This window comes from Choloepus didactylus, chromosome 17 (assembly GCF_015220235.1).
Source record: "Choloepus didactylus isolate mChoDid1 chromosome 17, mChoDid1.pri, whole genome shotgun sequence".
NCBI classification, from domain to species: domain Eukaryota; kingdom Metazoa; phylum Chordata; class Mammalia; order Pilosa; family Megalonychidae; genus Choloepus; species Choloepus didactylus.
The window spans coordinates 46,900,909-46,970,771 of NC_051323.1; the positions used below are offsets into that span (position 1 = coordinate 46,900,909).

Genomic DNA, 69,863 nt, shown 5'->3' on the forward strand with positions numbered 1-69,863 from the left:
CAGAACTATTTTTATCTGATTTCTATAAGTGATCTAGATCTCTAGATGTGCAAATAACACCATTCTCTTCTAGGGAGTCAAGGATCAAGAGAACAAGAGCAAAGCTAAGATCTCATAAAGCCATTCAAATAGGCAGGCAAGGGACATGGAAACCAAAGTCAAGTGAACAACAGACTAGGGCTGGGAAGCTACAGGTGAAGGCACAGGAGTCATAACCATTTTCCAAAGACTAATGAACTGGTGCATCAAGAAGGTCATTGTGATTCAGTCGCACAACATTAATCAAGAGCCTGGGGGAGCCAGGCATAGTACTTGGTGCCAGTTTGCAAACATGCCTGAGATATGGGCCCTGCCCTCGTGGGGTGCATGGTCTAGTTCCAGGGGTCACCAGAAGGGGGTTGGAAATATTCTCCTTCCCTGTTCTCTGGGACACTGTGAGTTATCAATCACTGTGCTCAGAGGAAGCCACGGCAGAACTGGAGAATGTCCAGGGGAGAGGGAAGCAAGAGGGCAGGTGTCTGCCACCTGTGGGCTGGTTGGAGAGGCCACAGATCACAGGTCGCCTCCTCTGTGAAGACTCGCCTGATGGTCTCCCCCAGGTAGAACTGACCCCCTCTTACTTGAGTGTCCCATGGAACTTTGTAAACAATTCTGTCACGACACTTTATTCAACTACTTTTTAACATATTTTATCTTCTTTTCAGAGTAAATGAAGGCAAAGAGCTTACTTGTTTTTGCATCTTTAGTACTTAGTATAGAACTTGCACATAGTACATGCTCAATAAATGTCTGCTAAATTAATGAAAAGATGGATTGACGCTTGTGATATATACTCCATTGGTCTCCAAACATTTTTGTTCATAATCCGCATCAGAAAAATATTTGAGCATGACCCATATGTGTATCTAAAATATATTGTATATTATATTATGTACTTTATAAAACATACAAAAATAAAATTTTAAAGTGGGTGAGGAAAAAAATCAGGTATAGCAGTTTGTATTATCTTATTTTTTAACAGCACATCCATAACAATAGGTGCAAATTAATATTTCAAATAGTCTTGATGATTTTGATTTTGCGTGGGTCCTGACCTTGTCTGATCTGATTAGGATATCATTATTTTTACTCATAATAGGGCAGATGAAGTGTCCAAACCAGGAGCTGAAGAAGTGCCAGCTCTGCCATTTTAACTTTTAAAATAAACTAAAATTAAATTTATTAATAAATATACATATTAATTAGAAATTTGTAAATTAAATCAAAATACGAATAAAAGTTCTGTGTTTTGTTGTGTTGTTTTTTTTTTTTTTTGTCTCACTCTGAAGGATAATTTTGTGGATTGGGTATAGTTCTGAGGTATTCAGGGAGGCTTTCTCGAAACTTGAGAGAAAGAGGAGTTTTGAATAGAGAAGAGGCATTCGATTTAATAAGTGTAGAGCTAGAGGCAGACCCAGAAAGGCTAGAAAATAAAGTGTGGCAGTTTCAAAACATGGCAGCAAGTTTGTTGGCCTTTCTTCCATCAGGAGATAGGATTTATGTCTCTTCTCCTCGAACCTGGGCAGGCTTCTGACTGCTTCAACAAATAGGGTATGCTAGAAGGGACCCTATGTGGTTTCTAAGGCTAGGTCGTAAAAGACCATGAAGCTTTTGCTTTGCTCATGGAACACTTACCCTGGAGCTCTGAGCCGCCATGTAAGCAGCTCACCTGCCCTGAGGCGTCCATTGCTAGAGAGGCCACATGGAGGTGCTCTGGCTGACAGTCCCAGCCCAGCCTTCCACCCCTGCCAAGGCACCAGGCATGCAAGAGAAGCTGTCCTGGGCCCTCTAGACCAACTCATCTGCCAACTAAATGTCACCGGATGACCTTTGTCCATGTCACATGGAATAGAAGAGTCAGCCAGCCACAGCGTCCCTGAATTCCTAAGCCACAAAATCGTGAGATACGGTAACATGGTTACTGTTTTAAATCAGTAAATTTTGGGGTAGTTTGTTCTGCAGCAAAGGAAATCCAGAACAATATGAAAAGTGTGACTTAAAATCAGAGTTCTTGAACAGTGTAACCTCCTTGGGAGGGAATGACTGTGGCACCGCGGGCAGTATTCAATACGCAGCCATCGAAGGTGACTGGGCCACAGCTGTGTTGATGGGAAAGAGAGCTGAGCTTGAAGCCAGACGACATGAGTAGATCCTGCGCTTAGCAGCTGTGACTCCTTGGGAGAGTCACTTCACCCACATGTCTCACAGGGTTGTAGTGAGCTTAAAGGAGATGTGAACACAATCTCTAAACTCCAAGGGGCTCCCTTGCCTTCAGGTTGTCATAGTGCAAGAGGATGAATTAGGTGGTGTCTAAGCTTCTTTTAACTCGGAGATTCTATGGAAAGAGAGGCAGTCCTACCTCATGTCGTAAGGCATAAACCTGTGCAAAAATATGCTCCCAAACTTATCGGTCAGGGTTTCATCTTGCCAAAGTCTGCTCAGAATTCACTCCAGACTAGAGTTCTCCTTATTGATAAGCATGTGAGGCAGGCAAGCAATGTCATTATTAGGTTAGAAATAAAGGTAGAGTTTAGCAGTCCTGGATCTGGATGACAGATCTCTATGAAGAGCCTGAGGGTGTTTGGGCGGCAGATTCTGAATTTCTGATAGCATAATTATGACCTGCCCAAATTCTTCCTAGGCATTCCAAGTATGGAAAGACAATCAAGTAAGTATTTCTGACAATCTGTAAGGGATGGTTTATGTTGCTCGGATAAAGGTACAGACAAATTGAGGATATTAGGAGAAGAGTTGGAGGGAGAAAAGATGTGAGTCCCCAGGGGATATCAAAGCCCTAATTACTGAGGAGGGAAATCCAGCTTTCACAGGAAACACTCATCCTTAGTTTGCTAACTCTCAGAGCTGCCAACAGTGGCGATGGGGGCGCGGAAGGTAAAGTTATGGTGCCACCTGCTGGAGAAACGTAGGCTCAGCTTTTCTTCAATTGCAGGTTCAACTCCTTCCTGGAATTCAGACGTAAAATTCAACCTCCAGAGACCCAAGACCGAAAAGTGAGCCACTTGCCAGCCTGGAGAGAAACCACTGCCCTGCTTATCAATATGCCTTCAGCTTTTCCAAGTCTGTGCTTTGGAGTCTGAAAATTGGACTGTTATAAATTCTAGCAATCTTTCCCAAAGAAGACTGGGATGAGATGACCATGTTTTAGGTCCCTTAAAAAGGTAGGGCCAGAGGAGAGTTGGGGTCCTCTAGGGCCCCCCTGTTCACAGAGGCAGTTCTCTCTGCCAGCCTGCCCTTTTGGGGGAGCACTTCAGGCGCTCTCAGGGAAGAGGCACGGATCATGAGCAACGGAGCAGCTTTACTGGAGCACAAGCAGACCGAGACCCCAAATCCTCACCCACCCTGGGGAATTTGCAAGTACCCCACTCTGTGGAGAGGTTCAAAAGGCTCCGCAGTGACCCAATAACAGTAGGCAAATGGTTCCCTCCTCCAGGGATCATTAGAAAGCTATTAAGGGTGTCTAATTATTTCCCAGTGCTAATAAAAGGGCTAATAAACCCAGAAAGTTTTCTCACTTTTATGGAGATAATTAGAAGGCCAATTATTTTTTATGTACATAAAGGAATGAAACCTTAACCACTGTCCCTGCAGCTGCATTTTATTCTGCACTTGCGATAGAAGTTGCTTTGTAGCACTTCGCTAGGCATTAACAAGGATCTTGGGGTTTTAAATCCCGCTCCACCGTTCCACTCGGGGTCAGCCTGAAGAGAGAGAAAGAAGGCCCTAGATCATTCTCTGGGACTTTTGGGATATGGGGTCATCTTGGCTGTGCATTCCACTTCAGAAATTCTGTCCTGCCCACCTCCAAGTCAGTGGTTCTCAAACTTGAGCCACACATGAGAACCACCTGGGGACTTATTAAAATGCAGATTGCTGTGCCTCTTCCCAGGGTTTCTGATTCAGTAAGTCTGGGTTGAAGAGGCTGAGAATTTACATTTCCATCAGGCTCCCAGGAGATGCCACTGCTGCTGGTCTGGGGGCTGTGCGTTAAGACCCTCCTCTAAAACAAGGGTTTTTACTTGGAGTCCGTAGACAGTCCCTCCAATGGAGATTAATGGGTAGAAATCAAATGGATCTGTGGATTCGGATGAGGAAAAAAATTTATCCTTCTCTTCACTAACCACTAACTAAATTTTAGCTTTTTCTTTAATTATGAATGTAGGCAACAGACAGCTGTAACATTAGCAGTTATAATAGGTGTTTTTGAATCCCATTAGAGATGTAACAGGTATCTTGAGATTTCATCTACACTCATCGCTGCGTCAAAATCCCAGTGGTTATTAATCCTGCCAGTAGAACTTATTACTTAATCCATGAATGAAGAAGCACATGCTTTAAAAATATGTATTTTTGATAACTGTATTTCAAAAGAGTTGCTTTTCTTTGAGGTCTAAGTGTTCTATGCACTGATAAACATTATTCAGGCTGACCTGGGTGGGCAGAAGAGGGGAGGAGTAGTGGCACACAGAGTCAGAACACTGCTCCAAGCAGGGAGGGTAATCCTCAGGAAGAATTCAGAGCTACCTTCAAGGGGAAGTTGGAGAGACAGGATATTGGTGCTTGGGTGGGCAGGGAGGGGCCTGAGGCATGATGGTGGCTGGTGCCAAGGGGGGAGCTGGAATAGTCAACTGTGTCTTCCTGGGCTGTTGACATTGAAGTTAGCTCAGGCCTCGTAAAATGCCACCAGCGCAGTTGGGAATGAGCAGTGGCCATAGCACTGACAATACTAATATCTAAAATATTGGTAACCTCTCTAAGGAACCATAAGGTTTATTAAGGACTAAAGTGTGTGATACAGCTTTGTTTGGGAGATGTGCTGGTGGTCATAATTTTACAAAGCACAGAGATGGGGAGGCCATCCACTCAGTCACTGGGGAAGATGAGTCCAAATCCTGCCCTTCCCAGTAAGTTGAAGCAGTGGGCCTGTGTGAGTGTTTATGGAGCTAGGACTCGGGAGATATGGCCCCTCTCCAGAAGTCCTTCTTTTTCCCTTCTCTGGGAAACAGATACTTTCGCCAAAACCCAAAACCCAAGGATCTTTATGTGGCATAGAGGAAAGACCCTGGGGTCTGAAACCAGATAGATTCGAATTCCAATCCTGATTCTGCCCCTGTGTGTTTGGGCAATTTATTCAACCTGCCTAAACCTCAGGCTCTACATCTGTCAAGTGGGCATGTCATTGGTTGGCAAACACTAGGTGCTCAGTACATGCTTGCCGTCAACACTATGACTCTTAATGCTTGCTCCAATGGCCCCACACCAGCACCCACCTTCTGCTCCCCATCGAGTCTGTCATTCCTGCCTGGCCAGACTTCTCCTCCCTCCTCTTCCGTCTTACCCCAACCTGGCTCACTCCTCCTAGCTCTGCCTGTCCACAGATGCCCAGTTCTGTGCAGCAGTGAAGAGCTCACCCGCGTCTCCAGCTCTGCAGCAGGACTGACTGCATCTCCTTGAAGGTCATGAGGGGCTGGGTTTGCTGCTCACAGCTGCCTGAATGGAGGGGTCGGTGCCTGGCCAGAGGAGAGAGCTGATTTCAAATAGCAAGGCTTCCCTGGAATAGTTCAAATCTTTCTGGCATATTTCTGAGCCAGAAATTGGCTGACACTTGCTTTGATTTTTGATTCCCCGCTCTTGTGTGTGTTGAGACAAGTCTTCCAGACCTGTGGCTGTGAATGCAGCCCCCATACCACTGCATCACCCCCCTTCTCAATCCTTCCACCTTTTTGGATAGTGCCAGAGAAACACACTGCAGCTTTGTTTAAGAACTGGGAGGAACTAGCAGTGTCAACACCTAAATGTCCTGCATTAAGACATGTTAATCCTTTTATTTGCTCTGGGTTATTAGGCAAGTGGCCCAATGTTTCTGGACCTAGAAGCAACATATCCTGGTAGAGGAAAGAGATGCCAGCTCCATTTTTCTGAGTGGTCTAGAAGGGGCAGTGGAGGAGTCATTTTAATCACCCCCAGAAGGGGTCATTAAAGTTCAGAGACAATGATGGCTGTGTCACTAGACCCAAGATTCACAGTCCTTTTCCAAGTCCTGTTTCCCATCCATCCATCCTCAATCCTCACCTTGTACAGAAACCAAAGACATGACCTCAAGGCCTTAAGGAATGGGAGAGACAGACTTGTCAACAAAAGTTACAGCATCCTGTGATGAGTGCTGTCTGGACTTATGTGAAGACACCACAGATGCGGGTGAGCGAGAAACTGATTCCTCCTGGAGTGGGGCGGGCTGGGCTCAGACGTGGACGCACAGGGCTGCCCGCGGCGGCCGAGGGAGGGTGACCCTACATATCGCATGATGACGCTGCCAGCAAACAAACGGGGCTGCAGGAGGAGAAGCAGGTATGCCACAAAGGGTGAGGAAAACATAATCAATGTGATGTAGACACGTCAGGTATTGGAAATAGGAAGTTAGAGCCAGCAAGCTGCAACACGAGGGCATCTGAATCCCAGACATAGGATGGATATATGTGCACAGAGGACCAGGCCAGACAGTAACTATAATGACTATCATAATACTACAGTCACTACACACTGGCCTGTTTTTATTATGCACCTACTAAATGCCAGGAGCTTGCTAAGTTTTTTGCTTTTTAATTTAATCTTCATAACAAACTCACAAGATAGGTGAGATTGCCCTCGTGTCACAGACAGGAGAACTGAAGTTCCAAAAGGGTGAGTAGAAAGCCCATAATCACACACCACTAGTTGCCCAAACTCCACTGCAGGGCCCTGGGGAGCTGGCCCAGACCCCGCAGAAGACTCCTTTGACACCAGCTAATGGCCACGGGGCTGAGGACCAGCGTGGGCTCAGCGGCCCCTTTGCTTCTCCCCTCCCAGTTGGCTCCAAGCTTCAGTGGCTCCGATGGTGAGAAACAGCCCATCTCGTAAGAATGGATCAAGAGCAACAGTGAAAAGTCTGAACCTGAGAAGCAAGGTCCACAGCCGAGCAGGCCTGGGCTACTGGCTGAGGGCAGGGGAGCCGCCAGCAGGTGGGGAGGGCAAGAAAGCGGTGGGAGAGAGCAGGAGGGGTCCGGACACGGTCTGGCTCCTCGGAAACACTCTCATTACTTGACTTGTCCTTGCCCAGGACCCTGCCCCATTCCTAAGGGAAGATGGGGAGGAGCTGGAGGAATGGGGAACAGAGAGGAGCCTCAGCAGCCCCCCACATTTTGCTCTTTGGATACTGACATCCCTTCTAGGGACACCTGCAGTGGGAGTAGGGAGGGGTCTTAGGGAGGGGTCCCACCGTAACTTACCTCTGACTTTCCCTGCACTTCCCTGACCCCAGACCAGGTTGTAGGGCAAGTGCCGGACAAACTAGAAGCAGAACTGAGGGGCAGGCAGCAGCCTGGCCAGCTGGTGCCAGAATCCCTGAGACCAGGCAGAGGAGCTGCCTGCGCCTGGGGCTTGGGGAAGGGGCTGGGCCAGGACCGCGGCTGCTTGGACCCACACTGCCAAGGTCCCGTCCCAGCCCGGCAGCTCCCCCAAAGCCCTGGGATTCTCGCTTGTCCCCTCCACACAATCTCAGAAAGCCCCTTAGCAGCTCTGAGAACCTAAAGCCCATCTTCTCCTTCTCCCTCCACTTCTTCCTTTTTTGGGGGACAGGGGAGCTGCTGCTGCTGCTGTTGGGCTAGTGAGCTGGCAGCGACTCTTGCTAATCCAAAATTTTTGTCGGGAGTCCTAGAACCAGTCACTCTTGGCCTGGTTTCCTCGTTTGTAAAGTGAGACTAGTAGGTTAAACGATGAGGACACCTTGGGGGAAGAGAACAAAAGGAACCCTCCTTGCCTGTTCTCGGGGCGGGAGGCCCAGTTCCTAGCCTTAGGACTTGGGTCCCAGGGTGGCACCTGAGACCTGAGAAAGTGGACTTAGGCCTTGGCACAGGAGGCCCGCAGCCTCAAGCACACTTCTCGGGGACCTGGGAGGATCTGAGCTGCAGCGGGCCACTTCCCGGTGGGACACAGCTGTATTCTGGCAGACCGAATCTACAAGTCTGGGATACTGGTCCCTGAGAGGCTGGGTTTAAACATGTAAGCCTCCATTCCATCTACTGAAACTGATACCTTCACCATAATAACTCACGCTTATGTTGGATCAATAGCATAAAAAAAAGAGAAATGACAATAACAGGAAAATTTACCCCAATTTATTGACCCCCAGCATTAGCTCCAAGAATCATAACCATTTTGTAAAGCAGGTATTGGCCTCTTTTACAAACAGCAGAGCCTGGATTTGAACCCAGATGACCCAGTGTGCAAAGCCCATGTAATGAACCGTCATAGCCTCCCTGAGGAGCAGTCACCGGTGGCACCAGCTCCCACAGCGCCCAGCACAGGGCTCCCAGGGACCTGGAAGTGGAAGGCAGCAGCCCACATGCTGCATCTATTGTCCAAGTATTAAATGGGTGCCCACCAAATGCCCATCACTGTGCCAGGCTGTGCTCAATCTGGGAGCAGATACAAAGAGGACTAAGATCTGGGTTCCCGGCCTGTCTGTTTGATAGGAGCGACAAATAAGGACAAGCATGTGTTATGGGGGAAGAGGGAGGAGCTCTTTGGGCAATACGTAAAATACATGGTCTAGGGTTCAGAGGGGCTCAGTGAAGAAGGCAGTGGGTTCTATTTCCAAAGACACAGTCTGCTAGCCCTTTGCCATGGACACCTGTCCACAGTCCTCCAGGGACTGGGGTGGAGGCTGGGACCAGGCCTTACGTTGATGGGGGAAAAGGGATAGTAGGGCTTAGGGGAAGAGGTTCCAGGTCAAGCACTTGCTGGGGAACATTAACAGAAATGTGAGAGGATCCAGAGTTTCAGGGTCTGCAAGGAAGCACCCAGCATCCCCTCTCAGGGCTGGCATGCGGCGCAGTGAAGGGGAGGAGGGTAAATAAACCTGGCTGGAGTGATGGCGGAAAGGAGCATGGAGTTGGCAACTACCTGGAGAGGCAGTGAGGGGTCCAAAGGTTTTCCACTTCGGGGCAGCCTGAGTGGGCAGCAGGAGGGGCAGTGGGAAGCTTGCTGGGGACAGCAATCCTGAAATTATCCTGCCATTAAGGAGGGGTCTTCAGTGTCTGAAGGCGAGTCGCACAGACAGTGGCAACTCTAGAATTTTATAGAGAAGCAGACTAGTGCGCTCTTTTGGTACTTAGATAGTAGGTTTATTTGGAGCCACCACTAGTACCCTTGGAAGGAGGAGCAGGCTTGGGTGGCCCCAAAAGGGTGTGCCATGACCCCAGGAGAAAAAGCAGAGAGGGTGCTTCTGAGTCAGTACAAGGAAGGCCTTTCTAGCACAACCAGCAATGGATTGGGTTGCTTTGGGAGGTGGTGAGTTCCCCATCACCTGAGGTGTTCAAAGATAAACTTTCCTTTGCGGATTTGGAGTTCCCTGTATGCTGGGCTGCTTGCTTAGGAGAGTGGGCAGGAGTTCCCCAAAGAGGAGGTACTGCCTGTACGGGTGGCTGCGGCTTTTTCAGAGGAAGTCACTAATCCTCCCAGGGAGCCTGTCTGGCCCAGAGCACTAGATAATCCCAAACTGCCATTCTGGGTTTTCCTTTCATTCTGATGCCTGGCGCAGGAGGCTGGGCAGCTGAGCCTCTCCCTGGCAACAGTGCCGGGCGGGGGCAGACATTCTGGCTCCTTGCACTTTGGCCCTAAATGCTGGGCTGGGTAGGAGACCGGCAGGAGGATGGGCTCAGAGAGGGAAGGTATGCACCCTCGCCTTCTCTAAGGACTGCTTCAGAATCTAAGAGCTGCTGGCCCTGGGCAGGGCCGTGGGTAGAGGGGGAGGACCCTGGAGCTCTCAGGAAGTGGCAGGTCCAGGGGTGCAGCCCATGACACAAGCAGGACGGATCCTGAGCCAAACGAGATGAGCAGGGTTTGCCCTCAGCAGCTTCCAGGCTTAGAGGGAAAGCATGGACTCTCCAGTGGGAACTGCTTTTTAAAGAGGTTCTGGTGAGGACACCACATGGCCCACAAAAGCTTGAAGATATTCCTTGGTGGATTTCAGGTGGTATTGGTAGGTTACATGAGGAAGTTTTGGAGGTGGAGGGGACTTTCTGGTACTTTTTTTATCCCACCCTCTGCCTGTCCAACCTGGGCACCCACTGGCTTTCAGAACAATTCAGCAATTCTGTGGGCAGGAAGGGTTATGTAAATACTTGAGGGTCCCAAATCTAGCTGCACGTCAGAGTCCCTGCCAAGGCTTGTTAAAAATATGGATTCTTACCTGTCCCAATCCCTTGACTCTTGGAGTAATGAAAATGTTCAAAGATTGATTGTGGTGATGAATGCACAACTATTGACGATACTGTGAACAGCTGATTGTACACTTTGAAGGATTGTATGTTACGTGAATATATCTCAATAAAATTGCGTTCAAAAAAGATCCCTTGACTCTGAGATCATCTGTAGTAAAAATTGATTCTATAGCAAATGAACAATAGCTGGAAAGAAAAATCACTGTCCCTGCTGGATTTTTTTTTTTTTTTTTTTTTTTTTGCATGGCAGGATTAAGGCTCAGGTGGCAGTGCCAGGCTCTGTTCATTACTGGGTTCATGAGCATCCCATGCAGAACATTTATTGAGCACTGTGCTAGCTACCGAGGACATGTGGATGGAAGAGAGATAGCCACTGTCCCCAAGGAGCACCTCCTCATGGGACGAATAAACTGATAATTTCTCCACTTGTCTGTGTCCCAAAAAGGGCCCCACTGAGCCACCACTCCTGAGCTCAGCTTATAAACACCCCACAGCCAAGCTGCAGAGACAGCCCCAGTGGAGAATAACTGATTCTCCAGGATCTGTTCCCCATCCATCACTAGAACCTTCAGCTGGCCTTGTTTCACCTGCTCCTCAATGTCTGCACCAGTCTGGGCTTCTGTGGCTGGATCATCATCCAAGCTGATGAGTGTTTAGAGAACCCAGCAGGAGGTATTTTCTCCTTGGTGACAAGCAGAGACAAATAAGAGTTCACATAAGCTGTCACATCAGAGGATGTGCAGATCTGTTTCCATACCCACCTCTGAGCAGATTTGCCAGAGGGCCAGATCCCCAGGTCAGAGGGGAAGGTCAAAGGTGGTCCACAGAGTTGTTTTGAGAGCCCAAGCTGGGGCATCAACCCAAGCACAAGCAGGATTGGGTCCTGGCTGCAGGTTACCTAGCAGTAGGGAATGGCTGGAGGACTGGAGAGAAATAGAAGGCCCCTGGCCCCTGAACTGGGTACCCTCTCCTCACCAGGCTTGAGGGCTGACTAGAGGGACAGAATTGTTTTAATCTGGTGGTTGCTAAGCAAGGTTCCCCTTCCATTAAATCATGATTGCTGGCTGATCCTTATTTAAGATGATCTGATTAGCAAAGAGCTCCTTTCTCATTTCTCTACCTGGCTTTCCACCTTCCTTCTCCCCGCCCAGTGCTCACATAATGCTACCCACACAAGAATTCAAGTATTTATCATTGGCTGAGTTCTTAACACATGCCAAGCTCTGTTAAATTCTGCATATGCGTTACTTTATGTTCATCATAGTAGCCTCTTCCTTGATGCGCTTTTTGACTTCCGGGCAACCCTCTCTTGGTTTTCCTCCTGTCCCCCCGTCACTCCTTCTCAGCCTCTTTTTGTGGGTCCTCCTCTTCTTCCGAACCCATAGAAATGGGAGTGCCCAGGCTCCAGGCTTCCTGACTCTCCCCTATCTGCACACTCCCTCAGTGAGGACATCCTGCCCCGTGGCGTGTAATACCAGCACCCCCACTCTTTGTCTCCAGCCCAGACCTCTCTCACCAACTCAGCAGGCCCAAATTGAACCCCTTAATTCCCCCCATTCCCCTCCACCCTCAGTGTCCCTCATCTTCGTGAATGGCAGCTCCAACCTTTCAGTTTCAAGCACAGAACAGTTCTTCACAATGGCCTGTATGGCCCTGCTGGACCCGTACACTCCTCCAGCATCTTCTCTGTGGCCTCCTCTCCAAATGTTCTCCCTCACATATCCCTCCTTGCTGTCCCTCAGCACCAGGCATGCTTTCAGGCCTCAGGTCCATCTATTTTCTCTTCTTGAAACACTTTTCTTCCAGATATTTACTTGGCTCACCTCCTTCAGTTCTGCTCAGGTCTCACCTTCTCACTGAGGCCTATGCTGACAACCCTATCCTTGCCATAACTTGCCCCCACGCTAACCCTCTGGGTCCCCTTACCTGCTCTACTTTTAATTTTTTCTATAGCCCTTATTACCTTCTAATGAACTGTATGTTTTGCTTATTTATTATGTTTCTTTTGTATTGTCCTTCTCCCCTGACACAAGGACACAGATCTTTGACTGGTCTTGTCCACCAGTGTAGCCCAAGTTCCTAGAACAGGGCCGGCTACACAGGGGTTGCTCCATAAGTACTGATGAATTGGCTGACATAAACTGAGTCTCCCTCAGACAAGTTTGAAGAGCTTCATTGGCTGCAGATCAAACATACTAAAATGCTCCCACATCCACATTAAATATCCTCTTTCTACATTCTTTGCACATATAATTTGTGGCTGACTTTGATGTCGCAACCATTGGGGATATTTGGAAGTCTTGGGAAGTGTGGGACTCTAGCTTACAACTTAATTTCAAATCTTCTATGAATATTAAATTAATGGACTTTTAATAATATATGTATTACTTGTGACCTTTGCAGTTTTCTTTTCCTATTTTGGAGCCCAGAGTTTATTTTCAAGATCGGAAACACTGTCACAGGTCCTGGGCTGGTGACTCGAGTGCCTACAGAAGAAAGGGTCTCGTGATGTTAGTGGTGGAGCTGAAGTGTGGACACAAATCAACCCCACCTGGTAAGAGAGCAGCCACATAATTGTGATTTTAGAGATGACTTCTATCCAGAACTAGTTTCTGGTTTCTGAACAAAATTCTGGTTCCTGAACAATTTTCTCTCCAGTCTCTATGAAGCTTGGTTAGGAAGCTTTCCTTTGGTTCCCAGGGGATCAAGACTCTTGTGTTCATTTCCACATGCCTCTCCACTGTGAACCCCAGTTTCCAAAGTACTACGTGACTCTATTCTGAGAAGACAAAAGAGCCTCAACAACCCTCTCTCCAAAACTCCAGTTTCTATTTCCTCTGTCATTTCCACAGACAGTGTTGCTGGCTGGACCCTGGCCTCCCTCATTGCTTTCTCTGCTGGGATCCCTTTAGTCATGGGATATACACATGGCAGTCAGGGCATGCAAACAGGGGTTCTGCCATAGCTGTGTGAGTTCCTGGAGGGGGTCACAGTTTTAAAAATCTTTGCATTTGTTCAGTCTCATGCACTGTAAATGGTTTTCCATCCTAACAGCATTAGCTTGTCTCATAAAATAAATAATTGACTTACCCACCTCATCACTTTTTCTCATCCTCTACAGTGCTGCCTGCACTCTCACTGAGCCGGAGGAATGCTGGTGGCCCACCAGTCCCGCATCTGGGCTCCACATGATGGTCTGCTTGGGTTTGGGCTCTGAGCTCGCACCTCTAGTTTCAGGACAGTCTGCCCTCATTCTGCAGTTGTTTTCGCCCTTCTGGGGATCCCCCCGGTGAAGGCTGTTTCTTCTGCACTCCCAGATTCACCAGGCTGTGGACCAGCTGCGTCTCAGTAACCTTGCAGGCGCAGTTTTCCTGCACCATGATGTCTCCCTCCCTCTGGCCTCCAGGAAGTCATATCCTGTCCTCTGTCTTCTCATCTCGAGCCCCTGCCCTTGACATTGGAGCTGTGTGCAGCCTGTGATGTAAAAGGAGCATGAGGTTCGGAGGTATGCAAATTTAAGTGCCAACTCTGGATGTGCCACTTACTATCTCAGTGACCTTGAGCATGTCCTTTGGCATGTCACTTAACTCTCTGACCCTCATTAGTCAAATCGGATTAATAATATTTGTATCTTGGACCCCCTAAGAAAATAATTCATGCAAAGCACCTTGGACAGCGCCCAGTGCAGCCTAAGCGGTCACTAAATGGTAGCCTTTCCCTGGCCTTGCCTTTCTGCCCTCTGTTTAATAGCTGCATGGGTTGTTTTTGAGGGACGAGGTCTTTGATTTCATCTTCATTCGTGCTGTCTTCCAACTCCAGCTCACATATGTCGACCACAGCCAACTCTCTGCTTCCCTGTGCCTTCTATCTTTTGACAGCCCTTCTTTGAGTTTTGCCTATTTCCTTAGTGTGACAATGTGCAGAGGGATGCCAGAGCCTTCCTATACCAGGGCTTCCTATGTCCCTGTCTGGATTTGCTTCATAAATCTTCCAAAGGCTCTCCCCTGCTTACCTAACCCTGCTTTCTATGGTCAAGGAAGGAGGAGAGAGAGGCTGAGTCTTTTCATATATTTTGACATTAATCCAAAGTCTTACACAGACAGTGGGTGTACAAGGGGCTTCTCCTTGATAGAAGTAAACACATTACATTTTCTGTTTACATAATAGTTGAGCATTTTTACATCACTTAGACAGCACCACAGATCCCTACAGGGCCAGGCACTTGGCTGCCTCCCCACTGGCCTTGTCCAGGCACAAATGTCTGCAAAGAGCTTTCTTCTCCAGGTATGGCAGCCAATGGCCTTGACCTCTGACTCATCAGGATGTTCAATTTACTTTCATACATGACTATTTGGGATGCCATTTGGCACTGGTGCGTTTGGTTTCAAATCTTATGATATATTTTTCCCTCCTCTGTCCCCTGCCCTGACTGCAAATGCTGAACAAGGGAGGGGACCCCATCTCTAAAGACTTGAAACCTGGTTTCCCCTCCAGTTGCGTTGGGGTGTGGGTGGCCTTATCTGCAAGCAGAGGGAAGGATGAAATCAGTGAATTCTCGGGCTTTTTCAGCCCATAATCTCCTGTCACAGTCACAGGTCCTTACTCTCGGCTGCTCTTGCCACTGTGGAAATCTCTTTCCCAGAATGCAAGTTCCAGCAGCCAGGGTGCTGGGCTAGGGGCCAGGGCAAAGGATGTCTCAGGTTACTCCTCAGTTGGTGTCATAAATGAAAGGACATGCACCAGACCCCAAAGTTGGGGACCAGCCCACCTTGCCTTCCCTATCAGGGCAATTCCTGGGGGCTGATGTCTCTGGACCTTCACCACATGCCCTTCCCTCTTCCATCTCCATTTTTCCATGGATGAATCAAATTAAACTAAACATCACAGGCCACCTCAAGGGGAAAACAAATTGCAAGAAGAGAGTGTCTTAGTTTTGCCTGAACTACTATGGAAAATACCAGACAATGGGTGGGTTAAACAATGGGACTTTATTGTCTCATGGTTTCAGAGGCTTGGAAGGCTTGCTTCCTTCTGGGTCGGTCACTTTCTGGCTGGTCAGCAATTAGATCAGCTCCTCCCCATGGCTTTTTGTGTGTGTTTCCAATGTCCTTTGCTTATAAGGGCTTTGGTTGTATTGGATTAAGGCCCACCCTCATTCAGTTTGTGCATACCCTAACTAATAACATCTTCAAAGGTCCTGTTCACAAATAGGCTCACATCCAGGGGTTAGGACCTGAACATGGCTTTTGGAGGGGGCGTAATTCAATCTCCAACATATAGTTAGAAGAAAAATGGGAAGAAACTGTTCTCTGTTTTGTTTTGGGACTGATGACAAAGGGGTGAGGGTTCTCCATTGCTTGGATCCTGTGAACCTCTGGCATTTTGGGGACCCAGCTGGTAGAGATGCCACATGGGCTCTCTCTCCAGCCCCTACATCATCTGAGATGACTGGGCTCAGAGCCTGTCACAGCCACTTCTGCTTTCCATGCCCCCAAAACTTCTCAGATCCTTTGAGACAATTGAGTACCAGTATTCCTCAAGGTTCCTTCCTGCCAATAAATTCTGTTTTATTCCAGGGAAAATGGAAGTGTAACAAAAATGCTTTATTTGTTCACAGTATTTTCACGTTTGTACAGCTGCTTAAGGACCGTGCATTCCTTTTCATGTCTAACCATCCATCTTTGGGTCTCTGTGTGACTGCCAGCCCCTTGCAGGTAGAGCTATCTGCAGACTCTGAGCCAAGCCAGTGTCTGGGATGGGAATGGTGTCCCCTGAGACAAGAAAGGACATCACATTTGGCCCCACTTTTCTCTGCCAGTCAATGGGCAAGTCACATTTAACAAGAGGGTATCATTCCAAAATCCTTTGTGGTGACACCACCCCTGCCTTACTAACAAACACAACACCTAGTTAGTGTCCAACTCCTTAGATTTTTCCAACAAGGTGTGAACACTGGGGACCAAGTGAGAAGAGAGGTGAAGGAGAAACTGAGTCGGGGCAGAGGGCAGACCAGTGGGTATCGCTGCTTCCAAGGCAGCCGGGGAGGAAGTATTCCATTTCCTGAGCTGTGCATGCACATTTCAGTGTGAACAGAGGGAAATATAGTTCAATGTTTCAACATCATTTGCCTTTCTCGTGCTAAAATATTGATAAGTGCTGCCCAGGCTGATGCCCCTGCGGTTCTGAGCAGTAACTGGAGCATGGTGTGTACTGAAGTGAGACATGGCAAAGCCTTTAACGAGTATTTAAAATTCCTGGAATAATGCTCAGCACTGGCCTAGCTCAAGCAGCTCCTGAAAACCTCCCCCCACCCCCAGCCCCCCGCCGCCTCCTAATCGGCAGGAGCCCGGCCCCCGACCCCCCACTGGTGGCAATTAGTGAGGCAGCTGCTCATCTTAAGGACTGGAAACAATGCAGGAGGTGCTTGCATCTGCCCGGGGGCAGCGGGCAAGAGCCCCACCGAGCCAGGCCGGGAGGCACACACGTAGGGGGAGGCAGGGGGACGTGAGGTGCTGCCTCTTCCACACTGAGGCCCCAGAAAGAGGGAGCGTGGGGCAGGACTCCCAGGAAAGGCAGGATGGGGGAGGGCAAGAAAAGGTTAAAGAGGACGATACAGAGGGTGGAGACTTGGGAAAAGAAAGAAGAGGAAGGGGATGGAAGAGAGGAGAAAGCCAGGAGAAGTAAATCCCCTGGGAAGAGCCTGCCAGCCTTGGAAAGGATAATTCCATCTGGGCCTCTAAAAAAGGGAAATGGACCCTCCTGAGAAAGTCAAAGCCCCGGGCCTCAACCAATCCCAGTCTTCAGACACCTTCTGCAAATCCCAGCCACAACAAAGACCCCCAGACCTGGGGCTAAAGGGCATCTGCTATGTGGTCTGGGACGTCACCACCAAGGGTTGGAATGATACAGATTGACTAGGTAAGGATCGCCCAGATTTCAATAGCCCCAGGTGGTCTAATTGTGGGGGTCCCGGCCACATTAAATGCACCATACACTTTAAGCTAATAGGTTTTAAATGCATGCATTTTGAAAACTCTATAGATCTTGGTGGGATTGTTCAGAAGAATGTCTTTCCAAGAGGTCCCACTCAAATCAGATCACAAGGAGAGGATATCTGCCTTTTCCAGGAGTGATCCCATTAAAGTACCCATGTGGGAGAAAGCAGGGGTGTGTCCCAGATAGCCATGGGGTACTCCCCCTGGAAGGCATTCTGATTGGTGGTTGTGTGGGAATTAGTGTAACTCAGAGTCACTGACCAAAATTGTAAATTGAATAATATCTGTACTTGGGGAGACAGAGTAGGAAATTTACAATGAGTTGGGAAGCAGGATCTGACAAACTCTCATTAATTATGCTTTACCTCTGCCTTCCAGAAAATAAAACTCAGTGAAGTGATGCAAAAATAATGATCCTACTTTCTGAGATGAAAAAAAAAAAAAAAAATAATGGGACATGTGATCTGAAACACAGACATTTATGGGAACAAACAGAATGAAGTATAAATTTGAAGGGGACAGGCAGGGACATCCAGGACATACAGCATTCATGAACAGAGGGGCAGAGCAAGGGGCTCTGAGACCAGCCAGGGCAGCTCTGTTGGACATATAGGGGAGGAATTCTCTGGAGCCAGGAAACGCTGTCAGCTCTGGGGAGGTTGCCAGCAGCCTCATCTTATTCTCCATCCATAAGTCTATCCAGCTAATTAGGGAAAATCTTGCCTGATGCTCTAACAGCACTTTCAGTCGCCTACATCTTCTGCTCCAGGACCATTTCCTCACCCCTGTGGTGCTGTAGCTGCTGGCCCCAGTCCAGCCACACTCCAGCCCCAAGGACCCTCAAAAGGCCATCCCATCACCCAAACCAATTTCCACGTGAGCTGTTCCTGGGACCAGCACAGTTGCTCTGGGCTGAGGCCCTGGCAGTGGATCTGTCCCTCTGGCAATGGGACTCTGTGTTTGTTCTCCCAGTTCTTCTGCAGCGTCTTTCCAATGAGTGATCGGGCATCTGCTCTCCACGGCCAAAGGGGCGGGTGGGAGGGAGAAGCCGTGGGCATGGCCAAGCTGATGGCCCACCTGAAGTTGACCATCTCCTCCTGGAGTTTATCTGCAGGAGCCGAGGAGCCCCACCTTCGGACCGTCAGCCTGGACACTGTGGCCGGGTGGCAAGGCCAGCACCTGTGAGAAGACAGACAGGATGGGGAGTCCTGGGCACAACAGCCAAGGGTAAAGGCCTGACAAAAGAAGAGTCATGGTTTCTCAACTTAGTGAACTGTTTTCAACTGAGCATCCAATGTGATCATCACAAGTGTCAGATATTATTACCACCAATTCACAGAGAAGAAAAAGTGAGAATGCAGGTTGTTGGAATGACATGACCAAGGTTACAAGGCCTGATTCTCCCCCATACCATGTCACCTTGAGGAATTAGTGATGCCTTTGTGCAGACAAACCACCTTGGAGCTTCTTAAAATTACAGGTGCCACTTGAGACTGCACATCTTACAAGTCCCCAGGTGATGCCAATGCTGCTGGAATGCACCTCCTCTCCACTCTGAGTAGTAAGGTCCTAGAGAGGCTTTCCAATCTTACTATTCGGAGGAATCACGTAGAGCACCTGATTCCTCTTCTTCAATTGTGACTGACAAGAGCCTCAGGTGGCCCAAGTGGTCAGGTAAGTTTGGAAAATGCTGCTCTAGAAGTATAGGAGAGACAATGGCCATGGCTGAGACAGATTTTGCAGGGTACCAGGACTAGGTCTTTTCCATTGTTTTCCTAGGTTTCCCGGGTGTCCTTTCCTCCAACAGGAGACTGCCGGCCTTGACCCTGACCTTACTTTGGCATTCACTCTCTGGCTCCACTTTCTCATCTCTGGAATGGGAACTGATAGCTGAATCCCAGGGCCAGCAGCAGACATGATGGAAGGAGACCTTAGAGAAGGAGATGCTGGAGGAGCCAGTGACAAGTTAATGTCCATCCTGCAAGCAGCAGAGAGATGGGTAAAAAGGAAAAGCAGCAGGAGTGGGGGGAAGGAGAGAAAGCCAGGGCTATGCTGGGGTACCTTGGCCTCACTCCTTGACATTAGAAAAAAATGGAACTAAAGAACCAAGGAAGAGATGAAATGCAACCGGGATGAGGAGAGCTTCTGAAATGGAAACCCAGACTGTGTCTGCTACAAATCTGCAAAGCCCTTCACTTTGGCCGTATCAAGGGAAGTGGAGATTCAGCACTTGGGGCTCAGGGTAGTGCTGGCATCCCAAGGGGGCAGCTGGGAGCCTCAGGCCCTGAAACGGAATGGAGGAGCCCAGAATCAGGGGCTCAGCTGGGCCCAGCATCTACCACGTGGCCCAACAGGGGGAGCCCATGGGCCGGAGACAGACCCTCCCAGCCTTACTCTCTTCCAGCCCCAACCACCACTGCCTCATTTCAGAGCTGCCACCACCACACCTGTGTCTTCTCTATAGGCAGCTACTGAGCACCCACTCTGTACCGGGTGCTGCACGTGAACATTAGCTCATTAATCTGACATCAGCCCTCGCAGGATATGTGCTAGTGTACCCATTTACAGGAAATCAGACTTAGGAAGCTCAGGACTGCAGAGCTATTACATGGAAGAAGTGGGATTCAAACCCAGGTCCCCTCTCTAACATCTCTTTGACCTCCTTGTGTCAGCACCTCTCGGAAGAGTGCTCACACATGTGTGCCACCAACACAAACCAGCCAGGAATATATCACCCTTTTCCTAAAATCAAATCACATGTATATCAGGGTGGTGATTTGGGCTTATGGCACATGTGGGGGGTCCTTTCTTCAGAGAGATGTTGACGTACAAAACTCTAGGTTCAGTCAACAGGAACAGGTGTACCTGCCGTTGGAGTGCATGGATGCGTGGCAGTTTTGAACTAAATGTGCAGGGAGGCATGGTGAGGTCTTTTTCTTGTCGTTCCTTGTGAAATCCATTGCCTCCCCTGGTATTCTGAGGCACACCCATTACTGGAACTTGCCATACAAAGCCAGCTCAGCCTACACATTTACGTAAAGAAAATGGGAATGTTGATTTAGGCACGTTTTCCTAATTTTACAATAAGATAATTGGATGTGAAGGCTTGTGTTCAAATGGATGGCTTTTAAATTCATTAAGAAGCAGGGAGAGATAATAGGGCTATTCTAAAGTTTGTCAAAACATGATGGGTGGTGAAAGAACTAGGGGGAGAGCTTTAAGTACTACTGTCCAAATGGATCTCAGCAAGGACGTTCTAGGTCTCAGCTCCAGGTACTTCAGCATCGCCCCACACGGCCTTCTTTTCGGCTCTTCCAAATGTGCCCCACTCCCTTCCTTCTTGACCTCGCTGGCCAGCTGGTGGTTTACCTCCTCCTTGCAGGCCTTCTGGTTGCTTCCTTTTCATCTGACCTCAGAGATGCCTCTTGGCAGCTCCAGGCTGCCCTGCCCTGCCCAGGCAGCCCTAACCAAGGCTCCAGGTCCAGTGTGTCCTTCATGGGGCACCTGATGGTTTCTCCAAGCATATTTCCTGACGGGCGGGCTCTGATCTGATGCTTAGTCAGTCCCTCACTCACTCATCAATGCAACAAATCCTTGCCAGGCTTTGTGTTGGGTGCTGTGGGCAATGAAAGATGCATTCACTACAGCCCGGAACCTATCCAGTTGGGAACTCAAGGTGGGTGCCCAAAGCACTGTAAGGCCAGGTAGGACGTCATCTTGGGCTCTCTGAGAGCCAGGGCATCTTGAGGAGGGCACTGTGTTGGCCTGATGCTTTCCACACTGCACTGCAACTTGCCCCCACAGCCCGAGCTCGTCCTCTGTTCGGCTGCCCTAACACCACCTTCCCCTTTGGCCCACCTGCAGACTTCCTGTTTCCTGTCAGAGGCTCCACTTCTGTACAGGCCAGCAATGAGCAACAACTCAGGTATCCCAAGTCCCTCTTCCAGCTCAGGTTAGCAGCCCCACCCTGCCTCTAAGCTGTTCTCCAGTGACCCGGGAGCCCAGATATTCCACGGGAGTGCAGTTCCAGTCTCCTATCACTACAAGTGTTTGATGTTATAACACTTTAAACAAACACTGAGAACAACACAGCCAAAGTTCTCACAGAGGGTCGGAAGGTTGAGGGGGGAGTTCTGCCACAGAAGGAAGAACTGAGCCCCGATGGGGAGGGAGCAGCCTCATCTGGAGAGGTAAGGGGATGTGTCATCCTGACTATTTGCTCTGACGGTGCCTGAGGGAAAGGAGCTCCCCAGGGTTGGCCTCAAGCCAGGCCTTCTGGAAGCATGGCCTCAAGCCAGGCCTTCTGGAAGCATCCCCCAGAGCTCAGGGCCCCCGGCCACTCCCCTACAGGGGACCCCTACACTCTACCATCAGGCCCATAGTCTCACGGCCTTCCTGGGAGAAGGAAGAGAGGAAAGCTTGGGGTGGAACCCCTTACCCTATTACAAGGAGACTTTGGGGTGAGGGCTAGGAGCAACAATCACCCGAAAATCCCCTCAGCCTCTCAACAGCCTCAACTGTAAAATGGGGATAAAAATATTGATCCCAAAATGCTGGGAGGACTAAAAGAAATAAGATGGGTGAAAGAACCTAGGACATTACCTAACACGCAGGAAGCATTCAATAAATGCTCGTCTTCTCCTCCGTCAGCCTCGAGGGGTGAGTCCCCCGGTCTGGAGAAAGGGTGTTAAGTGAATGTTGGCACCAAGGGGAGAGCCCAGCTTTGGGAAGGAGGCGTCATTAAAAGTGAGAGCTGGTCCCAGCCAAGAAGGCGGTTTAGTCAGAGAGTTCATCTCTGCTGAATTACAGTTTCTTGAAAGGGACCTTTGTTATTTCTTCAATTTTGAAACTTCTTGAACTAAGCCACCTCTTATCACTGAAGGTGAAGGTCATATCTTTCCCTTGACTCAGCAGCAAAATGGAAGACGCTAGAAGCAGGAATAGAGGGCGGGAGTGGGAAACCCATGCAGAAGGAGAGAACGCTCAGCTCCTCCCAGCCGTCTATGTGCTGAAGTTCTCGCCCCGGGCTGCCCCAGGAGCCATCCCTGATCTCCAGCTGGGACTTCGCCATCACACATCACCCCTGGCTTCCAATGGCCCCAGATTCCCTCCTGTCTCCTGTCCTAGGGGACTGCAAGCTCCCTTTCTCCTTCTTCATCCAGGAGCAGGTTAGAATTGTTCTAAATGAAGGAGGCACCTGAAAACCACAACAGCCATGTACAGCCAGCCCAGACGACTTTCCTTCTACAGCTAAAAACAGTAACCAGGAGGCCGGGGTGGCCCAGTGCATGGAGTCCGGCAGGTCCTCCCCTCAGCCTCAGCCCTCGCTGGGAGTCCTCTAAAACCCTTCTTCTGTCAAGCGATGAATGGGTACATAAAATGTGGTCGATCCATACAATGTACTATTACTCAGCCATAAAAAGGAATGAAGTACTGATGCATGTTATAAATGGATGAACCTTGAAAACACTATGAAGCAAACGAAGGCACACACAAAAGGCCACGCATTGTATGATTCTATTTATATGAAATGTCCGGAATAGGCAAATGCGTAGAGACAGAAAGGAGATCAGTGGTTGCCAGGGGCTGAGAGGAGGTGGGCGGGGGGAGTGACTGTTAATGTTTCCGGGGTCTCCTTTTGGGGTGATGAAATGTCCTGGACCTAGACAGTGTTGATGGTTGCACTACATTGTGAATTACTGCATGTCACTGAATTATATACTTTAACATGGTTAAAATGGTGACTTTCCTTTTAAGTGTATTTTACTACAATTTTTTCGAAACCCTTTTCAGGCCTTAAGTATTCCCTTCTCTACCTCTGTCCTTTCTAGCCCCTCCCCCACTCAGGGGAAAGAGTTCTAGAACTCACTTGGGTGAAAAGGAAAATTTATATTTCTGCTGTTGTTGAGGGATGTCCATCGACCAAAGCTCACTAAATGTGGACCCCAAAGGCCTTGACGGAGGCAAGGTCACCCTCAGTTCTAAAGCCTCTGGACTAAGAATGAGAAGAAGAAAGATCCAGACTCATGTCCGTTCCAGACCCTCATCCCAACACTGATCCCCCTGCCCCAGCCCATTCTCTGTGCTCTCTGCTTTCACCAGCACTGAGGTTCCCAGATGGTTCCCCAGCCAGGGAGCAGAGGAGGCTTGTCCTCCATGTCCGAAGCCGTTTTTCCTCCAGATACTCTGGCTCCCGATTGCAGAAGAGCAGGCAGGATACAGCCCATGCTCATGTGGGCCGAGGACTGGTTGGAGGCTCACCTACGAGATCACCCCCAGAGGGCCCCGTGGCTAATTAGGTCGGAACATAGCCCAGCCCAGGCCAGCTCCTCCATGCTGGCCAGGGGAGCAGTCGTGCTACTGGAGATAGGCACAAATGACCACAGGAAGCCTGGGCAACTTCCCATGGAACCCCTCCCTCCTTACAGGTAAGCCTGGAACTGCAAGAGATCCCTCAGTTTGCTGTGGACTAGACTTGGCCTGGGAGCCAGCCGGCCCAACTCACCAGGGAAGGTCCTATGTAAGGCTACACTGGGCTTCGATGTGAGGGAGGAGGTTTGGAGACAGGGGTCTGGGTGTGGGCAAGATCTAACAGATGGGATGCCAGGAAGATGATCAGAATGCTAAAAATTCCCCTCTCTCCCCCCTAATGTCAGGAGCCAGGATTTATCTACCTTCTCCTGTTTGTGTAAAAATCAAGACCCTTCCCCCTGGGGCCCTGCAGGATGCCACCATGATTGCTGGGCTGGCTCCGTGACCCTGTCCCTTAGCCAACGTGACCTGTCCTTCCTGTGAACTTTACCCTTCATGGTTTACCCACTTACATTAAATTCTTACTCTACCCAACCTCCTCTCCCACCATGAGCCTCTTTATCCTCAGACAATACAGCCTCAATCCCTTTCCCAAAACCTTTGGAGTAAGATGCATTGAGAATTCAGAATCTTGGCGATTTCAAAAAGCTAAATATAATGGCGCATATATGCCATATGTTATATAACCTCCTTAGTCAGCATCGGGCAGTACCTGTAATCAAATGCATTAATATTTCTGCCACAAAACACCTGATACCCATGCCCATGGGATAAATAAAGGCTATAAATAGCTTCACATCACTTAAGGTCAGATTTTGATGCAAAATAGTTTTGGCAGAAAACTCACTGAACAAAACAAAACAAAACCCTTTTGGTTTTCAGTTTTTTGAAATTTGGATTTGTAGGCAAGAGACTGGGGATCACTATTTACACTGCATAAGAGAGAACCGGGCAGGGAAACCTGTGACTGAGAAAAGGGCAAGGGCCCTTATGACTCCCCGTGCTCCTCTCTGCCACCAAGAGCACCGGCCATTGGGGCCCAGACTGCCTCAGGCGCCATTTTGGATTCTATAGAGTTAGCGGGCCTCCTAACCAGCTGTGTACTTAAGGCCAGAGACATAGCCATCCTGTCTCAGTTTCCCTATCTATTTAAGTGGGGAAAGCAGTGATTTCAAAGGTTCCCTTTACCGCTGACATTTTGTGATCCTACTAAATACACTAGCCAAAACTGGCTATCCTGTTAAGAGTGAGGCAATGCCTTCACTGTGAGCCCTAAGAGCACCCCACCCCCCCAAATCAGCTGTCCCTCTCAGCACCCAAGTCCTTTTGCATATCAGTGCCTTTGGGCATGCTCTTCCCAGCCTCTGGATTCCCTTCCCTCCATGCCTGCAAAAAGTCGTACTTATCCATCAAGTTCTGCCCCAAATGTCTTTTTCTGGACTCCCACTGATTTGTGTTTTAACACACCCACGGCCATTTAAATTATAATTTATATGTTTGCATTTCTCTGCTTCCACCAAACTGTGGTCGCAGATGCAGGGTCTATGTTAGCCGTTTGGCTGGCCCCGACAGTGCCTTGCACATGACAGGTCTCAGCAAGTGCTGTGGAGGAGATGGATGGGTGCTGAGTTGGGCAGGCATTCCCTCCAGACACAGTCATGTGGAAGCACAGATCCACACTCCATCAGTAGGAGACCCCAAGGCATCTGCAGGAGAGGAAGTTCATGGTACAGGAAAAAGGAAGCCTTAGCTTGAGTCACTTATTGCACCTATTGCCCACCTATTGTGGACAGCTACAGGGTAAAATCCTAAAGCAAGAGGAAGGTGCTAGAAAGGGGAAGCCAGACCCCACAAGCCAAGGTGGAAGGTCCTACAAGAGCAGAACTGTAGACTTTGGTATAAGACAGCGTTTGGTCCCTTTGAGAGAAGGAGGCTGTCTGGGCGAAGGAGCATCTGGGAACGACCAAGAGGTAAAGGATAGGATGGCATGGCTGCTCCCAGAGCCGGCGGGCAGAGGACTGGGGCGCTGCGCGCCGCCGCCGCCGCCGCGAGGTGGCAGCAAAAACTCGCCAATGGCCCCAGACCGCGCGCTGCCTCCCGCCAGAGTTTTTTCTTTCTGCCTAGGTGAGCACGGCGAAAGCAGAGGTGCATCCCACCACCCTGCAGTGGAGTGGAGGGCTGAGCCCCCGGCCAGGATCTTGGGGTCCCCCGAGGCGGCAGAGAAGTCTTCGAAGTCTCTAGCACCTAAAACTGGAAACTTCTCTAGGGACTCCTGAAATCTAAATTCCCTGACCCGCACCCGTCTTCTGCCCAATCCCCTATTCTCCCATCTCCGAGGACACGGATCCAATTCCCCTGCCTCTCCAACCGCTCGGCATCCGGGGTCACACTCCTAGAAGAGGCTTCCTGTCCTGCCCCCCGATATCTATCACACACACCCACACACACGCAGCAGACACGAGCGAGCGCGGAATCGTCCAAAGGCCATGCACGCAGACACCCACGCGCACAGACGCGCTCTGCTCACATGCGCTCTCTATGCTCGCAAGAAACAGGTGTGAGAGGCCGCGAGGGGCAATGGAAGGAAACCAGGAAGGGGGCGGGGCGGAGGGGGGCAAGAAACCCGAGTTCGACTTCAACTCACTCTGTTTCACCGGGTCTCTGAACCCTTATTTGTCCAATAACGATATCGCCAAAGCTGCGCGGCTCTGAAACCGACGCCTTCTCCGCGTGGAAGAAGGTTGCCGCAGCTGCGAAAGCCTTCCTAAATGTCCTAGTGGCTTAAACGGAAGATTCCCGCACTGGACTATCTTGACAACTGGAGCCCGCTGGGAGGAGCACGCGCGAAACGGTTTGCAGGTGACTTCACGCACGGAAGTTGCGCAGTCTGCGGGGCTCGGACACACACTCTCCAGCCCCGTGGAGAGGCGCGCTCGGCGGCGCACGCGTCCTGGGTCCCCTGCGCCACCTCTGACTCTCGAAGACCCTTCTCGCGGGCCCCAGTTTCCAGTGGGCTGGTCTTCTCGGGTCACTCCAGCTACTCTTGGGAGACCCGCCAAGCCTCGGGGTCTGGGGCTCAAGCTTTCGCGGTTCTGCCCCACCCCAGCGCGAAGAGGGTATTTCTGCCCCAGTGGAACTAAAGCAGAAGGGGGGGGTGGGGCATGGGAGCAGACCCGGCCGCACCGGACTCCCAGCTTGAGTGTGGACATCCACGGTTTCAAGACAGGGTGCACCAGTCTGATTGGCTCGCGGAGTCCCCTAGACAGTGTCTAGGGGGTGCAGGTGAGCTTTAGGAGAGGCCGGGGTCACAGGGGGCGATCTGGAGCCAAGTCCAAGCCATGATAGGGGGACAAACACTGGAATCACATCACCAGACCGCCGGTAGGTTTCCAAAGGGTCATCGATGCCTGGCTATTCCTCTTTGGAAATATCTTTAACCTGTTCTGCCTCCTCTCAGGCCCTCCTCACTTTTCACCTGCCCTTTGGCATAAATAACTCCCTAACGGGCCTTCCTGTCTACAGCTTCACTGTCCCCCACCCCCCACCCCACCCCGAAGGCCTTAAGCCTAGATCTGGATATGTCCACTTAAGCTCTTCCGGAAGCCTAGTTTGGCTCCGCATGGCCCACAGGATCAATGCCACACAACTTGCCTGACCCTGTGGCCGATCCCCACTCCTCCTTTTCTCAGACTCAATAACCAGCTTCCTCTCAACACCAGTCCCTAAGGATCCGTGGCACCCGAGGCACAAGCCACCACTGCTCTGCACTGGAACAGCACACCTTCCCCAGGCCTTTGTCCCTGCTGGTCCTGCCTAGACTCTCGTCCCCTCAATCCAATTCATCTGTCTCAGTCAAGAGCTCTCTCTTCAGAGAAGCCGTTCCTGTCCCCAGCCCCAAAATTGTGATTAATGGTGAAGTTACCACTCGCGGCAATATCCTGTGCAGCTCCGCCAGTGGTTTGTGACACACCGCCTGTCCCTCCTGCAGGACTGTGAGCAGCCTGAGGGCGGGGGCCAGAGCTTCACTGCGTCACTCCCTCCTCAGTTCTTAGGGAGCTTCATTAATATTTTTGGACCAAGTTGGATGCCTGTACCCTCAAGCACGCATCGGTCTGGGCAGACCCCCTCCCCCCATCTACAGGTAGACGTGATATGGGCACAATATAAATGTCTCTCCTGCATCTCAGTGGAATGTGCACAATAGCCTCTCTACACACTCAACAGAGGTCATATATATACACACACTTCACATTCAAATACACACCGCCAAGTTCCATCCCACCGGGAAGCGCTGGTGGTTCAATCACGTCCACTCAGCCAGGGGAATCCGCTGCTAACCCTCTGGGCCCTTGTGGGGTGCGTCTGTCGGTTTGGGTCCCAGTAAACGGTGCGTAGGAGGCGCGTTCCCGGCAGGACTACATCCCTGCAAGGCTGGCTGCTCCCCGACCTACCCACTCCTTTCTCTTGCATTTGCCTCATCTCGCGTGCTCAGTGAAGGGTCTCAGGAAAGTATCTTCCTGGACGCCATAAGCCCACCGGAAAGGAAGATTGGAGTGGGGGCACCAAATGCTCATGTGTGGCAGGGTGAAGACAGAAGGTGGCTTTGTGACAGTGGTCAAGTCATGTCCCTCTCTGAGCTTCAGTTTCCCCTTCTTGTATAATTGAGACCATATCCAACTCAGAGACGACCAGAGGATGCAGTGGTGACGTGGCGGGGCCTAGACTCCGCAGGCCTGCATGTGTACTTATGTCTGTCTGTCCGTCCGTCCCACCCGTCTCCTAGTCCCGCCTGGCCTGGCCACGCCAGTGCGTCCGGGGCAGGGCAGGGGCGGGCAGGGGGGGCGCAGAGCCCTTCCGAATGCTGCAGTCAGGGCCGCGCGTTTACTCATTAAGGGGCCCTGCTAAGAATTTCTGTTTAATAATGTTCCTGAATTCGTTATGACAGTAAATACTCATCTCCAAATCCAACGAGCTTTAGCCATGGCCAGCCTGGAAGGACTCCAGGTTGCCCCCAGCCGCAGGCTCGCGGATCGCCTAGGGCAACCCAGCACTGCGGGGACCCGACGCGGGCTGACCAGAACGTCAGGCCGGTATTGCCCCGGGCTTCGGCCACAGCGCCTCCCAGCGGCCGGAAAGAAGAAAGAGTCTGAGCCGGAGAAGGAGGGGACCAAGGTACCTCGAAAGAGCGCGCTGCGGAGGCCCAGTGGTAACGCAGGGACCAAAGGCAGCGCACACCCCCAGAGCCGAGTCCGAGTCTTCCAGGAACCGGCCCCAGGATCCCGGCACTGATCCCCAGAGGACTGCCTCCCTCACGCAGGGCCGGGCTCTGTCACCTGCGGGCCCCGATCCTCCAGTCAGATCTTCCTTTCAGGTTCCTGAGAAGACCCCAAGGAACTTGCCCAAGTCCCATGCCTCCCCTTTTCTAAGGGGAAGAGAACAGCCTACGATTGCCTGGTCTGCAGCCCCTCCAGGGCCCCACAGTCTTTTCCACCCACCCCCAGAGAAGGCCTCCTCCCTGAGCCCCCCCTGCAGTCAGTACTCCCATGGTGCTGGGGTGTAGGAAAAACCTCAGGAGATGTACACATGTGTATATGGCTTTCCCTGTGCTTTGCTTTCTTGCCAGCACATTCTATAAAGCCCTCAGCATCTGAAGTGTTAGACTCCTGAAGGCTAAGGCCCTTTCCTTTTATTAAAAAAAAAAAGAAAAAAAGAAAAGAAAGCCCAGTGAAGTGATGGCCTTACTTGTGAAAAGTGGGAGATACTGCTACAAGAGGTGCTTCTGTTCCTGTGCTATGGGGGGAGAGGGGAGGAGCTCGTCCCTGTGCAGAGGGCTAAGTGTATGCTTGCGTTTAGTGGGTGGCAGTGTGTGTCATAGGAATGGAGTCATGGGAAGCATCTCTGAGAATGTGCAGTGTGAGGGGAGAGACTGCTGCCCAGTGCAAGGAGGGGTTGCATGTGCAGGTGGGTGCTTTCTTGGCTGGGCCTCCTCTGGGCAGGGGAAGCTGCCTGGACAGCCCGGCCCACAGGGAGAATGGGCACTTCTGGGCCACAGGCTGCCATGCACAATTTCAGTACTTGGTCTTCTTCCCAGGTGCAGCCAGCCACAAGTCAGAATGCTCCCCTAGGCACTTTCTCAGAGACTGACTTGTTCCCGTGCTTGCAGTGGCACCCCTCTCCCTGCCCAGGTCTGATCTTCACCCTGCCTGAGCCTGGGAAGCAGCTGCTCCCCATTTTTTCTCTAATCTCTCCTGCTCCTTCCCTCTTCTCTGTTTTGTCTCTCTCCATTTTTTTTTCTGTTTCAACTCCCCTCTCCTTTCTCTTCCCTCTCCTTTTGCCCTTTTAGAGACTTCATAATTTCTCTCACTCTCCCTTGTTCTTTCTTCCCTTCTTGTTCTCCAAAACAGCACATCTTGGGCATTTGGCAGGGAGGGTGGATTATAAAATGAAGAACTCTATTCTCTACCTGACTACCCCAAGACTAGGCATGTTTCTCTGAAATGCTTATCTAGTTCTCTACCTGCCTTCTTTGAGTCAAAGCCTGGTGTGTGTGTGTGTGTGTGTGTGTGTGTGTGTGCGTGCACGCGCGCGCGCGTGGGCTGGGAGTGGGTGAGATTGGATAAACCAGTGGACTCAGTGCCTAGGGTGGTTTGGGGATTGGTATGCTCTGGGTGGCATTTCTATTTTATGGCTCATGTGTATAGTTTGTGTGTGCCTGAAGGTTTCCTCTCTGCATCTCCTCTGTGCAGTTGTCTTTGTGAGTGTGCAATGGCTGTATTCCCTGACTGTATTTGTTGTCCTTTCCTGTGTGTGAACTTTTGGTGAGCCTCAACCCACCATATATAAGTTTGTGCACTAACATGTTCATTGTTGCTAATGCTGTTTTATGCCGACATTTTTCTAGTGCAGTGTAAATCTGGATAGCTCTGCAGGAGCATGTGGTTGTGAGGCTGGGCATGTTTGCGTCTGCATCTGTTCTGGTTTGGGGTGTGTGCGTCCTGGAGATGTATGCCTGCAGGAGAGAAGGAGGATGAAGGGCTCTTGTGTTTGTGTCTAAGGATTGCTGTAGAACCTGTAAAGAGTAAATCAGAAAGGCAGGCCCCTTGCTGAGTATGGAAGGAGGTCTAAGGGTGTTGGGGAAGCCCTCTGGGGGTCGGTGGGTGTGGGAGGGAAAAGGTTATACTGTTTTTATGATGAAATGACCTGCGGGTGAGGGAGTGTGGATGTGTCTATAACACGGGGAGGGTAGATTTGTGTAGATGAAGTGTGTGTGTGTGTTTACTCTCCGTCAGGCTGGCTGTGCCTGTCTGCTCCCGCCGAGCCCCGCCCGGCGCAGGGGAGCTCAATCAGCCGCTGCATGAATACACTCGAATGGAAAGTTGTGCTCAGCTGACCGGAGAAATCGGAGCCGGGCTAGCACTGCGCCCCTCCTCCCGGGCTCGGTCCCACCGTCCCACCCTCCCTCAGGCCAGACGGCCGCCGCAGCCCGCGCACTGGGGCGGAGGAGGCTTAGCTCAGCTGGGGCCGGAAAGGGCCCGGGCGACGGGAAGCTGAGGGGGCCTAAAAGCGAGGACTTGGGGGGCGCAGGCGTCTCAGCCCGAGGGTTGGGGGGGGGTGTGGAGGACCCGGGAAAGCCCCCGAGACGGCAGCCAGCACTCCAGGTGACAGTCACACAAAGGCTCAGGAGGGGACCGAGACGGCCACGAAGGCAGAGGAAGACAGGAGAGGGAGACTGGGACGTCCCCTGATCAGAGAGGCCCAGCGCGCCCCAAGCGCCCTGATCAGAGAGGCCCAGCGCGCCCCAAGCGCCCCAGGCCTGGGACTAGGCCACAAGCTCCTGCGACCTGGGTGATGGGCTGGATCTCGAATGGGCCTGGCTGGCCGATTCTCCTTTCAGAACCTGCGGGCCACAGTCCACATTAGGTTTCCTGTCCCACCCCACTCGGCTCTCCTAGCCCAGGGCCTGGCAGTCCCAGCACCTCACTGGAGTCCGCCCCCACGCCCCAAGTCAGGCCCCGCCTGGCTAGTGCCGCCACCTCCAATCCCAATCCCAGCCCGGACCGTTCAGGCTTCTGGGCCTCCAGCCCACTATTGATACGCATCCCCGCCCGCGTCGTGGCAGTTTCCGGGTCATTTCATTTTAATCAGCTGTGCGTCTCGCCGCGGATAATCGACAAGGCTGTCGCTGGGCAGTCGATTGCGCAGGATCGGTGAAGGAGGGCAGGAAGAGGACCCGCGTGGGGTCGCAGCGCTGGGGCGGGGCGATGAGGGCGACCAGAGAGGTGAGCTGACTGGAAGGGGTAAATTGCTCTACCTTCCCTCAGGCAAGCGGCTTCTAGGGAGCTGAGACGCAGGTACAGATTTTTCCCAGTTACACATTCCACGCTGTCTGTTCAGGTTTCCGGCACAGGTTGACATTGTTTTTCTTTGAGAGAGGCAGGGATGAAAAAGATAACCCAAACTGGCTGTTAGTCCTCAAGCACTTCACACCTTAGAGTAGGCGGCCAAGTTCTCAGAGGCCTACACACACCTGAAAGGCTCCAAAACAGAGTGCGCGGGCTGGGGCGCCAGGCGGAAGGGCGCCGCGTGCGCACAGGGCTGCGAGTGCGCACGCTCTGGTACACCAGGAGAGCAGCGGGCCCACCCGCGCGGACAGAGGTGAGGGATGGTGAACACTAAGGCCTGCTCGTCCCGCCTGCCCGAAGCCCCCGCGAGAGCCCACAGGGGTGCACACACTCCACCGGCCGGCGCACAATCCGCAGCCTTCCTAGGCGGTGAGGGCTGAGCACAAAGGCTAAGATGGTTTTTCCGCGAGCCCAAGAGGGACTTCAGCTCAGCCCAGGCGGCCCTTGGGACACTGACTGAGGCCCATTGGGACCGCGGGTGAATTTCGCAATAGGGGCCTTGGCTGTGGCTTTGAGGGGACCCGGAGAGAATGGGCAGGCAGCCGGTCAAAGGCAGAATCTGGTCAGAAAGGACCTCTTTCGCCCCAGTCGGATGTTTAAAGGGGCAGGGGCCAAATAGAGGGAATAAACGCAGTGTGTCAGGGTAAAAAGTGGGCTGGGGAAGCTGAAGAGCCCCAGCCCCCTCTGCCTTCAGGTCAAAGAACAGCCATTGTGACCCCCCTTCCCTAAAGGGACAGAAAGGTCCTTAGGGGTGGGCAGCCTGCAGAACAAGAGAGCCCACACATGTCCAAACCACAACAAGGACCCACAAGACATCATGTCCAGTGCTCAGAAAGACAGTGCACACACAGCATCCCACAGTTATATTGGAGACACCCTGACATGCACTCCTTGCAGAACTAAGTACGTACGAACTGCCCAAACCACACACAAATAGCTACACTATAGAAAATATATATGAAAACACATATTGGGTACGCACTGATGCACTGTACATGCATTTATACCAAACATCACACACCCACACGCACCCCTTTTTATGTAGATCTTGACTGCCTTGTGGAGACCCAGCATTCAAAATTACACACATATACACCACCCAAAACAAGCACACATGCTCCTTTTGCAAGAATCTGTAAGTTCAGAAAGTGCAGTATTGATATTTATGCAAAGCTGGATAGAAACACAGTTGAGAGAGTAACAGATGACAGACAGCCAGATAGACAACTGGCTGGTGAAGCACAGTAGGGCCGAGGCCCCCAAAGCTAAGGCGGCTGTGGGGTCTGATAGCCTGTTTTCTGCAGTGGAGGACGCGTGGGTACTAGATGCCCCCAACTTGTTTTCTCAGCCAGGTATGGGTTTATCCCATATCCCCAGACAAATAGGCACCTGTTCTGGTGACACCAGCCTAAGCCCTTCCAGAGTCACTGTCCAGTGGTCCTACCCCCTTTCTTTCCACCCGCCAATTCAAATTAGATGGCTGGGTAGGGATCCCATGTCAGACCCTCCACACTCTCTGAAGCAAACGCTTCTTTGGGTTTCCAGAACCAAGCTGTGGGTCACGTAGGTGACAAACCACTGAGAAATGAGAGTGAGTGACAGAGCCTCTCACCCCAGACATGATTATGTGCACCAGAACAGAGGCTCAAGCTGGGAAGGACCCAGACAGCTCCTTCCCCAAGGGTACCTACTACCTGGGTCAGGGTTGTCTGAGATGGCCTGAAATGTGGCATCCTGAGGTATGTTTCCCCAGGTAGTGAACACACACAAAGCTTCTGACACTGTGGGCCCAGCCACTGAAGGACTTACAAACCGGCAAGGTCTTCCTGATGCCCTGGTTCTAGATAAGGGCGCATGTAGGAACCTTCCCCACCGCCAGGCCGGGCCACCTCTCTGCCCAGCTCAGCTAGTGTAAACCTCAGGGCGCTGCAGGGGATGGGGTCAAAAGGAAATCGGAAGTCAAAATTAGTTTGGAAACGGGTGCAAAATTCCAGGCACGTTGCTCCCTAATCCTCCTTGCTTTGGCAATTGGACTTTCAAGTGAAGGCAAGTTTTCTGAAATTACCTCTTTGGCTCCTCCTTGGGTGCAGGCCGCCCTGGCCCAGAGTGACGGAGGCGCCTCCAGCCACACCAACCCAGGAAACTGTGGGGCCCCCACCCCCCACCCCGCGCTGGGCGGGGAGGCCTGGGGTTAGCGGGAACCTGATTAGCCAGAGGCGGTGAACTTTTGGTTTTCCTCTTAAAGTGTAAACTAACTCTGAACTGTCTTAAGGGCTTGAGAGTCTCCGACTGATCCCAAAAGATGGGAAGAAATTTTGGGGAAACAAAGCAAAAGCCGTACACACACACAGCAAGTCACAAGGTCACAAAGACTCACACCCGGGGGGTAGGGAGGGGTCCATCCTGATTCTAGGCCCTCAACTCTCCTACCCTCCTCACCCCCACTGCCACCCCCCAAAAAGACAAAATCTGTCAGCTCTGCTGGAGAAGAATGCTTAGGTTTGGCAACAGTATGTGTTTCCCCGTTTAAAAAACAAAGCAACAGCAACGCAAGGACGCCAAACATCCCAGGACCCACAAAGGCAGGGGCTGGCTGTAATTCCCGGAGGAACGCGCTGCTGGGGATCTCCGCAGGGCACCTTGCCACGGAAGAAACTCGTAACCAGCAGTCGCACCCTCTTCCCGCTCCCTCTCTAGGTTTTGGCCCAGGATTCGGCTTTGATTATTTTCTGGAGAGCCTGCTCTCGCCACCCACCCACCCCCCAAAAGCTCAGACCCAGCCGTATAACCCTGCCCCAGCTCCTGCAGCAGAAGAAAGGCCAGGCCATTGCATCAGGGAGCTGGGACCAGAGGTGGACAAAAACACCAGGCTGTGGGAATGATAAGAAAATGGAGAATACTGTATTTGCTTTAGAAAGTTTTTACATATAGATAAACACACAGTTAGATAACAGTAAAAGCGCCCCACAGGGAGTGAGCAATACCTCCAAAGCAACTAAGAAATACTTGAAATAGCTTTTGCATAAGAATACTATGGTCTCACTCTCCGCTTTCACTAGCGATGGGGTCCCTTTTCCTAACCCAGCCCTCCATGCCAGGCAGTGATTGCCACGTCAACGCCAGGAATACTGAGTGGGAGGGGAACCCCCCAAAGGAAAGAGACAGGTGAGCAGGAAAGGGGGTAAAAAGAGGGAGAAGAGTGAGAAAGAAAGAAAGGAAGAGGAGGAAAAGCAATATCATATACAGGTAATTTCTACACATATATTACAAACTGGGAAAATGACCGATCATTAAGATATACATAATTCATATAAAATTTTGAAATAAAAATAAAAATCTGTTACAGTCATAACTATTCTTTTTCCACATTTATAACCAGTACCCACTCAGGCAGTGACAGAAGTGGAGAGAAAAAGGTGCTTACGAAGAAAATGATTGTCTGCTGAACAAAAAACAGAAGATTGCATCTTGTTTGACCAATACTTGGACTTAAAAACAGAGAGAAGAAAGAGAAAGAAAGAGGGCAAGAGAGGAAAAAAGAGAGAGCAACAAAAGGCAAGGAACATTTGCTATTTCCCTCTCAAAGGAGTTCTCTTTTTTTTTGTACAAATTCGGAAAGGAGATGACGGTTTTATTTTTCCTCTTTTTGTCTGTTTTGCTTTTGTCGTCTTGTCATCGTGGTGGTGCTCGGTTTTTGTGTAGTCGACTCTTTTTAAATCGTTTTAAACTAGAGAGAATATTTTCCCAGATACAAATAAATCGTCATGCAGGTGGGGTGCCGGGTCCGTGGGAACCGAAAGGAGAAGCCGTGCTTGTCCTAGAAAGTATACAATTGTCACCTCTTTATGTTTTCTGCCCGCAACATCAGCGTTTGTGACTGTCTGTTGGCGTCGCGGTCCTTTGGGGTGGCCGTGGTGGTAGATGGTGGTTGGGGGGTTGTTGATGGTTTGCGGTTAATTTGCTATTTTTCTTGGTTTTTATATATTTGTGGCTGGGGTGGGAGCGTATGTGTACGTGTGTATGGTTGGGTATCCTGATTTCGGTTTGTTCTGGGGATGGAGGAGGAAGAGGAGGAAGAGGAGGAGGGCAAGGAGGAGGAGGGGGAAGGAGGGGGAGGAGGGAGGAGGGAGGGAGGCCTTGGCTATCATACATCACATTCCGAGTCGCTGGAGGTTACCGAGAGGATGGAGGTGCCGGTGTCCGCGCGCTCCGTCAGGCTGGACACGCTGGTGGTCGGGCTGGCCGCCGTAGACGGCGACTCGGCCGAGCCGTGCGTGGGGCAGCCGGGCTCGGCCAGCGAGCGCATGCCGCTCGGCCCGATGGCCTGGTGCTGGAGCCTGCGGGAGACAGAGAGCGGCGGCCGCCCTGAAACAGCGGCCCGGTCACCCCGCTCCACCGAGCCGCCCAACCGCCCAGCCGCCTCCCCGCACTCGCGCGGGCCTGTGGGAGCCGGGCCTGCAGCCTGCGCGCTCCCCCGACCTCTCCCACCCCGCACCTCTCGTCGCTGCCCCTGACTCGGCTCTCTGCGCACATCTCCGCCTCCAGGCACCTGCCTGCTCTGTGAGCTCCGCAGAGCCTCCCCAGCTCGGTTCTTGGCTCTTGGATCCAGAGCTTCCCAAGGCTTCCCAGATGCGGGCCGGTCTCAAAAGAGAGGTAGAAGCCCAGGCCGACCGCCCGGGGAGCCGAGGGCGCCGGCAGCAGAGAACGCTAAACCCCGGAGGAGCAGAAGCAGGGGACTGATGGGGCGCTTCCTCCTCCGCAGGCCCTGGGGCTCCTCAGACCGAGCCGGCTGCCCCAGGAGCTGTCGGTTCCGCAGTGCATCCTGCTCCTGCTCCCCCAAACACACACCCAGAGTCACACACTGCCTCTCCCAGGTAGAACCGGCTGGTTTTGCTCTCTGAATCTCAGCTAAGGGCACAGGATGGGGGAGAAGAGAAAACAGGGAAGCGGGGGGCAGGAAAGTGGGGAAAGAAGAGGTAGAGAGAAAGGAGGCAAAGAAGGGGAGGAGAAGAAGAGAGAGCACAGAGCAGTCTCCAGCTGCCTCTGCCTCACAGGGTGTATGCTGCCTGAACCAAGTGCCTTAGAGTACTCCTAGCAAGGAGGCTCTGGGCGCTCCCCTGTCAGGCGAAAAGAGGGCTCCACAGGCAGGGGTAAGAGGACTATGGGTTCAGGCCTGGGCCACCTGGAACCAAGCACACACCCAACTCCAGGAACAAACCCAGCGCCCAGCCACAGGCCACTGTCAGCAGCTGGGGCCCTGCACCCTGCCATCCACCAGGCCCATTGCCTTCCCAGACTGATCATGGACACAGGCTTTCACTCAACTTCCTCCCTTCCTTCTCTTGTCCCTACCACTCCCTTGCCTCTTTGCCGTTAGTTCTTTTTCTCCCTACTTCCTGCAGGCCCTCCAGCTCTGCTAACAGTCAAACGTAGCACAACTTTGTGACTTTATGGTCAACTTGCCGGCAGCCCTGCTGATCCTGCCGGCTTTCCATCTTAGCAGACGGAGAGGACACCAACCGTCTCGGGCAGGAGGGCGAGCATGTCTCCCATAATCCCCAACCCACGTAAGCTAGGCCTCTCCTCCACTCCCAGCCCGGCTCTCCTACTCGCGACCCGGCAACCTGCAATGCTGCGGGAAGGAGGCGCGCAGCGCGTTGGCCGCCAGCCTTTTCTCTTTGTGGCGGGGACCCCAGTACAGTTTTCTCTCCTTCATGTTCATGGATTTTCCCTCTGGTTTTTGCAATGCATAAATATAACAAGTGGTCACCCAGAACCAGACAGCAAAGAGAGCTTTCCTTCCTTTCCAGGCTCTGGAGGAGTGCCAAGCTGGGTCCGGGGCTGAACAGGCGGACACCCGTAAGGCGCAGGGCTGGCGGCTCCCAAGTGCTAGGACCAGGGAGGTTGGGCCCACGGGGCCTCACGCATAACCTTCTCCCTAGGAAAGCCCCTCTCGGGAAAAGCTACCAATAAACCTACAGCCCGCCCGTCTTAACGCGCGCGGGGCAAGTGGGAACTTTCTTCGACTGACCAGGGGGTAGCGGCTTCTCTCGGGCGCTCGGCGGCCGCCTCATCATCCCGCGCCCGCCCCATTTCAACCCCTCTCCCCCTCCCCCGGCCCCGGAAGCGGTAGCCAGGCCGCGGGCCCCGCCACTGACCTGTTCTTGGCCGCCGCGGCGCGGTCGCGCTGCCGCCGGTTCTTAAACCAGTTGCCTACTTGTGTGGGAGTGAGGCCGGTGGCCTGCGCCAGTTCGCGTTTCTTGCTGGGGTTGGGGTAGGGATCCTGCAGGTACCACTCCCGCAGCAGGCTCCGAGTCCGCTCCTTGAAGCAATGCGTCTTCTGCTCGCCGTCCCAGATGGTGCGCGGCAGCGGGAACTTCTTGCGCACGCGGTACTTGTCCACCGGGCCGAGCGGGCGGCCGCGCAGCTTCTCAGCCTCCTGGTAGTGCGCCTCGAGCCACATGGCCTGCAGCTTGCCGTGAGACTCCTTGGTGAACTTATGGTTCTCCAGGATGTGGTAGAGGTCGCGGAAGTTGCCCGTGTGGAAGGCGACCACGGCGCGCGCGCGCAGGATCGACTCGTGCTTGTTGATGGCCTCGCACGCCCCGGGGGCCACGGGCAGAGACCAGAGGAAGCGGCCCAGCCGCTCGATGTCGCCCGTCTCCTCCAGCGTCTCGCAGACGCTGGCCACCTGCTCCGGCGAGAAGTTGAGGGTCGGCAGCTGGAACATGGACAACTCTTCCGGGGGGGCCCTGGAGCCGCCGCCGCCGCCGCCTGCTCCGCCAGCACCGCCGCCTCCCGCACCGTTCCCGCTGCCGCCGCCGCCGCCGCCTCCCGCGCCGCCGCCTCCCGCACCGTTCCCGCCGCCGCTACTCGCCAGAAGTAGGGAGCGGTGGTGAGAATCGACGAAGTTTGGCAACAAGAAGTGGGAGGAATAGAGGTCTAGAGGGGAGCGGAATACCATGGACTGACCTGAGAGGAGAGGAGAAAATTCAGGGAGAGGGAGAGAGAGGGGAGGAAGAGGAGGACAGGGGGGATGAGGACCAAGAGGAGGGAGAGGAGAGGGGGGAGGAGGTGAGGGAAAGGAGGGGGGAGCAGGAGGAGGAGGAGGGGGAGGAGGAAGGGCGTAAGGGACACCCACACCCTACACACATCCACACGCACACACACCCGCGCAGCCACATAGAGAGGGAGGAAGGCGAGCGGCCCGGTGCGCGCGCGCAGAGAGAGAGCCCGAGCGAGAGAGAGGGAGAGGGAGAGAGAGAGGAGAGCGAGAGCCAACCACCGCCGAGTCAAGATTCAGCGATTCCACAGCAATCGCCCTAATGACAACAGCCTCATAATATCTCCCCTAAATCCACAGTGAGTGCAGCACTGAAACATTTTGTTTCGCTTTTCTATTGGTCTGCGGCGTGTCGTTGTGGCGTTGCCACGGCAACCGCTGCCAATCACTGTCAGCCCTGCCAATCAATACCGAGAACGTAAGGACGGTTTTACCACTTAGCCAGAGTGCGGGGGGGTTGGGGGGGAGGAGGGAGAAGGGGGTGAAGAGAATTTTTTTTAATCTTTGCAACTCTTAATCTCGCCACTTCCCTCTCCTCTTTCTCTCTCCCCAACCTTGCTTTTCTCGCTCTGAGTCCCCTTTTGCTCTCTTTCCAAAGAAGTTGATCCAGAAATTCGAAAAGCCGTGGGCACAGAGTTGTTGAATGGGATGAGCAATTAGAGAGGGGGATTTTGTTGGGAGACGAAAAGCTCCTCACGCCGCCCTAAGACCAGAGGGCCAGCCGACTAGGAGAGGCCGTGCGCCAGCCGAGCGGACACGGTTTGCACATGGTGTGCACGTCGGGCCGCCTCTTTCTGCTTATGTGAGCACTAATAGCGGCTCGGAAGAAAGGAGAGATGAGATCATGGGGCCCACCGCGCATTGACCCCGGCCGGCCTGGCCGGGGCGCCCAGGATCCGGGTTCCCGCGGGACGTCTGGAGCCCTCGGCGCACTCTGAGATCCCGGGAGCTTGCGCCCGGGACGCAGGGTGCCGAAGGCCGCTCTGGCTGCCTCGGTCAGTGCTCGCTGGCCACACACACCCCAACTCCCTCTGTATCTGTTCCGGCTTCTCTTTGACACAGCCCAGGAACTTCAATTTCCCCCATTACCCTGTATTTTAAAATAACAACAGTCGAAATAACAGCCCACTTTTCTCCGCCTTAAAAAGCAGCCAGTCTCTTTGTTTCGCCCCCAGACTTGAGCCGCCTCCCGGATGAGGTGAGGAAGCCGACAACGGGCGCGGGAACCCTCTAGTCCCTGGGGAGCCTGCAGATGCTCGCTGTCCCCCTCCAATGTAGAAGGAATTCTGGGCTTGCCCCCTTGCCCCAAAAGAGCACTCAAACTTTGGAGGCCTGTCCTGAGGAGGCAGACCTGCAAACTGCTCGCTTGCTCATACTGTAAAGAAAAGAAAAGAAAAGAAAAGAAAAGAAAAGAAAAGAAAAGAAAAGAAAAGAAAAGAAAAGAAAAAAATAGCTAATTTCTCTAGGGAAGGTACCATTGCCAGCCCAAAACAGATCTCAAAAGGCCCATAGAATGTTAGAGGGCCCTCCCTCTGACCACTACCACCCCCCAAGCCGGGCATAAGTATTTATTCTTAGGTATGTTGCTTTTAAGAAGATGTAATCAGCATCTTGAGCCGGGCCTCCCTTTGTGAGGCTTCTGTAGCTATGGAAGTGTGATTTACGCAGATTTGTCCGGGTCAGAGACGTCTTTCCCCGCGCACTGTGTATATTTAGACAGGCCTCGGTTTGGTGTTAAAAAGTGTATATTTTGAATGGATTCACACACAGTAGCCAACAATGCCCGCATTGTCGGCCCGTGTACAACGCGTATTGAAACGCAGCGTCCAGACTTCAACTAATCTGCCCTCAATAAAGCTGAAATAATTATCCTAAGCTGCCTTTCCAGAAGAAAAATCATTGAGGAATTCAAAACTTTTTTTTTTTAAGATCTTTTCTGCATTCCGACGCAGATCTGGGGGCGAGGCGCCGGCCCGCACCACTTTGGAGATCTCAATGAGTGAGGAGAGAGAGAGATCGAGAGAGAATTTAAATGGGAAACCTGACGTGATTGGGGCTGTGAGTGTCCCAACCCCTAAGCTCCGCTCTCTGGCCCAGCTTAGGCCGTGACTCCCTCAGCGCCAGGCTTTCTGGGCCCAGAAGTGAGAGCGCCCTGGAGGCTGGAGAGCCGCAGGAAGGCTCCGCGGTGGGCTAGCGGAGCTGCGGGCCCACCCGACCTGACGCAGCCTAGGGTGGCGGGCCCTAAGCCCACTGACGGGGTAGGGAAATATTCACAAGGAGAAGAGCGACCCAGCCCCACTTCGGGTGTCTCTCCTCTCCATATTTCTTCCTCCTCACCCTGAGTCCTTTTCCGCTCAGCTACGAAGTTCTGGGAAGCCGTTCACTACGGGCCCAGAAAGAGCCCAAAGGTTGGGACACAAAAACAGACACTTCATCTTTTCTTCCCGATCCCTTTCTCTCCTAGGGGAAGGATTATAAGCTGAGGGGTGGGAGGGGGACGGGGCAGGAGGAGGAAGCGGGGGAGGAAGGAATGAAAAAGGGGAGGGGAGTGGGTATTGTACCGCGTGTGGGGGGAGAATTCCTACGGGTGGGTTTCCGAATATTGTGTTCAACTTTTTGAAAGCAGCTCGTGACCCCGAAACTGCATCCCCCTGAGCCGGGGACCAAGGCGCCGGGCGGGCTGCTGAACCCAGCAAGTCCCCTCCCCATCCCTGCACGCCACACACACACACACACACACACACACACACACACACACACGCCTCCGGGTGGGGGCAACCCGGCCTCTCCCCGAGGCTGCTGGGTCAGCCCGGGAGGGAGCCTGAGCAGGTGCCGCGGGCTCGGACGACAGCGCTGGAATCGAAAACGTAGCCATTCCGGAAGAACTGCGGGAAGCGAGTCCGCTCGGCAACACCCCCGCTCCCCAGCCTCGGCCTGGGCAGTTGCGGGCTCCGGCACCCCATCTGCTCGGGTGGCGGCCGCGGCTCGCGAGCGCAAAGCCTGGAGGAAGGAGGCGGCAAGGCGCGCAGCTTTGTGCGCTGGGCCGCGCGGGGCGAGGCTGGGCGAGAGCAGCCCCGAGCTGTCAGCGCCTCCCGGCAGAGCCGAGCTCCGCGACGCCCAGCCAGCCCACCTCGCCGCGCGGTCGCCGCCAGCACCTCTCCGCTCTTCCCCGAAGCATCACGCCCGCCGTCCAGAGCTCGTAAGTTGAGAGTCCCGAGAACTGGGGAGGGAGGCGGGACCGCGGTCCTCGCGGCGGGCAGTGGGACTGGCTCCTAGCGGGGCTGGGATCGCCAGCTCAGCAAGGTCTCGGTCTAGGGGTGCTGAATGTGTGTGTGGGAGGGGTTGGGGCACAGAGCTTCCCTTCCCAGACTCCCAGGCCCTAGGCGTTGGGGCGTAGGGGAAGAGGAGCAGAGGGGCCTCAGATTCCCTGGCCCAGGCCGCCCTCCCGGCCGTCCCGGGGCCGAGGCGTTGGGTAGCCGCGTCCGGGAGGCGATCCTAGGGGATTCCCGGAAGCGGTGGCGTGCAGCGGGCACTGCGCCCCGAGTGTCTCAGAGTAGGGGAGATCGGGGAGGGGAGGTTAGTCCGTGGGGCCTCTGGGTCTCCTCTGCCCGCCGGCCTCTCAGACTCTGAGATCTGGGACGTGGAGTAGGTACAGACCGAGGTCACCTGCGGGAAACAAACTTGTCGCCTTCGTCCCCGCTTCAATCCTGGTCCCAGCGACCTAAAGGACAGCGTTCAGGTAGTGCAGGGAGAAAACAGAGCGTGTTGGCTGTAGTGACTTCCCCGTACCTGCTTACTAGGATCTGCTAGACATTTATTTACAAATGTCAGTCCTCAGCCTCCGCACTGGGAAAGTCTCAACTCGACCGGGAAGGGGGTCTGAGAGACCCCACTCTCTTCCTGTATTGGGTCACAGGGAAATTTAAGGGGTCTGCAGGCCTCCAGGAAAGGAAGACAGGGAAGGCCTGGCAGCTGCACACACCCTGCCTCGCCGGCCCAGGAAAGGTTTGCCCTCGGGGGCAAGGTCCCTTCTGGCCCGGGAGGCGGGAGCTGGCCGGGTGGCCTGGGGTCTGGGCCTCCCCGCATGTAGCAAACTGAGGCGCTTGGCGCCGGCGGCCGGGGAGGGCGCAGGAGAGTGCAGCTCGCGGGCGGGGAGGCCGCGAAGCCCTTCAGGGACCCTGATTACTTTCCTTTGAATAAAAACAACAACAACAACAACCGCTCCCTCCCCGCGCCCCCGCTGCCCGCCTTAGCCTCCGGGGACCAGCACTCGGAGCAATTGTCACCCCGACAGTAAATACAGCTCAGTTGCTTCAACTTTCTCGGCGCATAAAAGTTCCCGGCGTGCGGGGAAATTTGAATATTTGATCAGCCCCTTTGAGTGACCCTCATTAGCCCGGCGCCCTGCTAAGGCCCCGGCACTGCAAGAAAGCTGCTGGGCCCGGCATTTGTACGCCTTGTTAGCGCCGCTTAATGAAGCCGCCCCGACGGCTGAAAGGCGGCCTCCTGGGCCGGCAGCGCGCACCTCTAGGCACCCCGCTCCGCCTAATGAGTCCCGCAGCCCGCTGAAGGCTCCTCCGCCCCCCACATCCTCAAATGAGAATTTTGGCTCTGTCTTGGGCTCCAGCACCTCCTGCTGCTAGGTCCCGGAAGGTGGGCACAAAATCGGCCTAGCCGACTGTGGGGACCCAACCCCAAAAGAGAGCTGCATAGGGACTTGGGGGATGTGAGCCAAATGGGATGGGGGGTGAAGTGCAGCTTTTATAGCCTCAGACTCAGGCCAGGGAGTGCACAGTCAACCTCTCTAAAGACAGTCAATTTGAAATCAGTCTCCCCAGTTCCTTAGCATCAAGGGGACTAATATTGGAGTGTCAGAGGGTGTGTGCCCAGGGTAGGGGAGGGTCAGCTTTCCTTCTTCCTTTCCATCCTCCACAGTTCCCACATTCCTTTGGTCTCCACTGCCCAGGAGGATCCTTAGGGTGGACACTTTCCTGACAGCCAGAAAGGACATGTTAGAGCTTGCATGTGGGGAAGGATGGGTGGGCTTGACTCCCCAAACTATCATTGCCTCCACCATCCACAGATTCCAAGCACTGTCAAATGTTATGACAGTTGGCACTGGGGAACACAGGGTATCACAGCCTGCTCCCCTCACCCCCCCCCCCACACACACACACATGCACACCTCAACCAGCCTGTCTCTAGTCTCGCTTCAGTCCCTGAGAGATCAGAAGAAAGCACCTAGGCAGGTGCATCCTGTGCAGCGGCCAGTGGCTGTTAGGGTGAGATTGGGCCTGGGAGAGAGGAAGAGAGGAGAGAGTTCAGGAAGGCAGGGGAGGGGTAAAGCTTTCATCTACCTGTCCTTTCTGGATGGGGCAAGTTACAAAGTTGTTCAGCAAATATAAGGAACCATATTGGTAATTGTGCTTCAGCCCTTAGGTAGAGTAGACTTCTTCCCCTTTCTGCACCCCACCCCCAACTGCCCTTTTCCCTGGACAGTTGTAGATCAAAGACCTTTCTCATTCCCTCCATGCCCATCCAGCCCTTGGGCTCTTAAAGGTTATCTCCTGGGGAGCCCCACTCAGGGCCTTCTGAATTCTGAACCTCACCCCCACCTCTCACCCCTATAGCACAGGTCCACAGTCTTCAAACACATGCAGGCCTGTCCAGGTTGTTAAACCCAGGACCTCATTCCAGGGCAGTCCACTTTTGCCAAAGAATGCGACCTGGCCACCAGCCCTCACACCCTGTGCAAAAAAGCCAGGTAGGCCCTGAGGACAGCTGAGCCTGGTAAAGCCATCTAACCAGCTCATTCCCTTTCTCTCCTACAGCAAAACAGGCATGCCTCACCCCTCTTCCCCATTCCACTACCCCTTAAGTCCAGCCCAAACTGACAATCTTTGGGGACCATCCATGTGCTGAGCAAAGAGGGTGCCCAGGCCTCGACCCTCCCAAAGGGCGAAGATAGGGGACAGAGCTAAGGATGGGTGCTTTGGGAGAGAAAGGGGGCCTGAGGAGGAGGGTGGAACCCAGTCCTGGGGCCCTTAGACCAGGCCCACCAACTGCTCAGGGGAGGAGTTGAGTGAAGGGGGCAGGGAGTCCGCGGGCATCGGTTGGGGCAATGGGGGCCTCGGGCGCCAGTGTGGGGGGATTGATCCGGAGGAGAGGGGCGAGGAGGCGGGGGTCAGGGAGAGCGCAGGGCGGGGGTGGGGGTGGGTTGGTGCGGCTCCTTAAGAGTCACACGGCTGGCAGGAGAGGCGCGCGGTCTGGTGCTGGTGGCGCACTGACCCCGAAGGGGATTTAGCGGGAAGAGAGCGGCCGGGCTCCGGGGGCTTTGTCCCTGGGCTCCCGGAAAGGCCGAGGCACAAGAATAAGGAGCGGCCGCAGCATGAAAGGCCGCGCGAAGGCGGCAGTACCGCTGCTCTTGACTTCTGAGCAGGGCTTAGACAGTCTGCCCCAACTTAAGCCGAGCTGCAGGTGCTGGGCCCTGAGTGCCGAGTCCGCCGGCTGGGAGGTCCGGGCCTTCGAAGCCAAGAGACGTGGGATGAGAGGGGCTGGGGTGGCGGGTGACCCGCAAAGTCACTCTTAGCTCTACAGTTGCCAGGCCCCAGCGCTGAGCGGCGAGACTGACGGGCTACGTCGGGCACGGCCAGCGAGAAAATTTTCTTTTTCCGCCTTCGGGTTTTGGTTTTGTGTGTCCATCCCGCGCAGCTCCGGAGCCTGCCGACCCCAAATGGATTCTCAACAGGTGCCGGGGTAAGTCGGTTTAAAGAAATTTAGCTTGTATCCGCAGAACCTCCCCGAACCCCTTCCTTTTCTCCTCCCACCCCACACCTCCTACCCCCCACCCCTGGCCAGCCTAAGTTCCCAGGCGCACCTCCAGCAGGCGTTGGCAGGAGGAGGGGGGTGCGGGCGCGGCGCCCTCTCCCTGGGGATCTTCCGGCTCTGGGCTATAGCCCAGGAAGGCTGGCGGGCGGTCTCCGCGAAGCTCCACCCTGTGTCCCCCGGGCCCCGTCACCCTGGTCTGGGCCCTGGCGCCCCGAGGTCGCGAGAGGAGGTGTGAGGTGGGGGAACGTGGCTACGCCTCCCAAGCGAAGCAGGCGGAAAGGGGAGCGGGGAGGGGGACTCCGTGGCCCAGCGGCCATTGTGTGGGGGTTTGCGGAAGAAACCCAACTATTCGCCTTTTTTATGAGACAGCCGGGATCTGCCCAGAGGAACCGGCGCCAGTCGTACAATAGCTGGCAGAAGAGAGTCTCGGTAGTAGGAAGGTGGGGGTGGAAGGGGCGAAAGGAGGGGGTTGGGGAAAAGGAAAAGAAAGGCAAAGGCAAGAAACCCAGGGTATCCGAAAAGTCGGAAAATGTCCCCAGAGCGCGCGGGAAACACAGAGATACGCGCTCGCTCGCAGGCGTGCCCTCTCGCGCGCTCTCTCTCCCTCTCGCACACACACTTACACGCACACTCACACCCACCCCACACAGGTAGTCCACGAACGCGGTCCCACGGTCCGGGCCAGCGCGGTCTTTGGTTGTGCGGGGTAAGAGTCTCGCGCCCCCAAGCCCAGCGCCAAGCGGAGCCGCCCTCCCAGCCTCGGCTGCCAAGAGCCTTCCTTCCCCGCCGCCCGCCCGCGCCGGGTGAATGGGGGATCCTGGAGGGCTCCTGGGGTTGTGGCGCAGGGAGGATCTTACCTGCGGAAAGGTAAGGGAAGCCGGGCGCAGCGAGCAGAGGCGGATAAATATTCATTAGGAAGTGTAAGTGCCTCCTTTTAAACCTCGCGGCGCGCTCTCTCGCTCCTATCTCTCTTTTCCTCCCTCCCTCTGTCCTCTTGTGAGGCTCTCTCCCCCTCTCGCTCTGTCTTCCCCCCACCCTTTCCTGCGAAATGCCGAGTGGATCCCGGTCTAGCTAACCTGTTGGGAAGCCTGAGCCGCAGGCAGTGCCTCCACAGCTGTTTGCCTTCGCTCTTGGGGCGCGCGTTCCCCCATTCTCCTTCCCTCCCTCCTCTCGCCCAGCCCCTCACCCGCTCCTAAATTACTACATCATTAGCTTTATTTTAGGGGGTGGGGGGAGGGCAACCGCGCACCTCTTCATAGCAGGGCTAAAAGCCGGCGCTCTCGGAGGCAGCCCCAACTCCATCCCCACCCTACCCTCACCCATCCCGTCTTGTTTCTTCTTCTCTCTTTCCATTCCCCTCTCCATCCTGTACCAACCCAATTGCCTCGCCATTTCCCCCTCCCCCCCCACCGCATATCCAGATCCCAGGCTGGACAGGCAGTGAGATGAGATGCCTGGTTGGTAGGTCCAAGGCGCCGGGGTTGCGGCTACACCGAGCCCTGGGTGTGGGGGCAGCTCTCCGGATTCCCCTTCGCTACCTAGTTTTTCCTGCGTGACCCTGGGTGGGCGAGTCCAGTAGCTGGGGCCTTCGGATCAGAACCCCGGGGTCAATCAAACGCCTCAGCCCGCCAGGCTTCAGAGCCCCTGGGCCTTGGCCGTACGGCAGGGCCTAGGAGGCCACATACGGGAGGGGAGAAGTAGCCGCACTTTGTGCAAATGAGCAGGAGAGACAGACCAACCGACGTCTCTTTAGGAACAAATAGATTGACCTGAAGTTAGGCGCAAGTCCGCGTCTTTCTCACACTCGAGACAAAAAACACTTATATGATCCCAGGAACGCACAAATCCCCACATAATCCCTCGGGGAAGCGCTTGCAGCCGCAGGCGAACACGTGAACAGCACACCCCCGCCCCATTCCCACCCCCACCTCCAGCCCCCAGCCCCCAGAGTCGGAAGGGTGGTGGGCACTGGAGGCTGCTCCCGGCGGAGGGATACACCTCAAGACAACTCCGAGACGGGGACGGCCACCCTTCTTGGTCCCCCTTTTTGGTCTCTTTCCTCCCCGCTCCAGGCCCCTAGGCCATTCCAGGGGCCCTGAAAGATGGCGCGGTCCCGGGGTACTTGGGGGTGGCCGGAACGCGCGCTCCAGCAGCCGGCTGAGCTCTTAGTGCCTTGGTGGGGGCGGGAGGAGGGGCCGAGGGCGGGCCCAGACCAGTTCCCAGTTACAAATAGGGCTGCTCTCGGGAGGCCGAGGAGAGTTTTGCCCCCCTAAAGCGCAGCTCTGTCTTCCTGAGGTCCTATAACTTCCACTGTTGGGTCCTGCAGCCTCCCCAGGGTTCCAGGCGCACTCTGCCGCGAGGTGGCCCGGATGGGGGGGGGTGCGGCCGCTCCCCCACCGGCGCCTCCCCCTCTCCCCACATTCTGTCGGGCCTGGTCACGATCCGCCAGGAGAGGTCCCAGAGAATGGCCCGACCTTTCCCAAAGGGGAGACACACAAGATCGTCGGAAGTTGGGCAAATGAAGTCGTAAGAGAGGCCTAGAGAGCCCTGGGCCCGGTAAGCCTTATCAACTTCGTACCCCACGCAAAGCCCGCATTCGCACTTGCACACCTCCTCCTCCCACGAAAACCCAGACTGTTGCCCACCTGTGCGCTCAGGCTCAAGCCAAGCTACCTGAATGTGCTCACGAACGTACATGCTATTATACCCGAATACGCACAGAGGAATTAGAGGAACGCTAACGCATGTACACACAGAATATGAGGAATAAAGACGTGTCCACAAGCAGAATTATTCGAGTGCGCAGTGCACGCCCAATTATCCAGTTGCGGACAAACGCCGCAGTGCCCGCGCGGAGTGACCCCCGCCACACAGGGAGAAAGGCAGAAAGCTGCACGCAGGGGGCGTGGGTCCAAACAGGATGCGTGAAGGCGGCAACGCCAAGGGCTTCGCGCTAGAGGGACTTTGGCTCCAGAGGGAGAAACTTTGTTGAGTCGAGTGGATGAAAGGTTTCGGGTCAAGGGCTGGCTACTAGAAAGAACACCTCATCCTCCCCAAAGCCAATCCTTTATTCTTCCCCTCAGCCCGGCTGGGGATACCTAGACGAGGACAAATCCAGGAAAGATTCGTTTTGACCGAGATCGTTTGTTTATTATTGGCCTAGGAGGTTGCGTTGTGAAGGAGAATTGGGCGGAGAGTGTAGACGCGGCCCCCGCTCACTTCCGGGAGAGTCCTAATTCCCAGTTGAAATGGGAGGGCCCTTATTTAGCTCTTTTCACTGCTCTTATCCGAAATTCAGTCTTTAAAAATAATCGTTAGCTCAGCTCCACACCCTCCCACAATCCACGTCCACTCCAATCCCCTGCACATCAAATAAACCAGCAAAAGAAGCTCCAAAGCAAACTGAAATACTTGGTTTACTAAACCAATTGTCTTTGTTAGATATTGGGAAGTTCTGGTCCCCTGCTCCCCGGTCCCGGGCAGAGCTCGCAGGTCCGGCCCAGCTGGGGACCAGGGCGGCGGGGGTGGGGGTGGGGGCCTGGAAGAGTTCCTAGAGCGGCCCGGCGGGCAAGGCCTCAGTGAGAGCGCAGCGCTGGTTTTCGGAGCCGGCTGGGTTAGCCTGCCCAGCCCCGGCGTGAGTTCCCGGGACAGAGGCCGCAGCGGGGTTTAGTACAGAAGAAGCAGGCTCGCTGGGAGCGATTCGCCCTCCCTTCCGTTTCACACCCCCCTCTCCAACTTTCTCTCTTTGGAGCACCTTCTCTGAGCCTCCCTCTCGTTTGAAAGTAGAGGGCAAGACCGGAAAGATTCGTTTAGACAAAAAAATAAAAAGGACTTTCTGGGGCAGCAGGTCGGATGACCACCCTCCAAGGGCCAAAGGAGGGGATGTGTCTGGCTGAAGAAATGAACCACCCGGAAACCGGAGCCGAACGACACATTACAGCACATGTAGTTGTCCCAGAAAGGGAGGAGGAGTGGGTAGGGAAGAATTTTTCCCCTTTGTCCTTTTTATTTTTCAAGATACCCTTAATACCTGGAAATTTTAGCAAGAGATTGTTATTGTGGATGTTTTGAACAATAAAGAGTGAAAATCACTTTAGAGTCAATTAATCTTTTCTGTGGAAGGGCAGTTTCTTCCAAGGCCATTTTTCTTTCACCAGATTTGTTTTTCGTCATTCCAGAATGAGAGTGCACCTGCTGAGACACCACGAAAAGGGACGGTGACAGAAAGAGGGAGAGATGAATAAGGAGAACATCACCCCCAAATCCAAAGTGTAGCTTTCATTCTGCATGGCTGAGATTCAGAACGTCAAGAGGCAAATTTGTTTACAGCCGGGTATCTCCCCCCACCCCGCCCTTTTGGAGTGATTTACCTAGAGCCTTCCATTAATAAATAACAGTCAACATTTTAGAGTTGGAGGTGTTTGCTATTACTTACCAATTCTACAAGATTCCTCAAACTCGACATTTGCTTGTTTGGTTTTAAAAACTGTTTGCAAGTACAGGGCTGTGCGTGTTGCACATTTATCACTCAAGCAGAAAAGCAGCTCGTTTTCTCATAGCCCCAAATGCCCCATCTGCAGTCACTGGCACTGGAGCGAATTTATTTTTCTCGGTCTTTCTCAAACGCCCTTGTCACCTCTGCCGGGGCCACAGGGTTTAGGACAAGACCGCCGAGGTTTGTTACCTCTTGAGTGGGTCGCTCTGTGTTGTTAGTTTTTTTTTTGTTGTTGTTGTGAGGAATTCTCAGAGATTGTGTGGTTTTTCTCTTTCTGGCCCCAAATAAGCCGACTAGAGTTGCCCGCGCCTTCCCCGGCAGGAACCCGCCGCCTGGAAACAAACTAACCATTTCCACTGCCCTGGGCAAAGGGGTGAAAAGTGTTGTCCAGACCAGGGTTGGGTGGGAAAGGGAGTTGAGTGGGGCGGACGGATGCGGAACGGGGACGGGACGACCATCACCTTCAACAAAAAAATAAAATAATAAAATAAATCACTAAATACCACTTTAATTCCTTCCATGAACAGTGTCAACGCTCTAGAGAGTCCGTCTCACCTCCAAAGGTGTCTTCACCCCGGAGGGCCCCTGCTCCTAGGCGCAGCCCCACGCTGGGCCCGCGCGCGGGAGAGAAGGTGCTCCGACGGCAAAAATCCCATACATTTTTAACTACAGTGATTACTAAATTAATTGCAGGCACTAAGACAGATGTCAAAACGTCTTGAAAATGTTTATCTGTGAATAATTGAGAAGGTGGTGGGACGCATTATCTGATTGTGTAATGAAATATGTATGAGGAACAGCTGTTTGCAAGAGTCCCCTCCCGCCGCCTTCTCAGCCGGGGCCCCTTACTCGGAATCAGGAGCCGCGGCGGAGCTGGTCGCCCACTTGCGTCCACTTGGGAGGCAGCTCGGGCCCTCCCGGGTTGCTGGCCGCGCTGTGGCTCCTGCGCGCCCCGGAGTTCACCCGTTTGCTGGCGAAGGACATCAGCATGGAGTCGCCCCTAGGCCTCGCTCTTTGGGTTCTTGTGGCAGGGTGAGGCTTAACCGCCGGCCCAGCGCTCCCTCGCGCCTTCGGGGCGGGCAGCGGGCTCGGCCTAAGCAACCCAAGGAGAGCCCGGGCGGCGGCGGCCGAGATCCGGAGCCCCCAGCGCGCCTGGCGTGCGCCCGCCGAGCAACCCGGCCTGCGCGGGAGGCCAAGGCCCCGAGCCCCGCGGCTCAGCGGGGCGGGCCCGGGGTCACCGCGGGGTGACCGGGCTCCCGAGAGGGCTTTGTTCCGCGCTCTTGCTACACCGCGCATTTCCTTCCATTCCCCAGCCGGCCCCTACCCCCAGCCTCCGTGCCCCGGCCCTGTTTGTTTTTCCAGCCAGGCGCCCTCCACCTCTACACGCAAACTGCTCTCCGGGGCTGCGTCAGCGGCCCGAGGCCAGGGTCCAGGGCAGGCCCGAGCCCACTTGGGTTCAGCGAGGCGAGGGAGGGAGGAGAGCGGCAGGGCCCGACCCGGCGTGGGGAGGCTGCCCAATGGGGTGCCTGCCTCGGCGGGCGGAGAAGGCCCGAAGGCCGGGCTCGGAAGGGCGCAGGCGGCCTGCGCCCCTGCCCACCTCACTTCCCTGCAGTCCCCCGCCCCATCCGCCACTGGGCAGGGCAGAGGCGGCGGTGTGGGGACTAGACGAGGACGCTATGAGGGGCCCCATCACGCCTGGGCCTCAAATGCAGTGTTAACAACATGGATAAACCCGGTGACCCCCGGGCAGCGGAACCATGTCCCGCACGCGGCGCTTTCCGCCGTCCCCAGCCCGCCAGTGGGCCTGCCAGCGCCCTCCACCTCAGCCGCCGTCCAGCCCCTCTCCTTCCCGAGCCCGAGGGCCGGGTCCCCAGTCCCTGGCGCCCAGGAAGCCTTGCCTCGCAACCCCAGCCGCTCTGGCCCTTCCGGATCCGCCGTCCCTGATCTCTCGGGCACTAGGGCCAGGGGAGGAGAAGTGAGTCCAGCTCCCCAGTGCCGCGGCGCCTGGTTCGCGAGCATCTCCACGGTCTCCGCGGCTGACCCGCAGAGGAGACGCACTCGTGCGTTATTTCTCGCGCGTCCCCCTTTTTTCCTAATCCCTTATGCTTTTATTCTAATCCTACACATTACAGTTAATCTGTAATGATACTGCTTCGGAGGAACCTGTTGCATACGAGGCACGGTAATTTGTAACCTTGGAAACAGTTTAAAATAAAGATTTTAACAGTGATGTCAATTGTGTTTATTCTCCGCGCCGGGGGTGGGTTGGGGGAATGGCAGCCCCTCCGCGGAGAGGACCGAGTTGCGGAGAGAGGGGAGCGAGGCGCCGGGGGCAGAGCGGAGCGGGCGGGGTTCCGGGAGGCGGCCGAGCAGCCAGAGCCGGCTGTGGTTGTTCCACTCCGGCGCCTGGTGTCTTTTGAGTTTTCCTTTTGGGAAATAGCGACGCGTGGAGAGAGGCGGTCGGTTTGCACGACTGCGGAAAACTCGGGGCGAACTTGAGCCACTGGGTATTCCGAATTAGCCCGGCCCTGCGCGCTGGGGAAAGTGAAGCCGCGGAGAGCACAGAGAAAGCGGCTCGCGGGACCCTTGGGCTGCGAGAAGGCTGTGCAGCCCCTGTGCCGATCACTCGGCGCTACTTCCTTCCCTATTGAGCACACTCGCAACCGCAGCAGCCACCACCAAAAATTGCTCAGAAGCCGGAAGCAAAATTAAACCTAATTGCTTTTATTTATCTATTGCTTTTATATTATTAAAATATTTTTAGTTACATTTTATAAAATACCATCCAGTCTGATTATTACCTGCCATATCTGTTGATCTGCTCCTTGTGTATTCAGCAGAGCAATATTAACAATTAAGGAAAAAGCACATCTTATATATTGTATCTGTCAAGATATGTTACAATTTCCGTTAACAAAAAAAACATTATTCCTGTTGAAGAAGCTATGAAGCATATCTTTCACGAGCACTTTATTAATAATCATAGTTGTCAAAAAGAATTAGATATGCATAGATTGTAGATGCAAAGGAAATATTAGATGCACAGAATAAAATATACAGTGGGATTGAGGCATAACTATTTTTCCTTTTTAAATAAATTTTTACTGAGTTGAAAAAAAAACTGAGCTATTAAGCTTACTTAAAAGATGGCTTTGTTGGTTTAATTATACTGTAGTTATTTTATAAATATGTTTCAAAGGAAGCTTGCCATATTGCATGTCAATGAGGACTGTAAAGAAAAGCTCACAAAAGCTAATGCATACCAAATACCAAATTTTAGTCATTAGCATTCCTATTTATTACAAACTAAAGGAACCTATTAGCAGACAAGAATTTCTATTTAGCTAGCATTACAATGTTTGGCCATTAAAAAAAGTAGGGCAAAGTATATAGTATTCTCTCCCCCCCCTCCCCCCTTTGAAACTATACGTTCTTTTTGCCTAGAAGCTCATGGGAGTTACTGGAAGATGCTTCCGATTGGGGAAACACGATTTTACAGTGGGAATGGGCCAGAGGGCTCAGAACCCCTATTTTTAGTTATGGAGCTTAATGCTATTCATTTGGAAGCGAGAACAGTGCTGGGCTGCGGCTGTGCAGCTCTTGCTGATGGCTGCGTAGTAACCACAGCCCGCGTGGGGCTCTTTGTCTTTAATTTGTGTCATGAGCATATGCAAATTAATTGTTTTCATCTGGGAGAGGGAGTGGATAGCAACGGTAATACTGCTTTTGTTTGAATATTAAAATTTCCTTAAATGCTCCCTAGACAGGGTACTTCTCCCAATGCGAATTCCCTTGGTAGGAAATCCCACAGCTTCGGTGAATACATGCGCTTTAATTCTAGAAAAACACACATATAGATTTGTCATTTCAAAAACCACTTCCTTTGAATAAAAAGGCAATTCTGCTAACACCAGAATTAAATGAATATATAAATATTTTTTTTTCTGAATGCCTGTTTGAGAGAGAAAAACTTTTCAATCTTTCTTACACTTAGGAATGTTAAAGATATTTTTCTTCTTAAAATCAAGGGCTGACTTTTTTTTCTAATTGGGCAGGGGAACAAATAAATTTTACAGCAACTGAAGTGAAGCATTTGAAATAAAAAGAAGGGTTGTATTTTGAATTAGGTTTGGTGAGTTTTGTTTTATAAAGTGCTCAACAGGAAAAATAATAGTTAAATGAGCTTGTTAAACTCCGTGCATTTAAGAAAGGACTCAAAGCACAGGTTCTTCTGGCCTGACATTTGACTTGGACACGGTGTGTTCTGCCTGGTTGGGAGACTCTTTGCATTAAAAAGAGTGGAAATTTCTAAGAAGGGGCTTCCCTAAATGGTCCATATGGAAAAACAAAAACAAAAACAAAAACAAATCAGGAGAAAGAAAGGGTATTCCTGAATCCTTGATTTATAAAAGAAAATCTCTCCATCAAAAGTCACCATCAACATTTGCAAACCCCATGCAGACTCTTAGCTTTCAATAGTAAAATTAGTTGTGAGGTGGGATAGGGGCAGCTGGGAGGCATTCCCTCCCCTGTGATTACCTAGGAAGAGATCAAGGAGGGAAAGTACAGCCTTCCTACCCTCCAAACTTTTTCTACAGGGAAACAGCAAGTCACTGTATTAAGAAGCTTAGGTGCCTCAATTCTGGAAGCTCTAAAAAAAGAAAAAACCAAAACCAACATGAGCTGTCTCTATTTCTATCCCATTATATCTGAATGAGGTGTCAATCCCAAGTCTCTAAAGCATAACTGATACATTGGTGGAGAAAATGGCTTTAAATTCCTAAGTGGATCAAAGAGGGTGACACATGACCACCAAAGGCTGGATCTACGTGGTTATTTGGATAATTCCATTCCTCTTACACCAAATCAACCAGTCTGAATTTGCCTCCATTTCTGAGAGTGCCCAAATTACCCAGATGGATCACCCACTTGCCTGTCTCTTGCCTCCATATTTCCCCTTCACTGTATGCTACCAATGGCCTCCAGAGACTACCAATATCCAAGACGAAAAAGCTGTTTCCCACACATTTTAAACCAAGGTGGTTTAAATCTCAACCTGGGTGAGAGAGAACTCTGCTTTCAGTTGCCTTAACTCCCATTTCAGAGAGCAGATGAGGGGAGAGCATTCTGGTGCTGCAGGGCGAGTGAGGTGTGTATCCTTGCTCAGCTGGTCGGGGCAAGGGACGTCTATGGGTCAGGGCAGCACAGAACAGTGCTGTGCTCTGGGTGTCCTCTATGGAAGCACAAGGGAAGGAAGCACGGGAGAGGTGGGAGAAGGCTTCTTGGAGGGAGTGCAGGGAATGGGTATGATTCATTGGCGGAGAATGGGGTATGGTGAGGAGTACGACATGTGAGCAAAGTTAGTATCTATTTGAGATACAGCGGCAGGTCTGACATAAGGTCAGCATTGAAAAGTGCCTACTTCAATGAATGAGGAAGTGAAATTATTCTGAAGCCTGATAATAAGTTCATTTAAACATTTCCCCTTAGGGTGGCCTGCCTTACCCTGGGAAGAGTAGGCTATCCTAAAATTCCCTTCTTTCTCTCTCCCCTTAATGTTGCACCTTTTCCTCACCAAGGCTGAAGGAACTCCAGTCTGGGGCTGCAGGCAGTGTGGAGGGCCAAAAAAGTGATGCCTATTGGGCACCACACAGTGGGTGAGGGCCTTACTCAGTGTATGGGAAAAGGTTCCCTGTATCGATGTCCTGTTCACATTCTTGCAAGAATAAGAGGATTGCTGCAACTTGAAGGAATTGTGTATTTTTAACAAACCTTCCTCTTATGGTACCAGTTTAATGTGTTTTTTTTAAACATCCTGGAAAGCAAAATGGTCAAAGGGGGTTTGTTAGGTTTTTCTTCACAGAGCAGGAGAAAGTTTGCTGAAAAAGTTCTCCATATTAGTGACAAGGAAACCTAGCACTGACACGAATTAGTGGATGGATGAAGTAGCTCACCCAACCTGGCCTCAGCTCTTCTCATCTGAAAGATAGAGACAATATGGGCTAACCCTGTGTATATGACAAGGCTTTTTGTTTTCTTCTTTCAAGACACAAGAATAGAAAGGTAGGTCTTTCACTAGCTCTGGCCTCCAGCCATTGCAGGATGGCAGGGACGGGGATAATCTACATGCAGGTGATATTAAAATTTATGAACAGATTTTATTATTCTCTCCTGGGAGCAGGTGCTTATTAGGCTGAGCTTTCAAATACAAATTTTAAAATTACAAAATCAGGAAAAGGAATACTAGAAAAGTGGGAAATTGATGCCCATATTGAAAGCACGTTGGCTGAGTAAAGTGGCACCAAGGCAGTGTTATAGGTTTGCTTCAAGCAGAACATTTCAGATCTCATTTCTCCCTGCAGAATCTCCTCCATTTGCCCTCACTTCAACCCCTGTTCCAGGGATCAGGGCCTTCTTCTTTTTCTTCTTCTATTTTTCTAAACAAGCCACTGTTTCTTTCTAAATTGAGCATGAAAGTCAACAAGTTGAGGGCAATTCCATTTCAACAATAAACAGATGTCTTTCAAGTCCCCGAGACCCAAGTAAAGCCCTTCCACGGGAAGTACCTAATTCAAAAGGAGGAAACACCAAAGAGTATGAAAAACTCTGCAAAGAGTGGCTAAAGAGGAGCCAGCCTTCAACCCCTCCTCCAAGAACTGTCTCTCAAAGTTCATCTGAGGGAAACTGGCTGTCCCCAGAGTCCATCTTTTCCTGGATCTAAAATGGGTTTGTTTCCAATATATGCCGCCAAACATATGGTGGAGCAGTGTGAAGAGGGAAGTCTGCCCATTAGCACATTTAGGGACAATGTCTAGGATGTGTATGCAACAAAGGGCTTCTTGTCTGGGAGCCCTATACCGGAGCATCTCTCCAATGAAAGCTGAACTGACCTCAATTTGTGTGGGCAATGTGCTTGGGCGAGTCTGTTTGTGTATGCGTATTTGTGTGCAGTGTATTTACAAGGCCAGACAAATTCAGGCTACTCTGTAAGTCTCTTGGTAGAAAGGAGGAAAAAAGTATTGGATGACCTTGTTTGTATGTGTGGAGGAGGAGGAGGAGCCCCCAGAGACTAGGAAAGGAAGAGGGGCTGAAATTTTATTTTAATCAGTCTCACATTTCCTTGGAGTGCTTGTCTGAGAATATAATCTTTTTTCCCATTTACTTCTCTGCAGCAAACCATAGCGACTCACCCAGCTGCAGAGCAAGAGAGGACATCTTGACCCAAGTTGAATCCTGAAGAAAACTTGGCCACTGCTTCCAGAAATCCTAAAGCACACAGGAAATGCTTTGGTCAGGCCACCAAGAATGAAATAGAAGCTGAGTCTGTTACCCAAAATTTCAAGGTGACCAGGGGATACATTGAAAAATCCTTTCCTTGGGCGAGAGACCGGAAAGCTGGCTCAAGGATGATGGACGTTGAGTCTTCTCTTGATACAGCATGTGAGGGTGTATTCTTGAATCTGCAGAATCAATGAAAGCAGAAAGCAGAGGGGGGTGGTGGTGGTGGTGGAAGGGGGCAGAATAATCCAGACGAATGCCTCAGAGATGGTGAGACTCTCCACCTGCAAAAGGAAGGCACCCACCTGGGGCAGAAGAGGTTACCGACCCTGCCCTCAGCTGCACCGCTGACGTCCTCCGTAGGTCTCCATCCCTCTGTAGCAGTCTATCGTATGCATCAGTATGGTTGAAAAAGCTTCTTCTATCAAGTTTAACAACTTTCTGGTGTAACTTCTGAGAGGGCTGATTGCTTATTCACGCAGAAGCAGAGACGCCCAGTTCATTTTGCCTGTTTTTGCTACTCTTTGTTGGGTTTGGGAGGCTGTTATGGTAGCTGCAAATGGCTTCTCAAGTGACATTTGCTGACATTCAGTGAAGTACATTTATCAGTATTCGCCGGCTCACCTCTACACATGCAATCCATTTTGTTTTGTTCTTCATAGCAACCTCCTTTCTGACACCCGTGCCCTGAAAATGATAAATGGCAAGGCAGCATATTTCTCAAGCTGCACTCAAATGTCACTGTGAAAAATCTTTAATGGACTAAGTGTAGCTTTTCACGTTGCAACTTGTCAGGTACTGGGAAATTCTAGAGTTTCTCCTTAATCCACAAGCCTTTGGAACCACACACCTGCAAGCAGAGACTAATTATAAGCTACCCCAGTCAGACCTGGGCAAGCAGAAACCAAAGAGAAAACATCTGATATAAGCTAATTCGCTTTCATTATTATTATTCTCATTCCATGTTTGCTACTTCCTTTCCTACTCAGAGAATATGCCGGGTATGAGCAATCTGTTACTCTAATTAAGTAGGTGACAGCTGCTCCAGTCTCTCCTGACCCCCACCAGCCCCCGAAGCAGGTTTGTAATCCACTCGCACTCTCAGCCTTCTCCGTGGCAGTTTTACTGGTTTCCTCCCAGATTCAAAATCACCAGGACCTCTCTCACTAAAACAACCTGATTCTGAATCATAAATTCTGGCCCCTAAATATCAGCCAGAGTGGGGTGGTTCCAAGGCATCCAAGGTCTCTGGCTAGTAGAGTTCTTTCCAGAATGCTTGGTCATTCTTCCGGATGGCTGGGAGTTTCATGTCAACACCTGGAAGACCAACCACTTTCCTCCCCTGTCCACCTGTCTGTCCACCTCCATCATCCACTCTCGAGGCATTAACCTCTGAGAATGCTCGCTCACTTGGTGTCTGTATTTTTCAAGGGTCTCTGTCCCCCTGGGTGTACTCCAAGGGGGAATCAACACTTGCCCACTGTAGTTGGGGAGAATTTGCTGATTTTTATGTGTCCCAGTGAAAGCACCATAGTCAAATCACATTGATTCTACAATCAATGTTTAAAGGTCAAAGGATATGGGAAAAGGGAGTGGTATACTGAAACCAAGGAAAAGAACTGGTGCCACCAAAACCTGTGCCAGCCACGTTCATTGTTGGCCAGATGCTAAAAATTGGGATGTTTTGGTTTTACTCCTGGCCCTTTGAGCCCACCCAAACTCTAATTTTTTTAAATGCAATTTTACTGAGATATATTCACACACCGTATAATCCATCTGAAGTATACCATCAATGGCTCACAGTATCATCATATAGTTGTGCATTCATTACCACAATCAATTTCAGAATATTTTCATTACTCCAAAATAAAGAAAAAAATACAAATTAAAAAAAGAACACCCAAAACATCCCATACCCTTTATCCTCCCTATTATTTATATAATTTTTTGTCTTTATTTTATTACTCATCTGCTCATACACTGGTTGAAGGGAGTGTCAGTCACAAGGTTTTCACAATCACTTGGTCCCATGATAAAAGCTATATAGTTATATGATCACCATCAAGAATCAAGTCTACTGTTCAACAGATTCAGGTATTTCCTTCTAGATATTCTAATACACTATAAACTAAAAAGGAATATCCATATAATGCATAAGAAAAACCTCCAGAATGACCTCTCAACTCTATTTGAAATCTCTTAGCTACTGAAACTTTATTTTTTTTTCATTTTTATCTTCCTTTTGATCAAGAAGGCATTCTCCATCCCGTGATGCCAGGGCCAGGGTCATCCCTGGGAGTCATGTCCCACATAGTGGGGAGGGTAGTGAGTTTATTTGCAGAGTTGGCTAAGAGAGAGGGGCCACATCCAAACAACAAAAGAGGTTCTCTGGGGGTGACTCTTAGGCATAATTGTAAGTAGGCTTAGCTTCTTCTCAAGCTCTAATTTTGGTATCTGCTTCCAGACTCCTTCATTTGGGCACCTCTCAGGCTCTATTTCTGGTTGCTTGTTTGTATGGTTACCTAACCTTGTCCTTGGCATTTCTTCTCCCTTAGATTTGGCTTCCTCTCTCTTGGGTTCAGTAACTGCCCCCTCTGCCTCCCAGGTCTCTGGGACTCCCCCAATGGGTAACAGGTCTTTGGGCACACAGAAAGAGGAGTGATGTCAATCATCTCAACAATCTAAAATCTGTGAACTCCTCTATTTCTACATTTTTTGGTGTGTTTATTCTGTGGCTTGGAGTTCTTTTTGAGATTTTTTTTCTTTTCTCATACTTTAGCTAGGAAAAAGAAGGGAAATCAGTTGTGCCCCCAGTGGCCAGTCATGGTAGGGCAGTTAGAGTGCTAAATGCCTATCTAACAGGGTGGAAGACAGAGGACCCCAGGTTAACTACCTGGGGTGGGATGGATCTCCAATGACTCAGACCCTGGTGCACCTGGACCACTTGTTCCTAGCAGGATGAGATATATCATGGAAGAAGAGAAAATATGCCAGCTGTCCATGGAGATTTGGCTGAGTAGACAAACCAAATAGCTGAGGGGGAAAATGTGTCATACTTTTAGAACCCATTAAAAAACAAGTACAGTGTTGGGGGTGGTTTTTGAACAAAATGGTATGTCTTTATTTCCATGGCTGCTTTGTGTGTGCCTATAATCTGTTTTGAGATATAGAAGGCAAAATGTAGTACAAAGCTAAATCCCATTTTTATTACTGACTCTTCAACTTTACCTTTATTTCTAACAACAACAACCACAACCAAAGTCTTGCATAGTTCTTTCCAAAAGCAATGGAGATGCCATTGTCACTCATTTGATGATCAGAACAACACCTGATTTGGGCATTGTACCCCCGATGGAATCTGTGACTATTGGCTATACTGGTATAGGATGTGGAGTGTGTATGTGTGTGTGTGTTTAACTGCATGTGTGTGTGCATGTAAGTGTGTGTGCATGTGCAAGGAGAGGGCTCTGGAAGAGTGGGGATGGAGATGGGGTGAGGGGAAACTTTCAGAACCCAAGAAACTATAAGGATGCTTGGCATCCAGTTTTCTCACCTGACAAATAAAACAGCTTTCATTTTAATCCATAATTACAGTCTGCATGTAATAATTAATGCAAGGTTGCTTTTTTAGACAGTCTCATAAATTTTAGATATTCCTCCTTTTATTTAACTGTTTCAGAGCCCTGGTAAGGAAGAGCTCTGCTAGAGCCCCTTTAGTTGGTTGTATTTTCTGCTTGCTGAAACCCTGGCCACCATGAATGGAGCATGGTTTGCTGCCTCCCACCACCCTCCAAAGCTATCTCCAGGGCTAAGGCTGGGGCCAACAGTCACTATCCAGGACCTCTCCATCTGTCCCCCTGTGTAAAACGAAGCTGTAAAATACCATCTCTGGCCGTCTGCACACCTCCCAACTTTTGCTTGTGCTGGCCTCTGTCAGAATCTTCCTACTCCTTTCCCCCAAGCCTTCCTCTAACTCCTGGCTTTCAGGCTCCCTGCAGCATCACCTCCAGGAATCCCTTCCTTATCCCCACATCCCTCATCATCCCCCTCTTCAAGGACCTCATCAGTGTTCTGTAACATCCTTGCCACCAGATGGTAAGCTCCTTGAGCTCAAGGGCCACGGGTTAGCCATGATTGTAGACTTGCCAGTATTCACTGAGCAAAACTGTGAAGTCTCCCAGTGAAAGGCTGGAGTAATTGCTTGGGAAAGACAGGGGCAGACAGCACAGACAGGGCCCAAGGGAACTTGTAGTTTAGCCTGAATGTATTTACCCAAACTCCAGGCCCTTCCTGGCCAGATCCTGCTCCCCTGAGCTCTCTAGGAATTTTTTCTTTTCTTCAGCCACCGCCATACCACCCTCTTTTACCACTGCCTATGGGGCAAGATGCTCCCAGTAAGCTTCTAGGTTGCAAGCCTGAAACAGGTCAACTAGCAGCTCACACACTCCTCTGCTGTATCTCTCTCCTGTGACCTGTTTCTAGGTTCTTCTTCACTCTGACCATCTCCTTTAGTTTACCTTTTACTCTGTTTTCCTCCCCCTGCCTACCACTACAACTCTCTGCCTCATATCTGAAGTCCCATCATAATTTTATAGACAGAGCAGACCATCGTAAGAAGCTGCCTACCATTCCAGATCAGGCAAACTATGGTTTGTGGGTCAAATCCACATGTCACCTGTTTTTATAAATAAAGTTTTACTGGAACACCACCATATCCATTCATTTAAATATTGTCTATGGCTGCTTTCTTGCTATAACAGCAAAGCTGAGTTGTCACAATAGAGACCATATGACTCACAAAGCCTGAGATACCTGGAGCTTTATCGAAAGAATTTGTCAGTCCCTGTTCTAGATTACACAGGATGTTTGCATGCTGATGAGAATGAGCTGGTAAAGATAGGGGACTGATGATACCAGAGCTGGAGGGCTGGAGGGATTGTAGGGGCAAAGTCCTTGAGAAGGGAACAGACAACAGGGTCCAGAGCCCAACTGAGGGGCTGGGTTTTGATAAGAATGAGGACACTTCATCCAGTAACAGAAAGGAAGGCAGAGCATGAGTAAGGTGCAGACAGATGGGAAAACAAGGGTGTCCCTGCTGATTGCTTCTGTTAAATCTATATTAATGAACATGCAATACCATGCAACATCATGAGCCAAAAGTTTGGGGCTTGTTGGAGGTTTAAGGACCAAAGAAAAATTGAAAAGAATGAGGAAACAATAAGATTAGGACTTTTTTTTAGGATAGGTGGGCAATGTTGTGGTCATAAATTTAAAGGGAAGGTACTGAGCACAGTGGCACAATATTTTCCCATCAACATTCGTTGCAAGCACAGAGTAGGTGGGTGGTTGGGTTTAATCATGGTTGGGATTTTGGAAGCAAGTGTGAGGGAAGGAGAGAAGGGCAATGGACTTAAATGCAATGAGAATGACTAATAATGGTGGGTCATGGAATATAAATTGGTGAGAAGATGAGAAGAGTAGGAAGGAATGAGGAAGACGATGGACAACGGAAAAAGGGGTGGGGTCAATCAATGTATTAGAGGTCTCAAGAAGGAACAAAGCAGTTTTAGAGAATAAGAACTAGAAGGATAAGAGAATGGGGTCCTTGACATCCAGATTCAGCCTCCTTTGACTGTTGCTCCTCACCTATTGGACTACGAATGTTGGGATATTCCAGAGCCCAGTCTTTGAGCCTCTTCCTGTCTCTGACTGACTAGGTAACTTCAATCAGTCTCAGAGTTTTCATTAAACATTGTCTATAGGCTTCTGACTCCCAAAGTTATTTCCCCAGCCCTGATCTCTCCTCTGGGTTCCACCTCATTAATCCCAGCATGTGCTAGAATTTTCAGGCTTGCTGTCCAATGGGTATCTCAAAATTAGCATTTCAAAACAGAAAATTTGATTTCTCCCTCCCCAACCTGCTCCTCTCTGTTTTCCTCATCTCAGTAATCATCATTTACCAAATTGCTTAGGCCAAAAACATTGATTTCTCTTTCCTTTACCCAAGACATTCAATCTATCAGCAGGTCCATTTGGCTCTACTTCAGAGGATATCCTGACCTTCCCATTTATCTCTGTCTCTACTGCTATAATCATAAGGCAAATAGCCATGGTCTCTTGGCTGGACTCCTGCAGAAGGTAAATTGTCTCTTCACTGCTACTTTGGCTCCCTTACCATCTACTCTCCACACTGCAGCTAGAGTGATCCATTAAAAACATAAATTTGATTATGCTCTTGCCCACTTAAATCCCTTCGATGGCTTTCCACCACAATTAGTAAAATCCAAACTTCTCACCCTGGCCTAAGACCCTGCCCAATCAGGCTCCTCCTTTCGCCTCCGCCTTTATCGAGTACCCCTCTCCCCTTTGCTCAGGTGCTACAGCCACACAGGCCTTCTGTCTGATTTTGAACATACCAAGTCCACCCCTGCCTAGAGCCTTTGCACCGGCTCTCCTGCCTGCCTAGAATGCTCCTGCCTCACGTTTCCTGTTGAATAAGCTCAAATGTCACCTTCTTGGAGGGACTTTCACTGGGGAGCCGTTCAACTTGGCTTGTAAAGTCACTCCATCACTCTGTTTTATTGCCGTCAAAGCACTTCTCACTGTCAGAAATTATCTTCTTCATTTATTCATTTACTTGTTTATTTTCCATCTAGAATGGAAACCCATGGAAGCAGAGACCTTGTCTATCTTGTTCACTGCTACCCCCTTAACATCTAGAACATTGCCCTGTCCCTAGTAGGTGCCCAATAATTATTTGTTAATAACTAATGTTTATAATATAGCTCTTTTACTTAAGAACACACAAGTAAGAATCTGTCTACAGGGATAACTAGATCCCTCCTTGGTCCTCCACTGGGAAGCCCTAGAAGGCATTGTAAAAATACAAATCCATAGGCTCAACTGTAGATTAAATCAGAATCTCCAGGGGTGGGTGTGGGAATCTGTATGCTTAAAAGGAGCCCAGGTAATTCATTATCAGCCAGCCAAGTGTGGGCCAGAGGACTGCCACCTGGGAACCACTTAGACTAAGCATCATGCATTCATTCCCCAAAGAATCCCTGGATGCCTATGCAGTACCCAGCTCTGTGAGTGATCCAAAGTACATCTTGTTGAGGCCCCTTTTGGTTATAAGTAACGGAAACTCAATCAAATTAGCATCACCACAAAGGGTGACACGGTTAAGATGATCTCAGGGAACCAAATAGTGGGAGGAGCAGTCCCTCAGGAAGGTCTGCAGCTATGAGCAGAAGGGGCAGCAGGGGCAGAGGCGCTGGTCTGTCCCTCACACTGGCTCGCTCTCACCTCTGCGTCCTTCATTTGTCTCTGCTGATTGACATTCTCTGTTCTTTGTGCTCATGGCAGCCAGAGGCTCACTCAGTTCTTGGACTTCTATTTCCTCACTCTGGGTGACTAGTGGAGCCCTACTCCCTTCTCTACAGGCCAATTCCACATTCCCTGGAGGGAAAGACTGTTTGGCCCATTGGGCCAGAAGTTGAGCCCCAGAGGGCCAAGCCCTTCTGTGAGTGGGGACTCATTCTCAGAGCAGAAGGCTGTGGTTTGGACAGTCCACCACAAATTAGGAAAATAATGCTAGCACCAAGGCATGAAATCTTTGGCCTTAATCTTCTATAAGGGTGGAGGTGACAGCTCTTAGTAGTTGCTACCACTTGAAAGTGAATGAATTTTTCAGGTTCTTTCCTGAGGATCGGTCTCAGGGGCAGCATGGCAAGAAGCATGATGGTATCTTGAGCCCAAACGAGGGCAAGGAGGGTGGGATGAGGGTTGGAATGATTGTACTATCCTTCTGTGGGCATGTAAACAATCAGAGGCAAGGGACTTGGGCAGTTATATATCACAGGAGCCCTTTTAACTTGAGATTAGAAGAATATAAGCTCACGGAGGGACTGAATCATATCGTTTGGTGCATGTTAGTTGCTTAGTTGATAGGAATCTTTAACATGATTGAGGGCCCAGAGCTTTCTCTAGAAGCCTGTTCCTCATGACCCTGGGATGTTCCCTTATTTGTTGGTTTGAAAATTCATGGACACTTTTGCCTTCCTCTTCTCATTTCCTAGAGGATCAACAAGCCAGGTCCTGGCATCAGGGCTTCACAGACCTGTAATAAAAAGCTTTGAGGACCAGGAATTTCCTTTTGTTCTGTTCATTTGCTTGTTTTTGTTGTTGTTGTTTGTTTTTTGTTTTTTGTTTTTTGTTTTTTTTTTTTGCTTTGTTTTGGCTCCATAGGATGCAGCAATTTAACCCGAAGGACCCACCTTCCTAGGTTCCCTTCCTTGGACACCCCCACTTCATGAATCAGATCTCCACACCATTTCCCCTATTTACCAGCTGAGCTGAGAATATTGGCTAGGGAATCAACCAGATCAGATACCTGGTTCTGCCTTCAGACAATGGTGAGATCTATGAGATTACTGGGATTTGGGCCTGATCAATCCACTGAGCTAGAGTCAGGAAAGCTGGGCTGGAGTACAGCTTGGGAGGAAGCTGGTGGGAACAGGGCTGCCATCCCTCTAAAGGCCGGGCCACAGGACAGGATGTTGTTTCAAGCCCTAATTGTTCCCCATCTCTCAAACCCAGAACCAAGAAGTAGTCCTTCTTCCATCTCTACGTCCTTCCCCAGAGCAAGAGAAAGCATTGGTGGAGAAAACAGAAGTAAGAGATTTTGCTTCTAGCCTGGCTCATTTATTCCATTACTCATTCATTCAGCAACTGTTTCCCGAGTGCTACCTCAAGTCAGGCACTGTGTGAAACTTGGGGGATACACAGTGAGTGAAACAGACACAGTCCCTGCCATGACTGGAGGCATGAGCTCTGTCTGGGCCTCACTGTCCTCATCTGTAAAATGAGATGGTTGGACTAGATCAACAGTTCTCAAAGTTTAGTGTGCGTTAGACTTACCTGGAGGCTTGTCAAAACACAGCTTGCTGGGCCCCACTTCCAGATTTTCTGATTCAGAAGGTCTGGGGTGAGGCCTGAGAATTTGTCCTTCTAACAAGTTTCCAAGGGATGTTGATGCTGCCAGTCCAGGGGTGCACTCTGAGAACCACTGGACTAGATGATCGCCCAACTGTGCTAATCTATGATGCACATTGCTTGGTGATGGCTGGAGTGGCCCAAGCAGAAAGGGATGGTGGGGAGCTGGACTGGAAACTGAAAAGCCTTATAAGTTTCTGGAGCTCAGGGGTAAATGGATCAGAGATAAACCTCAACAGAGAGCCACTAAAGCATTTGCCTCCTAATTTTAAAAAAATGATTAAAAAGTAATTCCTAATGAAAAAGTTCAATCAGATGCTGGAGAAATTATTTCAACTTTCCATTGGGGGAAAAAAGTCTGCACTAAAAGCGACAAAGGTATTGATGTCTATTAAATATTTGCTTTTCTCTCGAGCCCACACCAGACAGAGTAATTTGTATTTGGCAGAAACCAGCTGCAATTACATTAGTCAATCCAAAAGCCCAACTTGCTCATACAAAATGCAAACAAATTAGTTAAAATGGCCTAATTAGTGGACTGTAGAAATACAAACTGAGGCTGGCAGCCTGATATGTGTTAGTCAGGAGCAGCCTCCTCCGCTCAGGGCAGCCTGGGGCTGAGTGGACTCTCGGACTCAGCTCCTGCCTGATTGTGGATGTTCTTTTGGGGACCTCCAATAGCCAATGACCCAGCTGAACCCCAGTGGTTCTGCCTTAGGGAAGCTCATCCTCTCCTGGCCCATGGCATGGCCTCAGCTTTGGCCAAATTGGTGCAACTGAACGAATGTAAGGTTTGGGTCTAGGCAAACAGGAACTTGAACCTCAGCTCCACCAACTCACCAGCCACATCACTTTAGCCAAATCGTTTAATCTCTCCGAGCCTCTTGTTTCCTCTTTAAAAAGTGGTTGTCTTGAAAGGTGGTTGTGAGGATTAGCAATTATGGTAAGTGCCTGGTACATAGTAGGTGTTCTGTTTTAGTTTAGGTCTGGGCTTTCTCTACCTTAACCTACTGGGATGGCCCGATAGCCCAGAATTCTGATTTGGACTTGGGGCACCAAAGGGCAATTTTGTAGAAATTGGGGGAGTGTTGGGTAAAGGATCTCAGACCATTGATCAAGGTCAGTTCACTGTGTGCAGGGCGTATGTGCTGTGACTCAGACAACTCCTCCGTGTTACATCCCAAGGGACTACAGGCTGCAGAGTCAAAGAACCGGATAGGATGTCAGATATCCAGTCTGGCGGTTCTAGTCCTCACCATGCGTCAGAATCCCCTAGGACGCTTATAAAAAATATTGGAGCCAGGACCCCACTCCCAGAGATTCTGATTCAACCAGCCTGGGGTGGGGGACTGAGGCGTCAGTGTGTTTTAATAGCTCCCCAGGTGATTCTAAAATGAAATCAAGGTTAAGAATTACTCCTCTAATCCAAACCCTTTATTCTGTGGAAAAACAACATCAGGCAAAGACATAACAAAAATAAAAAACAAATAAGCAAAACATCATCAACAACAATTAACAACTCAGAGGCTCAGAGAGATGTGACTCATCTAAGGTCACACAGAACTAAATTTGCCTAAATTCATTCCTTAACCAACTTGTCAGATTAGATCAGATCATTGCCTCTGAGAGGAAGGAGTGTTTGTAGGATGCCAGCAGAGAATCAGGGCTCTCTCCCAGGCTCCCAAAGGAGGCCAGATGTTGATGATAATCAACAGTTTGTATGTTCAGAACACCTTCTCACCAAAGTACATTTCCAGCTCAGCTGTATCACATCAGCCAGATTGAGACTGGGAGGAAAGTACTATGATTTGTTTCTGGATATCACAGAGCCAATCAGCATCAGAACCAAGACTGAGGCACCCAGGAGATGGGTGTTAGACAATTAGATCATGCCTGTCAACTTCAGCTTCTAGGCTTGGTGAATCACGTTAAGGATGGCTCCCACCTACCAGTAGATTCCATCCAAAGACACATAGCAAAGTTACACCCTTATTTAAGAAGAGCCAGAGATATAAGCTTTCCTGAGTGTAGTGGAGAGATATTTCGTTTTCCTTTCTGGGTCACTCTTTTATTTTTAAATTAAATTCAGTTTTATTGAAATATATTCATGTACCATACAATCATCCATGGTGTACAACCAACTATTCACAGTACCATCATATAGTTATGCATTCATTACCCCAATCTATTTTTGGACATTTTCTTTCAGAAAGAATCAGAATAAGAATAAAAAATAAAAGTAAAAATGAACACCCAAATCATCTCCCTCATCCCACCCTATTTTTCATTTAGTTTTTGTCCCCATTTTTCTACTCATCCGTCCATACACTAGATAAATGGAGTGTGAGCCACTGGGTTTTCACAATCACACTGTCACTCTGGGTCACTTTTACCTTAAAACAGAATTTCACCCTTCAGGGACTGTGTCTCATTTATATTTGTATCTTGCATTTAATTGGTACATCTATGAGTCACCCATCTCTGTCCTTATGGAGCTCTGTGGACTCCAGCAAAGTGCGACACCTGGGCTCAAAGAGGTCAGGCAACAGGTGGAATCCAGGGGCTCCTCATCCTGAGGGTAAGGGCAAATAAGGCTGGTTCGCTCCTGCCTTCATTCTCCAACTCCAGGCTTCCCTATGTCCATCCTTGTCACCCTCATCCCCAGAACCAGAATCTCAGGTAGCATGAAAATATGGTGTCCCTTCTTGCTGTGTGGCCTTCAATAATTTTATCATTACTTATGTGTGAACCTCTCTAAGTGCTTTCATGAACTCTTGGACACAGTTATCTCACACTCTGATTAGAGTCAGGCTGAGGTTAGATTTGTAGCTTGGCATACCTTAAGTCATATGCTTAACTCAGTTCTCAGCATTTATTTCCTCATTTCTCATATAATCATTTAAACTTAGACATTGCCTTCTAAGAACTGCCTTAGCTGCTTCCCACAATTTTTGAAATGTACCATTTTATCTTTCAGTTCTAAGTATTTTCTGATTATCTTTAGTGAGGGTCTGTTGGTAGAAAACTAAGTTTGTCTGAAAATGCATTGAAATTTATTTTCTCTAGATGTACATTTTAGGCTGCCAATTATTTTCTCTCCATTTGAAAGATATTTTTTCCACTACCTTCTGGCTTCTGTTGTTGCTACTGGAAATGCAGTTGCTACTCCAGGATCATTTC

The 69,863-nt window shown here is 51.2% G+C and overlaps 2 protein-coding genes across 4 annotated transcripts; one reads left to right on the top strand and one right to left on the bottom strand.

Moving 5' to 3' along the window:
- Window positions 1-18,383: 18,383 nt before the first annotated feature.
- On the bottom strand, window positions 18,384-39,434 carry SIX3 (SIX homeobox 3). 3 transcript variants are annotated; one of them, XM_037807265.1, is made up of 4 exons: window positions 39,196-39,434; window positions 38,184-38,997; window positions 36,203-36,362; window positions 18,384-18,490 (listed from the first exon to the last, which is right to left on the bottom strand). In XM_037807265.1, the coding sequence occupies exons 2-4, from the start codon at window positions 38,987-38,989 to the stop codon at window positions 18,416-18,418; spliced, it is 1,041 nt and encodes a 346-aa protein (XP_037663193.1). In that variant the 5' UTR covers window positions 38,990-38,997; window positions 39,196-39,434; the 3' UTR covers window positions 18,384-18,415. The 3 variants fall into 3 exon arrangements, with proteins under 3 accessions (XP_037663193.1, XP_037663192.1, XP_037663194.1); XM_037807264.1 differs by having other exon boundaries at window positions 38,184-39,432; XM_037807266.1 differs by lacking the exon at window positions 18,384-18,490 and having other exon boundaries at window positions 34,930-36,362; window positions 38,184-39,428.
- A 421-nt stretch (window positions 39,435-39,855) lies between these two features.
- On the top strand, window positions 39,856-50,312 carry LOC119512101. The gene is made up of 6 exons (XM_037806620.1): window positions 39,856-39,890; window positions 39,982-40,083; window positions 41,186-41,273; window positions 41,715-42,287; window positions 45,678-45,844; window positions 50,095-50,312. The coding sequence occupies exons 1-6, from the start codon at window positions 39,856-39,858 to the stop codon at window positions 50,135-50,137; spliced, it is 1,008 nt and encodes a 335-aa protein (XP_037662548.1). The 3' UTR covers window positions 50,138-50,312.
- The last annotated feature ends 19,551 nt before the right edge of the window (window positions 50,313-69,863 follow it).

What these genes read in the sequence shown, in the direction of transcription:
- SIX3 (XM_037807265.1), bottom strand. Translation starts at nt 38,989, where the DNA reads ATGGTATTCCGCTCCCCTCTAGACCTCTATTCCTCCCACTTCTTGTTG. An exon ending in GCCGCGGCGGCCAAGAACAG is followed by an intron (nt 36,363 to 38,183) that starts GTCAGTGGCGGG and finishes TGTCTCCCGCAG; the next exon opens with GCTCCAGCACCAGGCCATCG. An exon ending in CCGGCACCTCCATCCTCTCG is followed by an intron (nt 18,491 to 36,202) that starts GTAACCTCCAGC and finishes GTCTTCTCACAG; the next exon opens with GTGCTGGCCTTGCCACCCGG.
- LOC119512101 (XM_037806620.1), top strand. Translation starts at nt 39,856, where the DNA reads ATGGTGTGCACGTCGGGCCGCCTCTTTCTGCTTAT. An exon ending in GGCCGCCTCTTTCTGCTTAT is followed by an intron (nt 39,891 to 39,981) that starts GTGAGCACTAAT and finishes CGGGGCGCCCAG; the next exon opens with GATCCGGGTTCCCGCGGGAC. An exon ending in ACGCCCGCCGTCCAGAGCTC is followed by an intron (nt 42,288 to 45,677) that starts GTAAGTTGAGAG and finishes AGTCACTCTTAG; the next exon opens with CTCTACAGTTGCCAGGCCCC.